Here is a 72089-nt window from a genome sequence, read left to right on the forward strand (position 1 = left end):
TGACAAAGTGAGAGAGTGGCATGGACATATATACACTACCAAACGTAAGGTAGATAGCTAGTGGGAAGCAGCCGCATAGCACAGGGAGATCAGCTCATGGTTTGTGACCACCTAGAGGGGTGGGATAGGGAGGGTGGGAGACACAAGAGGGAAGAGATATGGGAACATATGTATATGTATAACTGATTCACTTTGTTATAAAGCAGAAAGTAACACACCATTGTAAAGCAATTATACTCCAATAAAGATGTTAAAAAAAAAAAAAAAAAAAAAAGGAACCAGGAAGAAATTTTCTAGCCCAGGAAATCAGAAAGTGAATTTCCATTTGAAACAAAGAACCAAGGTCAGGAGTCAGGGATTGAACAAATCTCTACTCAAAACAAAGAGCCAGGAAGAAAGACTTACAGCCCAGTAGGTACCCTGCAAAGAAAGAAGCCTGGGCCTCTAACCCAGCTTCAAGAGTATACTGAGAATCTTAAGAACCAAAATCTGTCAATAGACTGTCATCTGGGGCACTGGTTCAAGAGCTGGACCCTGAACAATCAGACAGGAATGAAGACAGAGTCTTCAAAGTTGCTGGGTGTCAGGGCCTAAGTCCAGGGGTCCAGTGATGCATCTGATCTGATCCAAGTCACAGCACCACTACTGCCAGAGAAAAGCCAGAGCCAGACAGTAGGTAAAGCAATAAAAATAGGTCTTACTCAGAAATATTGCACTGGGGGGAAGAGACCTTAGCATAGAACTGGGCTCAGTTCCAAATGCAGCATGGACAAGTGGGCATTTATAACCAAGGAGCAGGGTGGGGGTCAGGATGTTCCAAAGAGGAAGTATCAAGGTAAAGGAGATTCTGGTTCAACTAACTTGACAAAATTCTTGCTGACAGCAGACAGGGTGAACAGATATCAAGGGTGGGGGGTGAGGAACTGGATTAGATATCAAGGGTGATCAGATATAAAGTGTGGGGGATTCTCAATTGACTTGGCAGGATTCTTGCTAAAACTGAGTGATGTGGGCCTTACAAGGACAGACACAGAAGCCCAACATCAAAGCCTAGTTAAGAAGAGGGCTTCAAGAAGCCTGACTAAAGTCTGGTCAAGGAGAGAGCCTTTGTTACCTCAGACCCTGAGAGAAGTCCAGGAGGCAGGTGGGCTAAAAGTCAATACCCCTTCCGCTGGACTCATGTGGGAGGAAGAATGACATCAAGAGGAACCAAGGACCCCCACTAAAATTCCCTTTTATACACCTGGTCACTGTCTCTGGAAAATGCAGGGAAGAGGATGAAAACAGGAGACAGTGTCCAATTATTCCAGAAGGTTATCAGCCAAAGGCATGACTTATATTATCAGGTCAGACTAAGTTTTAAACTAAATAGAACATTTTCGCCCTGTTACCTGCTGAGTCCTGGCTCATGTAGAAGACCAGAGAGTTACAGTGTGAGTAAATTACTCCACCCCACTACACAGACATGCTTACTGGGAACTTACGGAAATGTGTGTTAACAAGGATTTTTATAATGGTAAAGGCTGTGTCTGTCTTATAGACCCCTCTTCTGTGAAACATGGAGAAGTTCTCAGAGCTAACCATACAACTTTGATATCCCATACCATCTCATTCATTCATTCATTCACCTAATTAACCACTATTTGTTTCACAACTACCCTGTGCCAGGTGCGATGCTAGGCACAGGAGATAGGAAGCTGAGAAAAATGACACCGGTCCAAGGAGTTTTGTCACTGGAACAAACTCCTCCCAGTCAGTAATTAACCAATGTACTAAACAATGGCTTATGAATTTTGACCTTTCTCCAATCTCCAAGTAATGCTATACCTTTTCTTTTTCACAATCTCTCTGAAGAAGAGAGAAACCCATTTCAGAAATGTTAATTCCCATTGGGAACGTCTATAAGTCACAATAGTAATAGCTTTTCTTAACAAACCTAATGGTGTTAATTGAAGTGAAACTTCTGGACATCTTTCCTGGGTACTTTCCGTAACTGTCAGATACACTGGCAGTGATGGCAAAGGAAGAAAAAAAAAAATCTCAGCAAGGAAAAACACCTGTGCCATTAAAAATCCACCAGAAAGAAAGAAGGATATGGACAGCACAGAGGCCCAGAATCATAACTGGAGAAAGACATCAGAGTCAGAGATCATGATAATTTCTGACCCTTCTGGTTGTCCTAGGGTCAGTCAAGACCTAGGGAACAATGGATATACTTAATGTCCTATGACAAATATCCAGTGGGCAGAGCCATAATCATTAACATCAAAGTCATTTTTTTTGGCCCTCTGCTGCATTTGTAAAGGGATCTACTTACTATATAGGAGTCAACCTGGCTCCAGAATAAGCTGCTTTTCCAAGATAAAAGCACATATGATAATATCCTACCCCACTCCTCTCTTTCCACAGTTTACTTAGGTAAATTCAGTGTAAATCCCTGAACTTAGAGTTAGTAGTAGACTACTTGTGCCTATAGTAAAATTTAGCTTCAGGTTGAATTGGGATGAAAATAAGAGAAAGATGTGGCCTAGAAGTGCTAATCATTAGTTCCTTTTGGAGTGGGAGACAACCTTTTTGATGGCCCGAAGAAACACCAATGCTGACATGGAAAGAGAAACCAGACCCGGATCACTTTTAACCACTGACTTGAGAAAGGTAATAGTTCATTGGGTTATAAATTGACTTCATTTGGGCTTCAGAGTTTTCTAATACCATCCAAGGCTATGCATACCAGGTTGCACCACATGAAATTATTACTATTTGTAGTTAAAACAATCAAATATCAGCAATTTCATGTTTAACCTAATAAATGCCCGGAGAAACAATGTCACAGTTGGGGCAATACCGTATTTACATCTGGAAAAATACAACGATAGGAGTCAAGGATGACTGATATACTGCAGCTGATATATTACATAAGGCCTGTGAGCTACAAAAGGCCCATTCAGCTATATCCACACTAGATAAATTCCCTCTGATGAAAACAGAATATGCTGCAGAAATATCTTCCTTCATTGTGGCCTCTTGGGTACCATCTCTCCCATCCCACAAGTATGGACAGACAGAAGAAAGCATTCAGAGAGAGAAGAGGGAGGGAGAGGGAAAAGGAGGAACAAGGGGGAGGTAGGGGAAAGATGTTATGTAAGTTTAGAGTGGTTTCAGCTGCCAATACCTGAATTCTTTCTGGATTGACAATGGCTTAAACTAATGAAGGTACTTTTTCCTGTCTCACATACTAAGAAGTTCAAAATAGGAGACCGAGGGTGGTGCATTTTCTTCTTATTTTTATTGGAGTATAGTTGCTTTACAATGTTGTGTTAGTTTCTACTGTACAGTAAAGTGAATCAGCTATACATATACATATATCCCCTCTTTTTCAGATTTCCTTCCCATTTAGGTCACCACAGAGCACTGAGTAGAGTTCCCTGTGCTATACAGTAGGTTCTCATCCAGGGTGGTACATTTTTAATGTTTCCTTCTAAAACAAGTTGACTCTAACTGCAGAGGTCACAAAATGGCTTCTGCAGGTTTAGCCTTCATGTTTATGCTCAAGGCAGGAGGAAGGGAAGACAGCACCAGAAATATCTATCCTATTTTTCAGAAAAGCAAGTTTCCCTAGAAGCCCTTGATCCCACCCATGCCATGCAGAAATCCATTACATCTCATTGGCCATAACTGTGTTACATGGACACCTACATGAAAAAAGATGCTGGCATAGTGGGTATTTGGTGGCAAGCAATGTTATGGCATCATTGAGTTTTCCTGAAGCAGCACTCCAGTATCCAGTGACCAGTGACCAGCTTCATGGGTTTCAAGAGACAGCTGTGGCAGCCATGGCAGGAAGAAAACTGTGTGTTCCAGAGTCTGGCCATTAACTATGCGGCTACTAAGAGGCTTTGCCCCAGCAGCATCAATGGCTTCCTGAACCTGGATCACTTATCAGAGTGACCTCCTGATCCCTTACCTTCCTGACTCTTGCAGAGACAGAAGCACACCTGGCAGGTTCGTTCAACAGTCTTGTTCTGGGAGTTTCTAGAGGCCCAGCCTAGAGCCTGCTCTCCTGCAGTCCTCCACAGCTTTGTAAACACTTAATGACCTCTGTTAAATCTTTCTATTTAGGTTTTCTGCTTCCTGCACCAGGGCCCTAACTGATGCACCAGCCTACTGTTCCTGCCACAGGTAGTGAGGTGGAGAGATAGCTTTGTGGGGCCTCAGCTTCTGCCTAGGACTGTAAAGAAGAAACTAACAAGAATTAATTTCCTTAGCTACCTGAACTTCCCCAAGAGAACACATATTTACTCTCCAGGCCCAGCCTTAATTGCAAAGATCTGAATCTTTATTAGTGTTCATGGTTCTAACATTATTGCTTTCCTGAACAAATGACACTTCTTTTGTATCCTCAGGTTTTGAACTTCCTCTCTCGTTAGTTTTCTTTCCCTTATATAAAATGACTTCAGGACTAATACTCTGATGCATGGCTACATCACAGGGTATTCAGCCTCTGGAATTTGTAATCATTTTTGGAAGCTGTTTCGCTATAAAAAACAACTTATTTAGAATTAGTCCATGGATTTCTCCTTTCATGGAGTTACATTTAAAGAATAGAGACTGTGGGGAGAGAGAGAGATGTACAAAGAGTCTTTGCTGTATTTGTGTGTTTACTCAAGTCAGTTGTGGCTGGTCCTGACCTGAACCTCAAAGCCATCAGAATACAAGCTCTCCAAGGTGAGGGAACATGTAGACTTACCACTGTGTGCTCAGCACCTAGAAGAGAGTCTGAGACATACTGGGAGCTTAATAAGTGTTGAGTGAATGAATGTATATGGACACCTCAGAAACCACTCCCCACCCAGCCTCCAACACCAGTCACTAGGATAAAGTCATTGGAAATGATACCATCCCCACCTATGTGTGCATGCTGGCCTTCATCTTCTTACTCAGTGTACATGGTTTGCTCTGGATAAGATGATCAGAGTATGAAGAAAGCAAAGACTGTGGCTAACCCTGGGACCCAGAGGGGCTCCTTCTGGCTCTTGGATCCATCACTTTCCAAGATCAGTCTCTAACCTCAGTGAAGAAAGCCCTAAATCTCACTGCTAAAACTGCACTAGATCCCTCTCTTACCCCTAAACAGAGGCAGATCAAGGTATGGATTACTTAGGCAATTTCCCAGATTGCCCACTCTAAATGGTACTTAAATAGCACTAAGATGTGATGAGATAGACAGAATTATACTATTTAAGAAATTAGATTTGAAGAAATATTTTTGAAGTCAGTTGAAGGATATGAGTGTGTGTGTGTTTGTGTGTGTGTGTGTGTGTGAGAGAGAGAGAGAGATAGGAGGATAAGAGTGCCAAAGAATATGCTTATGTAATAGATACTCTCTAAATAGTTATGTTAGTAGTTTAAAACACAAACATTTATTACCTTACACAGTTTCTGAGGGTAAGGAATCCAGGAGCAGCTTAGCTAGTGGTTCTGGTCCAGGGTCTCTCATAAGGTTGCAAACATGATGACACCCAGGACTGCAGCCATCAGAAGGCCTGGTTGGCACTGGTGAATCCACTTCCAAGATGGCTAACTTACACAGCTGTTAGTCAACGCCTAACTACCTTGCAGGATCCTGGCAGAAGGCTTCAGTTCCTCACCAGTTCCTGGGTGTCCTCATGACATGAGTGATCAGGAGCAGGTGAAAGAGCAAGCAGGAAATGGCAGTGCTTATGACCCAGTCTCTGAAGTCACACCCTGACCACCCACTTTTCTCTACTCATTAGAAGTGGTTCACTAAGTCTAGTCCAGACTCAAGGGAAAGGGATTAAGCTCGCCTTAACAAAGGGGAGCATATCAAATAATTTATGGATGCTGTAAAACAACAACTGTCTCCTAAGAAATGTGGAAATGTTTAAGTATAGGGTGTTTGCTAAATTCAGCATGCAATTTTAGGGCTGGCAGGGGGAATACACAAAAGATTGGAAGAAGTTTGCCTTTCTCGTTCCTCCCCAAGAGTGCCTGAAATTTCCTCTAAATTAATGATTGACAACTATTTAAATAATGCTCCCCAGCTTGTGAAAGAAAGCATACAAAGATTAAAAGATAAAGCAATTGGACAGCTCAAGCCCCTTTGGCCTTCCTGGCTCATATAAGGGGAGAAAAAGAAAAGAATAAAATTTTCAGACCTGGAGGAATAAGACTCCCTGACTTCAGACTATACTACAAAGTTACAGTAATCAAGACAATATGGTACTGGCACAAAAACAGAAATATAGATCAATGGAACAAGGTAGAAAGCCCAGAGATAAACCCACTCACCTATGGTCAACTAATCTATGACAAAGGAGGCAAGGATATACAATGGAGAAAAGACAGTCTCTTCAATAAGTGGTTGTTGGGAAAACTGGAAAACTGCATGTAAAAGAATGAAATTAGAACACTCCCTAACACCGTACACAAAAATAAACTCAAAATGGATTAGAGGCCTAAATATAAGACAAGACACTATAAAACTCTTAGAGGAAAACATAGGAAGAACGCCCTTTGACATAAATCACAGCAAGACCTTTTTTGATCCACCTCCTAGAGTAATGGAAGTAAAAACAAAAATAAACAAATGGGACCTAATGAAACTTAAAAGCTTTTACACAGCAAAGGAAACCATAAACAAGACGAAAAGACAACCCTCAAAATGGGAGAAAATATTCGCAAACGAATCAACAGACAAAGGATTAATCTCCAAAATATATAAACAGCTCATGCAGCTCAATATTAAAAAAGAACAAACAACCCAATCCATAAATGGCCAAGGCCTAAATAGACATTTCTCCAAAGAAGACATACAGATGGTCAAGAAACACATGAAAAGCTGCTCAACATCACTAATTATTAGAGAAATGAAAATCAAAACTACAATGGGGTATCACCTCACACCAGTTAGAATGGACATCATCAGAAAATCTAAAAACAACAAATGCTGGAGCGGGTGTGGAGAAAAGGGGACCCTCTTACACTGTTGGTGGGAAAGTAAATTGATACAGCCACTATGGAGAACAGTATGGAGGTTCCTTAAAAATCTAAAAATAGAATTACCATATGATCCAGCAATCCCACTACTGGGCATATACCCACATTGGGCATAAAACCACAATTCAAAAGGACACATGCACCCCAATGTTCATAACAGCACTATTTACAATAGCCAGGTCATGGAAGCAACCTAAATGCCCATCGACAGACGAATGGATAAAGAAGATGTGGTACATATATACAATGGAATATTACCCATAAAAAGGACTGAAGTTGGGTCATTTGTAGAGATGTGGATGGATCTAGAAACTGTCATACAGAGTGAAGTAAGTCAGAAAGAGAAAAACAAATATCGTATATTAATGCATATATGTGGAACCTAGAAAAATGGCACAGGTGAACCTGTTTGCAGGGCAGAAATTGAGACACAGTTGTAGAGAACAAACGTATGAACACAAAGGGGGGAAAGTGGTGGGGGGTGGGGGTGGGGGTGTGATGAATTGGGAGATTGGGATTGACATGTATACACTGATGTGTACAAAATTGATGACTAATAAGAACCTGCTGTATAAAAATATAAATAAAATAAAATTCAAAAATTCAATTTTATATACATCAAATTAATTGGATATAAATACTGTATGATAAATCAGAAAAAAAGACAGATGAATGTTAAACCTGGTTATTATTATGTTTTCTGTGAGCCACTGGTCTTCTTCTACCAGCATTTGTCTCAAGACTATGTTATTGAAATAAATTCTGAACTCATTACTTTAAAACCCTCATCAGTGCAGGGACTAATGGACAATGTAAGCTACTGATTTCTGTAGAAGGATTGCAAGTGTTCTTAGATAAGAAAAAGAATAAAGAAAAAGGTTACTGAAAAGGAAAATTAATACTTTTCCCTCAAATCATTTTAAGGTACATAAAGAATATGAAAGTCAGGCTAATATACATGGTCTTCAATCTCAAATATGCCACAGTTACTTTGTAAGAAAGTAGCTTGACCTCTGGACTATAATGAACTGGAGTATCTCTTTATTTATTAATAAAGAAACATTTTTTAAAAAGACTAAAATTTTTCTGAATAAAGATTTAATCACCTCTCCTCTCCAAAACCTTACCACCACATCAGACACCCAGTCTAGTAACAGTGGATTGCAAGTGAGAGAGCTGTAAGACAGACTCTATTTAAGAAGTTTGGAGGGAAATCCAAAGAAAAGAGGGAGAAAAAAACAAGGACACTAAAGGAAACTAACACCTACAACAAAGAGTAAACACAGCTTATCTCTTAGCCAGATAAACATGTCTTAAATCTCATACTAAAGACCTTTTTACTTCAGTTCCTATTACCTATATTATGCCTAGCTTACAAGAAAAAATTATAAGATGTGATACAAGACAGGGGAAAAAGTCTGAAGAGACAAAGTAAGCAGCAGAACCAGACACAGATATGGCAGAGATTTTGGAATTATCAGACTGGAAATTTAAAATAACTATGATGAATATGCTAAGGATTCTAATGGGAAAAGTGGACAGCATGCAAGAACAGATGGGTACTGTAATCAAAGAGATGGAAATGATAAGAAATAATCAAAGGCAAATGTTAAAAATCAAAAACACTTTAACAGAAATGAAGGATACCCTTGATGGACTCATCAGTAGACTGGACACAGTCAAGGAAAGAATCAGTGAGCTTGAAAATCCGTCAATAGAAATTTCCTCAAGTGAAATTCAGAATGAAAAAAAACAGAGAGAGAGAAGAAGCAAAACAGAATATCAAAGAACTGTAGGACAATTACAAAAGATGTATAATTACACACACAATAGAAATATCAGAAGGAAAAAAAGGAGAACTATTTGAAGTAATAATGACTGAATTTTCCAAAATTAATGACAGACACCAAACCATAGATCCAGGAAATACAGAGAACACCAAACAAAATGAATACCAAAAAATCTACACTGAGGCATATTATATTTAAACTGCAGAATATCAAAGGCACCCAAAACACTTACCAACATATGCATAATCGTAGAATCAGAGAAGAGAGAGGGGAAAAATTTTCAAAAAAATAATGGCTGAGGGCTTCCCTGGTGCTGCAGTGGTTAAGAATCTACCTGCCAATGCAGGGAACAAGGGTTCGAGCCCTGGTCTGGGAAGATCCCACATGCCATGGAGTAACTAAGCCTGTGCACCCCAACTACTGAGCCTGTTGTCTAGAGCCTGTGAGCCACAAGTACTGAGCTCACATGCTGCAACTACTGAAGCCCACATGCCTAGAGCCCATGCTCCACAACAAGAGAAGCCACTGCAATGAGAAGCTCATGCACTGCAATGAAGAGTAGTCCCCTCTCGCCACAACTAGAGAAAGCCCATGCGCAGCAACAAAGACCCAATGCAGCCAAGAAAATAAAACAATAAATAAAAACAACAATAATAGTAATAGTAATAATGACTGAGTGTTTCCCAAATCTGAGGGAAAATGTTAATCTACACAGACAAGAAACTCAACTCTAAGTAGGATAAATACAATGAAATACCCATTCAGATCCATCATTGCCAAAATGTCAAAAGCCAAACACAGGAAAGAAAATCTTGAAAGCAGCAAGAGAAAAAACAACTCATCATGTACACAAGAGAATCCCAATCAGATCAACAAATGACTTCTCATCAGAAGTAACCAAGGCCAGAAGACAGTGGGGTGGTATATTCAAAGTCCTGAAAGAAAATACTGTCAACCAAGAATCCTATATCCAGCAAAACTACCTTGCAAAAATGAATGCGGGCTTCTCTGGTGGCGCAGTGGTTGAAAGTCTGCCTGCTGATGCAGGGGACATGGGTTTGTGCCCCAGTCTGGGAAGATCCCACATGCCGCGGAGCGGCTAGGCCCATGAGCTACGGCCGCTGAGCCTGCACGTCCGGAGCCTGTGCTCTGCAATGGGAGAGGCCACAATAGTGAGAGGCTTGTGTACCACAAAAAAAAAAAAAAAGAAAGAAAAGAAAAATGAATGCAAAATAAACACATTTCTAGGTAAACAGAAACAGAATTTGTTGTTGGCAGTCCTGCCTTAGAAGTACTACAGAAGTTCCTCAGGCTGAAAGGAATTGACATCAGATATAATTTAAATCCATGGGGGAAAATAACCAAAGAACTCCATAATGATAATTATACCATCTTTTATAGTTACCTATGTAATCACATACTTTTCTTTCATATCTATATTTATTAAAAGAGAAAGTACATAAAACAATACCTAAGACTTTAACTTCCAGTAAGCTGAAGTACTTTTCCCTACTCTCTCACTAAGTAAAAATTAAAACCCTGGACATTGTATATGAAATAAACATAAAAAGACTGAAAGATGGAGAGAAGGAGAAAGACCAGCTAGAGACGACAGGACCTGAGGAATGACACAGTGGGGAGCTCACTGCATTTTCTTTTGGCCTCATACACCCCAGACTGCAAACTCAAAAAGCCAGTGACCCGAAAATACCAATGGGTGCAGACACACAAAAGGCCCCCAAGAAAGGTCTGCAATCTCTAGACACAGTACAGGAAAAGGATAACCTAACAAGACAGAAAACTTTGGAATAAAAACTATTCCAACAAAACACCACAGAAAAAAACTGCTTCCCCAAATGCACCCCTACCATCAAAGACAAAGTAGAAAGCCTCGGCTTCTACCCTTACCAGTCTGTAATGAGACATCCCAACACTCCACTAGAATGGTGTCAAAAAAAGACTGAATGTGTAACCAGGAATTTCATCTCTGCTAGGCAGCAAGAACCCCCCACCCCTCCAGTGGTCTCAGTGGAGACCAGGTTGGGAGTTTGGACTTTGGCCTTATGCAGTGGTAATAGGTGCTTCTACCCAACCCCCTTCAGGGGTGTATCAGAGGAGGCTTATTGGAAAGTCAAGATTTTCAGCACCATCCAGCAGTAACAAGGCCACCACTTATAGTATAGTGAGACCTCACAAGGGACAGTAAAGAGGTACCCTACCTCTCCCAGCCAGGATGTTATCAGTTCAGGTCTACTGGGGAGACTGAACTCTCACTCCCACCCAGCAGTAACAAGAACCTGATCATCCTGCTGTCAAAAAAGGCTAAGCGGAGGACCTGGACTTCCACCCCCACCTGGCAATAAAGAGGTGGCAATTCCTTCCCTTCAGAGCAGTGTAAGAGGAGGCCTGCTGAACCGTAAGTTTAAATAAGATCCAGAGTCTTATAATACTAAAAATATTCAAGTTTCAATCAAACATCATTCATCATACCAAGACCCAGAAATACTTCAAATTGAATGAAAAAAATACATTCAGATATCAACCCCAACATGACACATATGCTGGAATTATCTAATAAGGATTTTAAAGAAGCCATCATAAAAATGTTTCAATGAACAATTACAAACATGCTTGAAACAAACTAAAAAGAACTAAGCAAAAAATAGGAAGTCTCAATAAAGAAATAAAAGATATAAAAGATGAAGCAAATAGAAATTTAGAACTAAAAAAATACAGTAATCAAAATTAAGGATAAGTTCAACAGAAGAATGGAAAGAACAGTAGAAAGAATTTGAATTTGAAATAGAACAATAGAAAGTATCCAATCTGAACAACTAAGAAAATCAATGGAAAAACAATGGATAGAGTCTAAGGAACAAGTAAGACTATAATAAAAGATCTAATGTTCATGTCATCAGAGTGCCAGGGAAAGAGGAGAAAGAGGATGGAACTAAAAAATTATTAGAAGACATACGATTGAGAGTTTCCCAAATTTGTCAAAAGACATAAACCTACAGACTCAAGAATCTGAGCAAACCCCAAACAGAATAAACCAAAAAATATCCACACAGAGACACAACATAGTCAAACTTCTGAAAACAAAAGGCAAAGAAAAAAAATTGAAAGCAGTCAGAGAGAAATAATGAAAACAATTTGAATGACAGTGGTTTTCCTGTCAGAAACTGTGGGGGACAGGAGGAAGTTGCACAATATTTTTCAACTGCTGAAAGAAATGAACTGTTAACCCAGAATTCAGTATCTAGTGAAAATAGTTTTTAGTGATGAAAGAGATAAAGACATATTCAGAGAAAGGAAAGCTAAAAATTTGTCACCAGCAGACCTACTCTAAAAGAATGGCTAAAGGAAGTTCTCTAAATTGAAAGGGAATAAAAGAAAAATCCTTGGAATGTTAGCAAGGAAGGAAGAACACAGTAGGCAAAAATATAGGTGAATATCATAGACTTTTCTTCTCCTCTTGAGTTTTCTAAATTATGTTCGACGGTTGAAGAAAAAATTATAACCCTGTCTAATATGGTTACCAGTGTATGCAGAGGAGATATTTAAGACATATATTATGAATAGGAGGGTAAAGGAATCTCAGTCATAGTTACGTAAATCTATACACGTGATAAGATGACATAGAACTACACACACACACATAATACCTATGTCAAATTCCTGATTTTGATGTAGTACTATGATTAAGTAAGAGGTAACCATTGGGGAAAACCGGGTGGAAGGTACACTAGACTTCCTGTACTATCTTTGCAACCTATGCCTGTCTCATTCTACAAGGCCAGCATTACCCTGACCCTAAAACCAAAGACTTCACAAGAAAATGAAACTCAGACCAATATATCTTCTGAATATAGGTGCAAAAATCCTCAACAAAATACTAGAAAATTGATTCCAGCACAATATAAAAAGGATTTTAGACTATAACTTAGTGGGAACTAACCCAAGAATGCAAGGTTGATTTAACATTCAAAAATTAATTATATGGTATATCCACACACCAGAATATTATTTAGCCATAAAAATGAATGAAGTACTGATACCAACTACGACATTGTTCAGATGAACCTTGAAAACTTTATGCAAAGTGAAAGGAGCCACATTAAAGACCACATATTGGATGATTCCACTTATATGAAATGTCTAGAAGAGGCAAATCTACAGAGACAAATTCACAGAATAGTGGTTGCCTAGGGCTGGAGGCTGGAGGGAATGAAGATGAGGAGTGACTGCTACTAGGTAGAGGGTTTCTATTTAGGGGAAGAAAAATGTTTTAAATTTAGATTATGGTGATGATAGTGACTCTATAAGTAAACTAAAATCCACTAAATAGTATATTTAAACAGTTAATTCTATGAACTATAAATTGTATCTCAATAAAGTGGTTTTTAAAAACCACAAAAGTTCCCCTCACCCTATATAAGGAACAAGCTTGCCCACCTCCCACCCCCTAGGGAGCGAGAGAGCAAAGGAACCTGTTACTTGTTCTTGCTCCCCACTGCTGCAGCAGGGGCCCCAATAAAGGCTTGCCTGAAAACACACACACACACACACACACACACACACACAAATGTTCCTTGCAATCTGTGTATAATTTAACACAGAGGCAGCACCCCTCATGCTCAGAAATTTCTGAGGATATTAACACACCACAGCTCAAGACATGGTAACTATCCCAGGAAACTGGTAAATGTGTATATTTTGTTTACAAAGGCAAAGAAGAGGATAATATCTTTGAGAAATTTCTATTAATAATGTTTGACCAGAGATATATTTGGGCCGAGAAAGGATATGTTCAATTATCTGAAAACTGACTTACATGCATATTAGTCCTTATCCTGTGAGAATGGATAAATGTGGTGTTGTGGGCAGGGAGAGAGACAGAGTAGTGTGTGTTTGTGTGTGTGTGTGTGTGTGTGTATAAGTCTGGATATGGAATTTAGAGTTAGTCCACATGGGTCTGAGGCCCAGTTCTTTCCAAGCCCCATCCTGTCACTTATTGTATGAACTTTGCTGAATCTCTTCATTTTATGGGTGTGGGCTGTGGAGTCAGAGAGCCTGAGTTCAATCCCAGGACTCCACTCCCCAGGGTGGGTCCTAGGACAAGTTGCTCAAACTCTGTACCTAAAATGCAACGTATTACCTATCTCCGGACTTCCCTGGCAGTCCAGTGGTTAAGACTCCACGCTTCCACTGCACGGGACGTGGGTTTGATCCCTAGTTGGGGGACTAGGATCCTGCATGCTGCGTGGCACGACATGCATGCATAAATAAATAAATAAATATTGATATTACCTATCTCATAGGGTTGTATGAGGATTAAAAGATTGAACACATATAAATAACTCAGAACAGTATCTGGCTTATAAGTTAGCTCTACCCATAGTGATAAGAGCAGCAGCAGTAGTAAAATAGGGAAAATAATGTTTGTAAAAGTATTACACATCTCAAATTAGAAAATGCAGGTAAAATAAGGGTTTTAAAATTAATTAATATACAATTTTAAGGAAGTATTTTAAGGAAGTATTATTAAGTAATGTGATTTCCTATTATAGTGTTTGTCACGTTCTAGACCTTCAAATATTAGTTTCCTTCCCCCAAGGCCAACACACACAGACACACATATACTCCAGCAGACTGAATTGCAGACTGGTACCTTTTAAATCTGCTTTTATAAAAACCTTGTCTATGTGCTAGGCCCATCTTTTGGTCCTCTAGGACTCATCTCTTCTGCCACCTTCTCTCTTCTGCCAAAGGCACTTGTCATCTTCATGAAGATTTTGCTTGACTTATTGTTGGGTTTGCTGCAGCTATTTCCTCCCTTAACATTTCATACAGGTTGAAAAAAGGGTGTAGGAGAACTTGGCCTAAGCTACAGAGTGACCTGATGGATGGAAAAGAGCCCATGGATTTTTTCTTTTCCAGCATGTTTTTCCTCCTTTTCGCCCTGAGATAAAGAAAGACTATAAGGTGGCCAGAGGAAATAAGGGCAGATGCTTCTACTGGCTACAGAACACTGAAATACACGAACACAAGGCCCGGCACTTTATAAGTGCTCATCAGTTCATCCATCCAAAGTTGTATTAAGAGCCCTGTGCTGGGTACCAGGAATGCAGAGATGGATGCAAGCATGCCTGTCCTTCTCAAGTCTCTTCAAGTTTGAGCTAGCCATGCTATTCCCTTTTCTTACCCTCATCTTTCTCACCCTACCCAAATTCAGTTCACCTATGTGAATACCCTAATCTTCCATCCTGACTTCATCCTCTCCTGAACTACACCAGGTAGAACTGAGTGCTCATTCCTTTGTGACCAAACTCTCCCCCCACGGTCCCTACCACCCTGACCTCCCCTAGCTGTGTACCTATCCCAGCTTCTGCATATAGACACACCTCAGGGATACTGCGAATTTAGTTCCAGACCATCAAAATGAAATGAACATCACAATAAAGGGAGTCACAAAAATGTTTTGGTTTCCCAAGTACATATGTTTATACTAGACTGTAGTCTTGTATGTGTGCATTATGTTAAAAAAAAAAAGTACATAACTTAATTTAAAAATGTTCCTGTTGGTAAAAAGCCACTCATCAACTTGTTCAACGTACGTTGCCACAAACCTTCAATTTGTAAAAAAAGAAACCACAATATCTGCAAAGCACAACAAAGCAAAGAGCAAAGAGATATGCCTACCTTTTTTTTTTTTTTTTTTTTAACATGATGGTCTCTCTCTTGAGAGCCTGAGCTCCTTAGGGATACAGAATCTATCTGGCTTAGGACAGTGACTGGTACATTATAAATACTCGGCACTTATATTTTGAGTGAAAGTATGACAAATTTCCTACTAAAAGCTATATATATTTTAATGGAATACACCATGATAAATAATACTAAAATACTTAAAATATGTGCAAACAACTGTGGCAGCAGACATAAAGGAGCAACTAGTGTTGCCTGGGTTGAGCAGAGAGAGGAAAAGAGAGTAGCTGTCAATGATGCTGACCATGATGATGAAGGCAGCCTCGATCAATCTATTTTCTATCATGCACTCTTCTTGTCACTCCTCTCTGGCCACACAGGACTTCTTGCCATTTCTCATTCTGGGATTTTCCTGACTTCAGCTCTTGAATTGTTTTGTGATGATTTTGATCAAGATGTATCTAAACGTGTATGTGCATGCATGCATACAGCACTGCAATATAAAATATACTTCTTACTATGGGTCTGAGTCAAAATAGTTTTACAAAACCCTAATCTAGAGCAACAGATTTTTATCTTTGGTATATGAGAGATTTCTTTGAAAATTTGATGAAAAAATGCACACATGCCCACACTCACAATATTTTGCACACAATTTTAGGGAGTTCACAAACCCATTGAAACCCCTTCAAGAACCCCTTAAGGATCTGTGGACTTCAGCTTCAGAACCGACCCTTACGGTACATCAGGTGCTGATCCTAAGATACTAGCTTCACTTATTAACCCTCCCTGTCTTCTGTGTGAGACAAAAGAGAGATTCCAGGAGAAGGCAGCCCCTATGCCTGGGACCCTTGACCTTCAGCGGTCTGTTGAAGACAGAAAAATCACAGGTGGCCAAGATGTGCCTCAATCCTGATTTTGAGGTTAAAAATATGACAAAAGTGTAAGATAGAAAATGGAAAGATTGGCCTTGGAGTTGAAATAACAATGGGTCATTTATATTCAAAATATAGGAAACTATAAAAATAGATGTTACTATACTAGCCTTTTCCAATGTATTTTCTAGTTTTAACAGTTGAGGTACATAAATATTTCTTAATTAAACACATAACCACCCATCCAAGAGACAAAAGTGTAAGTTATAAAAGAGAAGAGCTCTTCAGAGGAAGAACTCCAGTGGGAAAAGACATGGGACACAAATAAACTTTCAGACCCCACTCACCCGTCAGACGGGAAACTGGGCATTGCTGGGCTCAATTTATTAGAAATTGCGTTTCACACCTAGAGAAGAGCAATCAAAGTCACTTGCCCAGAATTAGCCATTGCCACTCCAAATAGCTACCACATAGCCATTATGGAATTAACAGTTCTCAAAGGCTTTAGAGCAGGGGTCCCCAACATTTTTGGCACCAGGAACCGGTTTTGTGGAAGACAATTTTTCCACAGACCGGGTCGGGGTGGGGTGCGGACAGTTCAGGTAGTAATGAAAGTGATGGGGGGCAAGCGGCAGAGGAAGCTTCGCTCGTTCACCCGCCGCTCACCTCCTGCTGTGTGGCCCGGTTCCCAACAGGCTGCGGACCGGTATCCATCCGTGGCCCGGGGGCTGGGGACCCTCGCTTTAGAGGGACAAGAAATTTTTGAGAAAAGGAGTTCTCGATGAAGGCACCATTCCTTGAGAAGAGACACCCCTCTGTTCTCCCTGTGCTCAGTTTCCAGGGCTGCGATAATAATGTTGTTTTAAAGGGTCTTTGTTTTCACCTATAAAAGTAAAGGGTACTCCACCTAAATACACACTATTTAAGTGGCCAGTGGGGATGAACTCATGGAAAGAAGGGCCTCTCTTGTTACAACTATTTATTTTTCAATCAGCAAATGGTTAAAGAGAGTCTTTTTGAAATGCCTATTAAGGATCATATAACTGAGATCATGGAAGTGGGGACAGTCTCAGGTGGTCCCTGAGATTCTTTAACTGAAGTCACTGGGTCACCGTCACTGGGTCTGCTCCACGCACAGGCAAAAGTCAAGTACCAAATGGCCAGGTGAGGTGGGAGCCAGGAGGATTTTCAATTAAAATGCTCCCACATAAGAAGAAGTCATCAAAGTGCTCCTGGAGTATTGCTGACTCAGCAGTCACGTGTACCCTGATCAGAAAGCCTGGCTTCTGCCTTCTTTCTGGAGCATGAGTAGAAGAGCAGGTTAAGTGCTTGAACCAGTTCACAACACAGCTTTCTATTTGGTCTACGCATGAGCTGTGAAATGTTCGTAAGGAGGAAAAACATTGGCCAGGACTAAAGGTCTCCTGATGAAATGAGTCAACCTGTTAAGAAATGCTTCTGTCCATAGCTCTGTACATGGTATCCTTGGCTTCCATGTACCCCACACTGTAAACAACAGGGTCCAACAGCAGAGAGATGATGGTGTAGGTCTCAGAGACGGCCTATTTTCTACTGAATTGGCCAGCTCGGTCTTGAGGTAAGTGATAGAGGCACAACCATACCAGGCAATGACCATGGTGAGGTGGGAGGTACAGGTGGCAAAGCCCCGAGATGAAGCGATCCAAAGCATGGTAGAGGTGATAAGGGCTTCTGTGCAGGAAATGTAAACCAAGCCCATGAAGCCTGAACATATGTGTGGGGAATAAAAAACTGTTTACTCGGGGCTTCCCTGGTGGCGCAGTGGTTGAGAGTCCGCCTGCCGATGCAGGGGATACGGGTTCGTGCCCCGGTCCGGGAGGATCCCACATGCCACAGAGCAGTTGGGCCCGTGAGCCACGGCCACTGAGCCTGCGCGTCCAGAGCCTGTGCTCCGCAACGGGAGAGGCCACAACAGTGAGAGGCCCGCATAACGAAAAAAAAAAAAAAAAAAAAAAACAAAAAAAAAAAAAAAAAACTGTTTACTTCATGGATAGGAGTGGCAATAAAGGAGTGTTTCATGGCAAGAAGGAGATCACAAAAGAATGGGCCACCACAGCATCACAGAAGTATAAGTGGAACAGGGATGACATCTAGACAGCTGCTATATCTGGGCTAGTACTAAAGAAAACACACACCAACTGGGCACACACCCCCTTGTTCACAAACTCTACACCTCAAAGATTTTCACATGACCGCATAACAGCTGGTGATGGTCAAGACAACAAAGAACAGGAGGATTGTTCTGAGACATGAGATTTGAGGGTACTAGGTAATGAGGACCAATGTATATGGTCTCTGAAATAGCCTGTGTGCTCAGGAAGAAGGACGTGGCCAATTTGGTGAGAACCAGGACAGTGGCATTCCCTGACAAGGTGAAGATTCGCACAACAGCACTCACGAAGATAGAGGTGCCCGGCAAGGTGAACTCTGTCAGCTTTTGTGAGCTTCTTTCTCTGTATTCTGTAGTTTTAGGGATGTGAATTAAATGGGTGAACATGGGAAAATTATCTTGTACTGACATGGACTCTAGGTCCTGGGCAGAAACATGACACAGGGCAAGATAAGATGACAAGAGTGAAACAAGACAGCTCTAGCTAAGACCTCTTGCAGCCACTCAAGTGAGAAATCTGCCCACGTTTCTTCAGTGCATGTATTCTCTGTCACTACAGACTGAGAAATGCATTCCTATACATAGAGAGGGGAACTTTTCTCTTCAACAAACTTAAGACACAGTCACACCAAGTTCCTGCCATTATATTTTTTCTTCTTTTCACAGCTCCTCCCCCAGATGCTGTTCTCAAAAAGGGATGATGAACAGCAAGGAGGTGCTTATGGCCAGTGGGTTCCAATGAATAAAAAAAAGTTTAATGGATTAAAAAAATCCATTTCATCAATCAAGATGAATTTTATAAATATGAGGATGAAGATGAGTGATTCCAAATAAATGAATGATATTTGAGGGATGTAGAGAAGCATAAAGACTGAGAAATGGATATTGTGACATTCTAGAGGCACATGACAGTTGAATTCTGAAATCAGAAGTGAGATTTCATTGAGGGAGGCTGATCTAGACAGAGGCCTGAACCCAAAAGGAGACAAGACAAATTCATCAGGGAATTTCTTTTATAAATGAACCCTGAAATTAAGACCAAAGAACTGAGATCAAGGGAAGACTCCCATGTACCAACAGGACCTAGAAAGGGAGAGGCCGATCTGTGACTGTGCCAGAATTGGGAAGGGCAGGTAGGAGTCAGCCAGCAGTCTGGAGCTGGCATTTAGAGTCTGAAATCGCTTCTTTGGTGGAAAGGTCAGTCATAATCTCAGGTAAACACTGATTTTTCTCTGTCACTGGGTGAAACGTTATGCAGTGGGAAGCAGAGACACAACAGCCACTATGTCAAAAACAGACTATCTATAATCTGCATGGGAAACACACAGTGGATCCTGAGTCCCCGACAGAAATCTTGCTTCCTTCCTTTTGATCCTTGTCAGAATTACTGCACAGGTTCCTAAGGAAGGGAAGACCTCCGTTTTTCTACCTCCATCATCCTCTGCAACCTGGCTCCTGTCACACACCCTTTAAGGAAATTGCTCTTTCAAAGGTCACCGATGAAGTTTTTATTGCTAAATCCAGCATCCTTTCTACTTAGATCTCTCTGATGCATTTAATACCACTGGACACTGCCTCCTGGAAACTTACATTAACTTGGTTTCCATGACACTATACACACCATCCTTCCCTCTACCAAACATTACTTTTTGTCTTTCTCCCTGACTCTCCCCTTGCTTCCAACCCTAGGAACCCAAATGTTCCCTCACATCAGTACTTGGTTCCTTGACCTTTGCTCTCTTCTCCCTTCCACTGAAAGAGATAATCTTTTTCTGTTTCATCATCACTTATACGTTGATTCCTCTGAAACCTCTATTTCTAATCTCAAGTGGCACTCACATATTTCAAGTTCTCCACTGGCCTGCTCGACATGTAGGTCATACTATGATTTCAAATTTAGCATTTTAGGAACCAAATTTATCATCTACCCTCCACCTCTTCCAAATGAACTCCCTCTCAGTTGTTTTATCTGCACTAATAGCACCATATTTTTCCAAATCATATGCAATCAGAAGTTTAAAATATGGGACCAAATTAGAGTTTACTCTATGTATCTTTTTTTTTTTAATCTCAGATTTGCCCTTTTTCTTTTACCATAAGACTCTGCCATCAGTCTAAGATTATTTACCTTTGATCTTATTCAACCACCCATCAGTGTGATAATCAGTTACTCTTGATGTCTCCATTGCCTCTTTCCATCTACTACAAGTAAATGCTCTTAAATTTCCTTACGGCCAACAGAACATATGGCAAATAGTTCTTTATAAGCACCAAAATCCTCTTTTCTTCTCTGACCCCATGTTCTTTTCTCCTTCAGTCTCTTCCTATCCAGGCTCTCCCAGTGGTTACTATGACTTTGTCATCCATAAATACCCCAGGCCTTAGAAGGAATCTTTCAAGTATTCTTTAACCCCTCAGGTAATCTTCAGTCAGGTCTCGCATCTCTGCCTTCTGCCACACCCTCTTCGCAGCACTGCCAGTGCCCTCTCCTCCCATCCTCTCTAAAGGCACACTTTACTGCATGCCAGCTGATGTCACCAGGACAACGCTACTTGAGGCACACGGGTGACCCTGCTTCCATTCAACACTTGCCATCTTTCCTCCCCTATCCTCAGTCTTTCCAGAGCCACCCAGACAGGAACCAATACCTCTCACCTGAATTTTCACTGGCAGGAAGGTACCCAGGAACCTCTCAGCAACCACAGGGATTGGCTCACCTTGAGAACTCAACTCAGTTCTACAGACCCAGGATTCATTTTCCTATATTCTGACATCAGAACCTTCCTTCCTGCAACAGAAAGAATCCACAGTTTCCACTTTGGCTGCTGCTGAAGCTCAGGCTAGTTTCTTCCAAGACCTAAGAAACATATTTGAGAGAAGGAAACTAAAGAACAGAATCACACCTCACCTCCTCTCCCCTCTTCCCATTCTACTCTGAAACTTACTTTCCAACCCAGCTGGTCTCTTCACAGTGGCTGAACATATATTTTCACGTCCAGCTATAAACTTTGGCACTCGACCCTAACAGTCATATAGACTTATCATCCCCCAGGCCAGCTCCATAGCCTCATCTCCCATTAGAGAAGACACTCTTCTACACTGATCTCCAAACCATCTTTGGTGGACATAATGATACTTTAGTAATTTCTGATGAAAACTAGAAGCAATTGCTGGACCCTATATTCTCTAAATTTTATGGCATTCATTAATTAACATATGGGAAAGGGAAGAGCCTAGTACCTGGGTTCCCAGTAAAGGTTATCTCCCAGTTCTTACTTACAGCAGATTTGCTTATATTACTCAACTGGATTCTACTTTCTGTTTACTACTGTTCTATGTAAAAATTCCCCACCCTGCTTGAATCATGTGATTCTACTAATATATACTGGGCCCCTTTCATGTGCAGAAGTAATAGTTAAGTAAAACAGGTGATATAAAAATGAATAAGACCCAATGCTCAGCCTCAATCAAGAGAGGATAAGAGATAAATACACTAATAGCTATAACATGAGAAAGACATGGTGATATCCATAAAAAGATTCAAAATGACAATAACCATCCAGACATTTTTCCACACACTTTATGCATATTATAGTATCTCATTTATGCTCACAATAACACCGTGAGGTAGATAGTTTTATCTTTGTTTTGAAGAAAAGGAAAGCAAGGTTCAGAGAGGTTGAGTGGCTTTCACAATAGTCAACCACTAGTAAATTCTACTCCAAAGTCTTTGGCCTTAACTGCACGGAGAGTTGGAAAAAGGCAAATTAATGTCTGACTGAGACATCAGGAAAATCTTCATTAGAGATTGATTTTGAAGAATGGTTAGGATTTTAAGAAACAGATGGATAAGGAACATTCAAGATAGAATGAAGGCAAAGAGTAGAAGTAAGGAAATCAGGAAATCCAGGCATGTATGGGAAAAAACAACTAGAGGCATTTGACCAGAAAACAGGGTTTGATTGAGAGGTTAATCCCAGGATGGAGCTAGATTGTGAATGGCACTGGCTTCCAACCTGAAGGATCTGCCTTTAATTATGAGGCAATAAAGTGTATAATCCTAACTCCAACTTACCCTTACTATGAAATAAGCCATATAAGGTTTTACCACCTGGGATTCAGCTGAGAAAAAGTTAGAGAGTGGGAACTGCCTATAGCTGAGCGTTAGAAGGATAATTTGAACAATGGCAGAGAAAGAGAATTCTTGGTGGCAGTTGTTGTGTCACTGAGAAGGCTGATCAGAGGTCTGCCATGGGCTGAGAGAAGAGTGAATGAACAAGAGACTGGACAAGAGTATGAAAACAGATTCTATAGAATTTAGGGGCAAGAAAGAAGGAAAATACCATGGCTAGAAAGGAGAGTGGCAGTTTGATATCTTAGAGGCAGAGCAGGTTTGAGTAGTGGATAATAGTGTCAACATTTTAAGTAGCAGCAGAAGAAATGAAGATAGAGGTCATTCGGGTTGTGCCAAGGTAGGTCACCACTGGATCCCCAGTACTTAGTATAGTGCCTGGGAATTAATAATAAATATGAGTGGAATGTACTAAGGGGGTCATCACCAAAGATTAATGTAAATGAACACTCAGTGGCCAGAGACTCAAAGAAGAAGAGAGGAAAACCAAGTGAGATGCTAACATCTCTGTAAATAATAAACAAGTTACAAGGAAAATAAGTTGTAATGAGACATGGAAAAGTCTGGCAAAAAGAAACACCATGATAAGCAGAATGGTGGCCATGGAAGTAACAACTCACCTACTGAATCAACTAGCCCTGAAAATGGATGGCACTGTAGCATCGGGCTCATACCCAGCCATCACTAACCTTAAAAGCTTTTGCACAACAAAGGAAACCATAAACAAAACAAAAAGACAACACACAAAATGGGAGAAAACATTTGCAAACAAAGCGACTGACAAGGGATCAATCTCCAAAATATACAAAGAGTGCATGCTGCTCAATATCAAAAAAACAACCCAATCAAAAAATGGGCAGAAGATCTAAATAGACATTTCTCCAAAGAAGACATACAGTTGGCCAAGAGGCACATGAAAAGATGCTCAACACCACTAATTATTAGAGAAATGTGAATCAAAACTACAATGAGGTACCACCACACACCAGACAGAATAGCCATCATTAAAAAGTCTACAAATGCTGGTAGGGTGTAGAGAAAGGGAAGCCTCCTACAATGTTGGTGGGAATGTAAATTGGCATAGCCACTATGGAGAACAGTGTGGAGGTTCCTTAAAAAACTAAAAATAGAGCTATCATATGATCCAGCAATCCCACTCCTGGGCATATACCTGGAGAAAAATGAAATCTGAAAAAATATAAGAATCCAACAGCACATTAAAAGGATCATACACCATGATCAAGTGGGGTTTAAACCCAGGAATGCAAGGATTCTTCAATATATGCAAATCAATCAATGTGATACACCATATTAACGAATTGAAGGAGAAAAACCATATGATCATTTCAATAGAGGCAGAGAAAGCTTTCAACAAAATTCAACACTTATTTATGATAAAAACCCTCCAAAAAGCAGGCATAAAGGGAACTTACCTCAACATAATAAAGGCCATATATGACAAAGCCACAGCCAACACTGTCCTCAATGGTGAAAAACTGAAACCATTTCCACTAAGAACAGGAACAAGACAAGGTTGCCCACTCTCACCACTCTTATTCAACATAGCTTTGGAAGTTTAAACCACAGCAATCGGAGAAGAAAAAGAAATAAAAGGAATCCAGATCGGAAAAGAAGAAGTAAAGCCGTCACAGTTTGCAGATGACATTATACTAAAAATAGAGAATCCTAAAGATGCTACCAGGAAACTACTAGAGCTAATCAATGAATTTGGTAAAGTAGCAGAACACAAAATTAATGCACAGAAATCTCTGCATTCCTATACACTAATGATGAAAAATCTGAAAGTGAAATTAAGAAAACACTCCCATTTACCATTGCAACAAAAAGAATAAAATATCTAGGAATAAACCTACCTAAGGAGACAAAAGACCTCTATGCAGAAAATTATAAGACACTGATGAAAGAAATTAAAGATGATACAAATAGATGGAGAGATGTACCATGTTCTTGGATTGGAAGAATCAACATTGTGAAAATGACTCTACTACCCAAAGCAATCTACAGATTCAGTGCAATCCCTATCAAACTACCACTGGCATTTTTCACAGAACTAGAACAAAAAATTTCACAATTTGTATGGAAACACAAAAGACCCCGAATAGCCAAAGCAATCTTGAGAACGAAAAATGGAGCTGGAGGAATCAGGCTCCCTGACTTCAGACGATACTACAAAGCTACAGTAATCAAGACAGTATGGTACTGGCACAAAAACAGACAGATAGATCAATGGAACAGGATAGAAAGCCCAGAGTTAAACGCACGGACATATGGTCACCTTATCTTTGATAAAGGAGGCAGGAATGTACAGTGGAGAAAGGACAGTCTCTTCAATAAGTGGTGCTAGGAAAACTGGATAGGGACATGTAAAAGTATGAGATTAGATCACTCCCTAACACCATACACAAAAATAAGCTCAAAATGGATTAAAGACCTAAATGTAAGGCCAGACACTATCAAACTCTTAGAGGAAAACATAGGCAGAACACTCTATGACATAAATCACAGCGAGATCCTTTTGGACCCACCTCCTAGAGAAATGGAAATAAAGACAAAAATAAACACATGGGACCTAATGACAATTAAAAGCTTTTGCACAGCAAAGGAAACCATAAACAAGACCAAAATACAGCCCTCAGAATGGGAGAAAATATTTGCAAATGAAGCAACTGACAAAGGATTAATCTCCAAAATTTATAAGCAGCTCATGCAGCTCAATAACAAAAAAACAAACAACCCAATCCAAAAATGGGCAGAAGACCTAAATAGACATTTCTCCAAAGAAGATATACAGACTGCCAACAAACACATGAAAGGATGCTCAACATCTTTACTCATTAGAGAAATGCAAATCAAAACTACAATGAGATATCATCTCACACCAGTCAGAATGGCCATCATCAAAAAATCTAGAAACAATAAATGCTGGAGAGGGTGTGGAGAAAAGGGAACCCTCTTGCACTGCTGGTGGGAATGTGAATTGGTACAGCCGCTATGGAGAACGGTATGGAGGTTCCTTAAAAAACTACAAATAGAACTACCATATGACCCAGCAATCCCACTACTGGGCATATACCCTGAGAAAACCATAATTCAAAAAGAGACATGTACCAAAATGTTCATAGCAGCCCTATTTACAATAACCCGGAGATGGAAACAACCTAAGTGTCCATCATCGGATGAATGGATAAAGAAGATGTGGCACATATATACAATGGAATATTACTCAGCCATAAAAAGAAATGAAATTGAGCTATTTGTAATGAGGTGGGTAGACCTAGAGTCTGTCATACAGAGTGAAGTAAGTCAGAAAGAGAAAGACAAATACTGTATGCTAACACATATATATGGAATTTAAGAAAAAAAATGTCATGAAGAACATAGGGGTAAGACAGGAATAAAGACACAGACCTACTAGAGAATGGACTTGAGGATATGGGGAGGGGGAAGGGTAAGCTGTGACAAAGTGAAAGAGCGGCATGGACATATATACACTACCAAACGTAAGGTAGATAGCTAGTGGGAAGCAGCCGCATAGCACAGGGAGATCAGTTCGGTGCTTTGTGACCGCCTGGAGGGGTGGGATAGGGAGGGTGGGAGGGAGACGCAAAAGGGAGGGGATATGGAAACATATGTATATGTATAACTGATTAAATTTTTTATAAAGCAAAAAAAGAAAAACATATTTAATTTAATCAAATATACACTGAGATTAAAAAAAAAAGAAAACTATAAGACACTGATGAAAGAAATTAAAGATGATACAAATAGATGGAGAGATATACCATGTTCTTGGATTGGAAGAATCAACATTGTGAAAATGACTCTACTACCCAAAGCAATCTACAGATTCAATGCAATCCCTATCAAACTACCAATGACATTTTTCACAGAACTAGAATGAAACATTTCACAATTGTATGGAAACACAAAAGACCCCGAATAGCCAAAGCAGTCTTGAGAAAGAAAAACGGAGCTGGAGGAATCAGGCTCCCTGACTTCAGACTATACTACAAAGCTACAGTAATCAAGACAATATGGTACTGGCACAAAAACAGAAATATAGATCAATGGAACAGGATAGAAAACCCAGAGATAATCCCACGCACATATGGTCACCTTATCTTTGATAAAGGAGGCAAGAATATCCAATGGAGAAAAGACAGCCTCTTCAATAAGTGGTGCTGGGAAAACTGGACAGCTACATGTAAAAGAATGAAATTAGAACACTCCCTAGAACCATACACAAAAATAAACTCTAAATGGATTAAAGACCTAAATGTAAGGCCAGACACTATAAAACTCTTAGAGGAAAACATAGGCAGAACACTCTGTGACATAAATCACAGCAAGATCCTTTTTGACCCACCCCCTAGAGAAATGGAAATAAAAACAAAAATAAACAAATGGGACCTAATGACAATTAAAAGCTTTTGCACAGCAAAGGAAACCATAAATAAGACGAAAAGACAACCCTCAGAATGGGAGAAAATATTTGCAAATGAAGCAACTGACAAAGGATTAACCTCCAAAATTTACAAGTAGCTCAGGCAGCTCAATATCAAAAAAAACAAACAATCCAATCCAAAAATGGGCAGAAGATCTAAATAGACATTTCTCCAAAGAAGATATACAGGTTGCCAACAAACACGTGAAAGAATGCTCAACATCATTAATCATTAGAGAAATGCAAATCAAAACTACAATGAGATATCATCTCACACCAGTCAGAATGGCCATCATCAAAAAATCTACAAACAATAAATGCTAGACAGGGTGTGGAGAAAAGGGAACCCTCCTGCACTATTGGTGGGAATGTAAATTGATACAGCCACTGTGGAGAATAGTGTGCAGGTTCCTTAAAAATCTAAAAATAGGACTACCTTATGACCCAGCAATCCCACTACTGGGGATATACCCTGAAAAAAACATAATTCAAAAAGACTCATGTACCACAATGTTCATTGAAGCTCTATCTACAATAGCCAGGACATGGAAGCAACCTAAGTGTCCATCGACAGATGAATGGATAAAGAAGATGTGGCACATATATAATACAATGGAATATTACTCAGCCATAAAAAGAAATGAAATTGAGTTATTTGTAGTGAGGTGGATGGACCTAGAGTCTGTCATACAGAGTGAAGTAAGAGAAAAACAAATACCGTATGCAGCTGCATAGCACAGGGAGATCAGCTTGGTGCTTTGTGACCACCTAGAGGGGTGGGATAGGGAGGGTGGGTGGGAGGGAGAGAGATGCAAGAGGAAAGAGATATGGGGATATATGTATAGCTGATTCACTTTGTTATAAAGCAGAAACTAAGACACCATTGTAAAGCAATTATACTCCAATAAAGATGTTAAAAAATAATAATAATAATACATGTACTCCAATGTTCATTGCAGCACTCTTCACAATAGCCAGGACATGGAAGCAACCTAAATGTCCATTGACAGAGGAATGGATAAAGAAGATGTGATACATATATACAATGGAATATTACTCAGCCATAAGAAAAGAATGAAATAATGCCATTTGCAGCAACATGGATGGACCTAGAGATTGTCATACTGAGTGAAGTAATTCAGAGAAAGACAAATGTCATATGGTATCATTTATATGTGGAATCTAAAAAAAGGTATAAATGAACCTACTTACGAAACAGAAATATAGTCACAGATGTAGAAAACAAATTTATGGTTACCAAGGGTGAAAGCAGGGGTGGGGAGGGGAGATAAACTGGGAGATTGGGATTGACGTATACACACTCCTATAAATAAAATAAATAACTGATAAGAACCTACTGTATAGCCCAGGGAACTCTACTCAATACTCTGTAATGACCTATATGGGCACAGAACCTAAAAAAGAGTGAATATATGTATATGTATAACTGATTCACTTTGCTGTACAGCAGAAACTAACACAACATTGTAAGTCAACTATACTCCAATAAAAATTAATTTAAAAAAAAAGAAACACTATGACAGTCAAAAGAAGAAAAAGAGCTGAGTGATAGCAGCTGAAAATACTAAGCTTCAGGGAGACAGAAAATACATACTCTAATTCTCTTGCTCCCCTTAGTAATGGCATGGACCTATTACTAACTATTGAATTAAACAAAGGTGAAGAGGCTTCACAGTCTTCAGCCAAAACCGGAATCCCAGAATATCCACAAACAGAAATCACGGGGCCATCACCCTGAGGGGCCCCTGGAGAGTGGAGCCAGGCCCTCCTGGTGTGGTCTCATCTCTTCCGTAACACTGCAGCTCCACACCACTCTCTTCCCAACACCAGAATCTGGGTCACAGAGGGGTGGGGCTCTGGCCGTTCCCTGTATCTAATAAGTAACTCCCACTGATTTTCCAGCCCTTCCTTCCCCACCAATAGCTCTGACTGTTGGCACCAGAGGGCAGGCCCGGAAAATCATTCATACATTATCGGTGCTCTCCATCCCCCCATCCTCACCCAGAGGTGCATATAAAGCCCAAATAGCCTGAGGCCTAAGAATGTGAATCTCAGAAGTTGAGTGAACAACCACTGTGCTCTCTGTACCCTCATCCTGGTCACTGCTGCTGCTGTAACAGCCCCAGGCCAAGAACATGAACAAGCTACTGCTTTGGGTCTCTGTCCTCGCCAGCCTTCCAGAAGGCTTTGCTCAGAAAGGTAGGGTGGTCAGGGTGTGATCAAGGAGCATGAGATGAGAAAAAGATTGTGATTTTTCTCCCTGCACTTAATGGTGAAGGTCACTATATTTCTTTCTCTTCCCACAGACCTCAGTAGGAAGGTGTTTGTGTTCCCTAGAGAATCTTCTACTGACCACGTGAACCTGGTCACAAAACTGGAGAAGCCTCTGCAGAACTTTACCTTGTGTTTTCGAGCCTATAGTGATCTCTCCTGTGGCTACAGCCTCTTCTCCTATAACACCCAGGGCAAGGATAATGAGCTGCTAATTTTTAAAGACAGAATTGGAGAGTACAGTTTATACATTGGAAGAACCAAAGCTACTGCCAGAGTTATTGAGGAGTTCCCCACCCCAGTGCACATCTGTACCAGTTGGGAGTCTTCCACAGGCATTGTCGAATTCTGGGTCAATGGGAAGCCGCTGGTGAAAAAGGGCCTGAGACAGGGTTATTCTGAGGGAGCTAACCCCAAGATTGTCCTGGGCCAGGAGCAGGATTCCTATGGAGGAGGCTTTGATAAAACCCAGTCCTTTATGGGAGAGATTGGGGATTTGTACATGTGGGACTCTCTTCTGTCTCCCGAAGAGATCTAGTTTGTGTATCAGGGTTCCTACTCCCTCAATCCCACCATCCTGGACTGGCAGGCTCTGAACTATGAAATGAAAGGCTATGTTGTCATCAAGCCCCTGGTGTGGGGCTGAGGTCTGGAATCCACAAGAGCACTTGAAAATGAAATAACCAACACCCAAGAGCTCTGCGCAAGGCAACTGGATACTAAATCCTAGATCTATAGCTCTTTCTTCTTTGAATTCCCTGTCTACAATGTGCCTAATTAAAAAAAATGTATTATACCACCTGCATTTGTTTAATGCTTGCCATAGTCCCAAATATTTTCTCTTATGTCTACTTATATGTGAAAATTGGTGTTTCATTATCCAGAAAAATCAGGTTGCAAATTATGTGGAGGGAAACCTTTAAGTAACTAAAAAGGTATATCATAAAGCCAGAACACTCAACAAGTGGGGCAGCAGCAACACTTACAAGCTACTAATAATCGTATTAACAACTCAAAATGTGTGTGGAGTTGCAACAGAAATCCTTCTATTTGGTTTTCCAGCTACAAAATCAAAAAGAGGTCTGAGCTTCTGCCAAGGAGACAACTATAATGAGATAAGCAACAGCTGAGAACTTAATAGCAAGTAATGAGATGGGGAAAAAAAACTAGAAGTAGCAAGAATGAAAACTGAAAGTGTATGAGAGTCTGGAATCATTTTGGGTAAGGGCAAACATGGCTTTTTCCCTCAAAAATCCCAGTGGTACCATACAATGCCTGATTTTCATAATACTGTCCTGAAGTCATCCAGGATATTGCTCACATGAGTTCCCAGTTTAAAATCCTTCCACGGATCCCCACCTCATACAGCATACAACTTAAACCCTTTGACATGCCCCCCCCATAATCTGGGCTCCGCTTACCTCTTTAAGATACAACTCTTAGCATAGTAATTGTCTTCCCAATTATAACACTAAAAAACAATTGTGAGATGTTATTATTAGTTATTTTCATTATTATGAAAACTATGGAGCAGAGTGTCTGGCATATCCTCAACAGATATTAAGTCCCTTCTCAGAGAAGCAAGGACCCCAAAGAAAATTTTCCTGCATATGAGAAATAAGGCAGGCTTTGCCCACAGATAACAGAATATGAAGCCAAAAGACAGCATCCAGTGGGGCTTCAGAATAACCAAGTAATTACTTTATTTACCTATTTATTTATTTATTTATTTATTTATTTATTTATAGCTGCATTGGGTCTTCGTTGCTGTGTACAGGCTTTCTCTAAGTGCAGCAAGCAGGGGCTACCCTACACTGTGGTACACTGGGTTGTCATTGTGGTGGCTTCTCTTGTTGTGGAGCACGGGCTCTAGGCACGTGGGCTTCACTAGTTGTGGCACACGGTTTCTGTAGTTGTGGTTCACAGGCTCTAGAGCACAGGCTCAGTAGTTGCAGCGCACGGGCTTAGTTGCTCGGCAGCATGTGGGATCTTCCCGGACCAAGGCTCAAACCTGTTTCCCCTGCCTTGGCAGGCAGATTCTTAACCACTGCACCACCAGGGAAGTCTCCAAGTGATTACTTCTAACTCATGCATCCATTCACCCAGGATGGACAAAGAGGCAGCCACCAGACCCAGTAAAGTAGGTTGGAGCATTTAGCAACAGGCCTCAGGGCTGGGCTTACCAGAAAAGTCTATAAAGGACTTTGCCCTAATGAGAGGGCTTGAAGCTTTCTCTATGTTTTATATGGGAACTGTGGGGACGTCTGAGGTTAAAGCAACAAGGTCTCCTTGAGTCTGGGATATGCCTTAGCTCAGAGTTGAGTTGGGTGAGGATAAAAAAAAGAGATTTTCTCTTGTCCTCACTAGAAAGCAGCAATGTATAGTCACCTTTGGAGAGTAACATGGAGATTTTCTAGGCCTTCATGGTACTTCCTCTATTTACAAAGAACAGGTATCCAAGAACATTCGAAGAACATAAGGAAAACTGAAACATGACCTGAGTCACCTTTAATCCTTACCTTGATGTGACTAAATAGCTGATTAACTTATAAACTAAACTCCATTTGTGCTCCAGAATTGTCCACTTAGGTTTTGTCTGGCCATGGCCATTCTTCTGTGAGTTCAATATGGGAGATGCAAAGCGGTTCCACCATATGTTGGGGCAGTGGTCAAGGTACACACATCATGTCACATACAACCACAGGATCCAAAGCAAAACTAATCTAGTGTTATTGATAAGTTACACTGAGGCCCATAGTCTACAAGGGGCTGATCCAACTGTGTCTGGAGCAAGGAGGCAAAGACAAATGTAAAGCATTTCATCCAGAGCTCTAGCTGCTACAGTAACTTCTCATTGTAACCTCATGGGGTTCTTGTGAGGATTAGATGTGATGAGACATTCACAGCACCTACTCAGTACATGTTCTGGCACCAAGTAAGTGCTAAGTGTCAACTAAGACATAAAGGAAAATGAGAATTACCACCTAAAACTTCAAATCATCTGCCTTAAACTTCTTGGTATATTCCTACAAACAAAAAGAAACATTCATGCTCTATTTTCAGTCTCCGCTCCCAACCCTAATCCTTCCCTAACCAAACCCATGTATGTCTCCTGCTAGTAGCAGAAATGGGATAAGTTCTTCCCATAGACACTAAGGGACACCACATCTGACTTTTATACAAGTGCATTTTCACCAATAGTAACTAAACAAGGGCAACACACTAACATGGATTCCAAAGAACAAAAGATAGTGCCATGTGACATTCAACACATCTTTGTCTGAGTTGAGCTATTTTTCTCCAGGAGAAAAAGAAAGAACCAGGCCATATGAGACCAAAGCTTGCCCAATATTCCCTGCATGATCCATTTGTAATGAGATCTCCCAGCTCATTTCTGGATTCTGACTCCACACAGACCCATGGGATGCATATTAAGTCTCTTGGCAAATGAACCCTGGAGACAAGGGCTAGACAACAGGAATTCTCCTCTGAGAGTCCCTTCCAAATCAGATTTAAAGGGGCAGCTCCTCGAAGGTCAGAGGTGCTCAGGGCGAGGGTGTCACCCTGTGCTTCAACCAGAGTGCAGTGAACTGTAAGTGACCTAATAATGTAATAAGGCTTACCTAGAACCTAATAAGGCTGAGTTTTGTAAGGTACCAAGATTCTATTATTTCTTCTAGCAAAAAAAAATGACAATCAGTTTTCTTGGCATTACAATGACGTCTTGTAAATAAGTCATAATTGCCCGCTATGCTCTAAAACCAGAAAAGAGCACAGGCAGATTCTACAGACTCAAGAAGGTGGGGGAATTCCTTTGAGTATGAGAAGGCTTCTGTCCCAAAGAAAAGTCATCGTTTTCTTGTTTATTCAAATAGTTCACATAATCATCATTTTCTTAAGAAGTCAACTCCTCCATTCCTGGATCCTTAAACCTATTTTGTTTAATGAAAGGAAAAGAAAGGAAAGGAAAGGAAAGGATGGCAAGTTTGGCAAAAAGACAATGTCATTATTTTTTTAGCTGCACAACTCTTTTTAACACAAAATTATAATTATAGAGACTTGACTACCTTGCATATTTTACTTTTTAAAACAGATTCTGTTTCTAGGCACAGATTTTGCTTATAAAGATGTAGATAATTTTAAGTACCCATGAGTTTTGTCATAATTTCTTCCCTTTGCAAATGGTACTTCCTTTATACCCTCAAATTATTTTTCCCCTCTATCTTCTTTTTCTTTTTCCTCTAGTCGGAGTATTGGCTTCATGACTAAACTTTTGATGCATGAGCACATTTCAGTCTTCTTACTCCCCCACAGGGTTTTTGTCCTTCTGGAGTATTTAAATCATTTTGAAAGCTCCTTTCTATTCTATACTATGCTTTTGAGATTGTCTACTGGTGTGTCCCTCACACAGAAACACCCCGAGGGTTCAGGCACAGAGAGGAACCAGATTTGGGTGGTAGAAGGGCTGCTGCTCCAGTGCCCAGTTGCAGTCACTTCTGGCTGGGGTGACTCAAAAGAGCAACCAGGGGGAAAAAGGAGGCAGCCATCTGGTGCTAAAATCATCCTTAAGTTCAGTGACACCGGGCTTCACTGGTGCCACAGTGGTTGAGAGTCCGCCTGCCGATGCAGGGGACACGGGTTCGTGCCCTGGTCCGGGAAGATCCCACATGCCACGGAGCGGCTGGGCCCGTGAGCCATGGCCGCTGAGCCTGCACGTCTGGAGCCTATGCTCAGCAATGGGAGAGGCCACAACAGTGAGAGGCCCGCATGCCGCAAAAAAAAAAAAAAAAAAAAAAAAGAGGTTAAAAAGTGAGATAGGAGGCAATTGCTCTTAATCTGTATTCTTAGTCCTTAATGCTAAAACATCCCTGGAGACGTGACAAGATGGAGTGAACCGCACCCTAGAACTCCTGATGTGGACAGCAATGGTTGGGAGGAATACTTGGAAAAATATTCCAAGTGTGATGAGCGTATGACACTTATTCTAGGAAGTACAGCTAACCACCAAAGTGCACTTTATGGAGGGTGAATCCCAATCACTACAGGGCTCTTTGTTTATTTTGGCTAAAGGGCATGTGGAAGCTTTGGCTGTGCCTGAGTTCCTCTGGAAGGCGAAATGATAGCTCCTCCTAGTGGCAGAACATCACCCTTCCCTCACCTACTACACACCTTGCCTCTAAATAAATACTAACATGGAAAGAACGCTGCTTTGAACATTTGCATTATGTGCTCCCACATGTCTTGAGCTGGCCTTCTTTTTGCATTTTTTCTCTCAAGTTCTAAGAATATCCTGCCTTAAGATAGTCTTTCATTGTCTGTTCAATCCAATTCAAATGTTCACCACAGGCAATAAACTTATTTCTCACCCCTCTTTTTCTCCTGGGCTTATGTACCTGGGCCACATTCCCTGGTCATCGGCCATCCTGTTTATAACTTTACAATTTATTCGAAGAAAGTAATTTTATATTTACCCGAGGCATACTTATAACAAATCCAGCTGATTCGGGGTGAAAGCAGTACTTTTCAGGCCCTAAAGACACCAGGGATTTTCTTCCTCCTCCTGACTCAATTCAGCTTTTCTTCTTCTTCCCTACTCCAAATATGTCTATGGCTTTCCTGGCTTAATACCTTCTTAACCATTTTTTTGTAACTCACTGCAATAGGCTCATCAGAAAAGGGGAAAGGCACGTACGATCTGCTGTTCTCATCGATGACATGTTAAAAGTTCTTTTTTGTTTCCTCCCTGTAACCAGGCTTTCCATCCCAAGACTCTACTGAAACTGGCCAGTACCTCACCAGTGACCTCCTTCTTACTCAATCTAATACCTGTTCTCAGTTGTCATCCTCCTTGGCTTCTCCAAACTATCTATGAGCTATACATTTATGCTCAAAATTAAAATAATTTAAAATAAGGGCCATAATCCTCATAATCTCACCATATATTATAGGTGAGATTCCTATAATCTCACCCCACCCGAAGATAATGGTTAACCCGTGATAATATCAGATGTATATTCTTTCAGACTTTTTGCATATATAAATATATGCATTCACACACACAGACACACACTTTTAACCATATGGCAACCCACTGTGTTATTGTTATTTATATAGCTTTTCTGTTGCCCTTATTTAATGCATTCCACACATCTGTCTATGGAAGTACACTAGAGTAGCACTGTTCAACACAACTTTCACCAAGGAAGGAAATGTTTGATATCTGTGCTGCCCAACAGAGTAGCCACTATTTATATGTTGCGTTTGGGCACTTGAAATGTGGCTACTGGGACTGATGAACTGAATTTTTCCTTTAATTTTAAGTAGCCACAGCTCTACAGCTCTACCTCATCCTTCCTAAAAGCTGCTTAGAGTTGCACTGACACTCTTTCATCCCTACCTATCCAATTGGTATCTTGGCAGCCTCTTAATATAAATTACTTTAATTAGTGGCACACTCATTTCTACTTTCTTCTTATTTCCTTCTTATTTCCCACAATGGAGTACTTTCCAGAATATCCACAACATTTTCTAGATTGTGTTTCCCAGATTCCTAGGAATCTAGATTCACTAAGAATCTAGAATGTTGCCTAGATTGCTACTGTAAGTTTCCTAGATTTGCCAAAATCCTCCAGCCTGCTAGTATTATCTTGTTCTTTGCAGAAAATGGTTCAAACCACCATTTGATATGTGGTGGCAATCCCAGAGTCCCTCACCAAATTTCCAGGAAATACTGTGTGTGCTTGCCAGGGGGAAGATAGGACAAGAGAGGCCCTTGTACTTCTTCCAATCATTACTAGCAAGAAGTTTTTCTTCCTCCCTCTGGATTTTACCTCTTGCATATGGTACCCTTTTTCTGCACTGCCATCACCCAATTCTCTCCACTTTCCCAAATACCACTAACTCAAGATTGTACATATGACAGCTTTAAATGAAAGTTTGGGGCTCTTGAGGGGTTTTACATCACAATATAGTTTAGCAAACAATTTAAAATCAATTATTACACCTCTTTTATTTTTAAAATTCCCTCTGCCAAAAAGAAATCGGTTATTTCTTTCATTAAAGTTTCAGCCTTCTGACATGCTGCTGGTCCTCCTCTCTTTTCCAACAATTTCCCCCTTTTCTCCTTATTTTATTCACACCTAAATCCTCAAATCCCTGTTAATACTTTTACAACAAAGCAACTTTGCTAACGGTTTGTCTCACCTAGACCAACCTGGCTGAGCCCCCAACACCTCATCTTCACTGCCGCTAATGTGTCCCTAAAGATCAACTCTCCTGAGATTAATTCTGTTCCCTGTACACTGTTCCCAGAAGTTTTTCCTAAGTGGCACCAGTGATTTTAATTCAGTAAGTCTAACTCTTTCATCTCCATTTCGTTGTGCCAGCTTCTTGTACTTTCCCTAGAAGACAAACAAAGGCAAAGCTGAGATGGTGGAGGCTCAGGGGCCCTGCAGCTTACATATCATTAAAAGAAACAACTTTCCACCCATGCTCTACAAAAACAACAACATAATAAGGATAAGAACTTTAAAGGACATGTGAAGTAGTCTCACATATTGGTCATTCCTTAGAGGCTTAAGAAAAGATTAAGGAGACAGAAAAAACTGAATAAAGGGAGGAGGCTAAAGTAGCCATAGAGCTATGCCAGCACCCTCCTGATTATACAGTGAGGAAATAGACTCGTGTGTGTGTGTGCATGTGTGTGTGTCCCCACACTTCTCTCTCTATCCCTGTTTTAGAGGCCACGATGGGAATTTCTCCATGTTGACTCCCTGCATTGCTTTCAGGCACTGAAACTGAAGAATGCGGAGAGAAAACCTCACAGAAGTGACAGAGTTCATTTTCCTAGGATTCTCCAGATTCCATGAACACCAGATCATCCTCTTTGCAGTTTTTCTCATCCTGTATACATTAACCCTGGCTGGCAATGCCATCATCGTGACCATTATCCGCATTGATCATCACCTCCACATGCCCATATACTTCTTCCTGAGCATCCTGGCCAGTTCAGAAACTGTGTACACACTGGTCACCATTCCACAGATGCTCTCTGGCCTCATAGCCCAGAACCAGCCAATCTCCTTGGATTGAACCACTCAAATGTTCTTCTTTGTTACCTTAGCCATCAACAACTGCTTTCTGCTCACAGTGATGGGATATGACCATTTTGTGGCCATCTGCAACCCCCTGAGATATACACTCATCATGAACAAAAGGGTGTGTGTCCAGCTGATGTGTGGAGCCTTCAGCACTAGCCTGGCCATGGCAGCTGTCTAGGTGACATCCATATTTACCTTACCATTTTGTAACAGAGTGGTTGGTCATTTCTTCTGTGACATCCTCCCTGTCATAAAACTCTCCTGTATTGATACCACTGTCAATGAGATCATCAATTTTGTTGTCAGTTTATCGGTGATCCTGGTTCCCATGGGCCTGGTCTTCATCTCCTATGTTCTTATCATCTCCACCATCCCCAATATCGCCTCAGCCGAAGGCCAGAAGAAGGCCTTTGCCACATGTGCCTCCCACCTCACTAAGGTCATGGTCCACTACAGCTGTGACTCCACTGCCTACCTCAAGCCTAAGTCAGAAAATTCTGTAGAACAAGACCTCCTTCTCTCAGTGACCTACACCATCATCACTCCCCTGCTGAACCCTGTTGTTTACAGTCTGAGGAACAAGGAGGTCAAGGATGCCCTACACAGAGCTGTGGGCAGAAACATTTCTTAATCCACTGACCCTTTTTATAAAGAGCAGTATGTGTTCACATTGCATCCAACCTCACAAGTCTGTCCTGTGCAGTCTATCCTGTAATAAGATGTGCACAACTTGCTTCAACACCCTTATTACAAAAATCATCAGCTTTGTCTCTACATATTTTTGTCCAGGCATTTTCAACTGGGTATTTAAGAGGTGAGGAAGGTGGGCATGATTTTTTAAAAAGCATACCAAATTTCCAGGGTAGGGCAGGGGACTTCTTAAAAGTATATTAAATGTGGTCATTTTATGTTTGAAAAAAATTTTTTTAATCTTTATTACTTTCAAAATACAACCTACAGAAAACAAAACTGGATAAAATCTTCCCAGCAGGATAATAGTGAACAGTAAGGAAGAAAATTATACCAGAACCTTTGGGAAAGGTGAGATGCATGTTATTATTTTTAATTAAGGAAGTTGGAAATCACTGGTTTAGCCCTTGAAATTTCAGCCTTTGTTATTTGATTTATCCTAGAGGCTTTGCTTCCATCCAATATGGTCTTCAGAATGCTGACCAAGGCTGTAAATTGTGAACAGCTCTTGTCTCTCTAACTGTGCTAATCCAGTTCTCTCTGGCTGTTGGTTCTCTCCATGGAGTCAGCTTCTCTCTAGTCATTATGAAGAATAATGAGTTGTTCAAAAAAGAGCTCTACCCTGTTTGGAGCGAGAATCATAAAGGTATTCTTCATTGGCACACACCACGACACTTCCTGGATAACACCAAAAAGAAAAAATAGAACAAAACCAACAGCACCAGCAGTCAGAAGTAGTTCAGAGATTTGTTTAACCACTCAATTCACCAAAAAAAGGCTTAAAAGAAAATAATCTCTACTTCTACTAGTGTCTCTTTAAGGAAACCATGCTTTTCCCCAGGGCTTCCCAGGAGTTTTTCTGGTTTCATGCCACTGGTACATACCTGCTATACTGTTGCCTTGGGTGGTGCTAGGGAGAGTCAAAGACTCTTTTGTCCATGCATCTTTCTACTAAAGTATTTTGTGTTTAAACTGCTTCTCTGCTCATCCCTTAATGTTCTTTGTCTTCTTACTGAAGGGAGTGATTTCCTTTCCCTCTACTGAGAAGGTAACATCCAAGGAGCTCATCTAGAGTAAGATCTAGCTTTACAGACTTCTGAGATCCTAGGTAGGAAGACCATACTTCTTTCAAGGTCTAGTCATCTCTTTCTAGTTTCTGTCCAGTGTCTTTGAAATTTCTGCAGCATAAGAAGCAAGGCTTCCTACAGAAGCTTTTGAGAGGTCAAGAGCTCAGTCTGAGAGTCCTGGACTAGTCATAGGTCTTCCCTGACAGTGCTCTCAGGATCAGTCCACCCTGCAGCCATCCCCCACCCCCCACTCATAGACGACATCCCCTGAGGAATAGAGGCATGCCTTCCTACAGAATGAGAATGAGTCTCCTTGACAATATAAATGGACCCCCTCTCACTACCACCAAGACTACCTATAGGGCTGACTCTTAATTGTTACCCATCCTCCTCACTTCCCTCTGGACTAGCAACTGCTCTTATGCTCTTAGATCTGTCCTTTTGTATGCAGAAGGCAGGCTGTGGGACAGGGAGGATCAGTCTGAGCAGGAAAGTGGGGTAACAATGAGAAGCTGGGTGGTGGTCAAACCTGTTCTAACCATGTGCAGCTGCAGAGGCTGCCTCCCCCTGCTCATTACTCCCTTTTGACTTCTCCACGAAGCCATTCTTTCAGCAGTCCAGGGATAAAAGACAAAAGGTTTCTCCAGTGTTCTTCCTCCATCTAAATGCCCACAACAACAGACACATCACATGCCCCGTGTGCAATCAGAAGTTAAACATCAGAGTTGGGCCCAAGAAGAGCTGCCAGAAAAGATGAGTCTGAAACCTTGAAGGAAAAACATCTCCTTCTCCAGATCTGTTGCCTACAATGACTCAACTACATGTGCAATTTATAAAAATATATGTGCTGCTTTTTTTAGATAATAAGCTGCTGCATTATATGATAGGAAGGGTAGACGACCTGGAATCACAAGTCCTGAGTTCAGGTCCTGGCTCTATCCCCATCAGCACCTTTTATGAAGATAATGTTTTTCATTCTGCCTCACTAGCCATCAAAAACAGTTTTAACACCCTTACCTATTTATCCTGTGCTGTTATCCAGTTTATAAATGCTGCCTTACATTTTCTAGAGCAGTATCATTTACCTCATTCCCACCTAGGCAATTCGTTGCTCTTTCTTATTTGCCCCAAAAGTTCTTTGTGCAAAATTATATTAGGATAGCACTTTTACCATTGTGCCTTCGTTGCTTAATTGTGAGTCTGTTTCTATCACTGTATCACAAGCATATTGGGATCAGGAACTGTTTCTCTCACTGTTAAACCCTGTGCCTTGTACAGTGCTGGGTAGAATGGGTGCTTAATAATCAAGTACCGATTGTGTACCAAGCACTATGCTTGGACTTGCTGGCATGTTTTGATCAGCTAGACACACCTGCCTTGCCTTTCTGTGTCCTCTGCAGTTGGCCCTCACCTAAAAACAAAGAGTAATAAACAGATTCATAGTGACAGGGTCACTTGGTTCTATACTTCCTCCTGGATTTTCTATAAGCCAACTGCTCAGTTGCTTCAAGACCCTTCTCACTGTCAGTATTAATTTAGTCATTGCACTATTAATCCCTTAGCAACACAGAACTAAAACAGTTGAGTTATTTCATTAAAGAATATGGAGTTACCATACAAAAAAAATCATTCCTACCCATACTACGGTATAACCTCCAAAGCTTATTTAAAAAGAGATAAGTTTTTAAACAAAGAGTGATATGCTATATAAAATTAAGAATCAGGACACTTATCATAAGGTCCTAAGTAAAATAAGTCAGACAAAGACAAATACTGTATGAGCTCACTCATATATGGAATCTTAAAAAAAAAAAAAAAAACTCATAGAAAAAGAGAACAGGTTGGTGGTTGCCAGAGGCAGGGTTTGGGGAAATTGAATGAAGGTGGTCAAAAGGTACAAACTTCCAGTTATGAGATAAATTAAGTTCTGAGGATGTAGCAAACAACATGATGACTCTAGGTAACGATACTGTATTACATATTTGAAAGTTGCTGAGAGAGTAGATCTTAAAAGTTGTCATCACAAGGGAAAAAAAGTTTTGTAGCTACATGTGGTAATAGATGTTAACTTGTGGTAATCATTTTACAACATCTACATATATCAAATCATCATGTCGCATACCTTAAACTTATGCAATATTATATGTCAATTATAGCTCAACAAAAACTGAGGAAAAAAAGAATCAAGATATCTCCAAATTACACTTTTGGGAAAATGACAGACAAATCCATTATGAGGCCAAAAATTCTTCCAAAATGTTAGATTTTGAATCATTTTACAGCAAAGTCTCAGGGCCCCTTTTAACGGGGCACTCACCTCATCATTTTCCAGCCCGTATTTCTCCTGCCACGAAGGTAGTAAGAGGGGAGAAAGAAAACACAGAAACACCACCCAACAGCCATAAAAAGCTTGGTTGTGGGATTAGCTCTGGGAAATGGGAGAGGAAAGAAAGAGTCAGGAGATGACACTGAGGTATAGATTAGCGGCATATGTCATGTGGCTCTAGCTCTCCAGAAACTCATCTCTGAAGGGAACAGGAATTCCAAACCAGGAAAGTGAGTGGTATACAGCAGAAGGCAACTGCCATTTACTGAGGGTTTACTACATGACAGGCACTATGTTAAGTTGTAGTCATATACATTATTTCACTTAATAATACTTCAACTTTATAGTACTTTGCATTTCACGACAGTCTTCAAATATAATATCCTACTTGGTCCTTTCAATAACCTTATGAGGTATACATTTTTATGCCCACGTTTTAGGTTAATGGTGGAAACGTCAACTGACTTTTGCTTCAAATCACACAGTTGGTAACTGACAGAACTAGAACTGACAGAACTAGAACTGATACCACGATCCACTAGTTGACTTCAAACTATGTCTTCTTCACTCTGTTACCACCATTTCTCATCTGTAATCTTTCTGAAAGACACTATATTCTTTGAGTTCCTGTGGTTTCGTTCTGGACATCACTTCCACCAAAAAGTCTTCTCTAAATAACTTACGAGTTGTTCCTTCCATGAGCTACCACACTCCTCTAAGCCAGTGGCTGCCTTAGCAGTGCATTCAAGTTGCCCATTTCCTAGTCTGCCTCCCTCACCTCACAGCAAACCCCTTGACAGAAGAACTGCTTCTGTATCCCCAGTGCCTAGCACAGTTCTTGGCTTAAGACAGTTCAATAAATATTTATCAAACCTGAAAGCTAACTGAATAATGGGCCCCTTTGAACCTGCTTCTTGATGGCTAAGTATTGACGAGTGTCCACTGCTCTCCTGTGCTGTGAAGCATCCAGGCTCTCTGGATGGCAGTTTTTGCCTCTGTTTGGAAGAGCTCACAGATTCTTCTGCTTTGGAAATTTTGGGTATACCTTCTGTTATTCCTTTTTCTCCTTTCTTGTTTTCCAGATATGAGCTGTCACATTTCCGAGCTGTCCGTGTGCTGGACTGCAGCAGCCACCCTTTCTTGCACACAGCCTCCAAATCGTGGCTGAGGAATAAAAGCAAAGGAGCCACACAGAGAGGCAAAATAAGACTCCCTGAGAGAGAGCATTTCATGAAGTCAAAGAAACAAGAATCTCGAATCAGACTGTATGTGTTCTAATCTTACCTCTGCCCCTCACTAGATATTCTCACCTCTCTAGGCATCTATTCCCAGATCTTTCTTAATGGAGTAGGGACAGTCCCTAAAATTATTCCCACTTTTAGAGCTGGAGTTTAGCAAAGTAAAGTAAAATTTGATCAATTCAGGAAAGGTATATTGCGTGCTAGACACTGGGGCTAGAGTAATAGTAAGCTATCACAATCCCTGCCTTCCTAGTGCTAAGAGGGATGTCCAAAAATTAAGCAAGTAGTGATAAATCTTATGACGTGAGAAATACTGGATGCTATTGGAATACATATTGGTGGGTTCTAACCAAGTCTCAGGGGTCAGGGAAGAGCAACCAGAGGAAATAGAGTCTAAGCTTAAGATCTGAAGGCTCGGTAGGAGTCAGCTCGATGAAAGGTTGGGAAAGGTCTGGAAAAGCAAGATCAAAAGTGTATTCTAGGCAGAGGAAGCAGCACTTACAAAACTATATAAGAAAAGATTTGAAAAAATTATGAGTTTAATAGAACTGGGGTATAAAATTCATGGGATGTTGACAGAAAAGCAAATTGAAAAGTTGGTAGCAATCACATGTATAACCCATATTAAAGAGTACGTATCCTAAAGACACTGAATAGTATTTATATGTCCTTAAGTAAAGCAATGACGTGGTCTATTCAGAAAGTTCACTCTGCCAGCAGAAGGGGAAATAAATTACAGAGGGGAACACTGGCAAAAAGACTGACTGAGGAGTTATTATGGGACCACAAATGTCAAGTGATGGTAGACGGGATTGGTGAGGAGGCCGATGGAGAGAAATGGACAGGCTTGAGAGTCTTGTGGGAGGTAAGACTGACATTTCTTGGTTATGGGTTAAATATGGGGGTGGGGTGGGTAATGGAGTCAAAGAGGACCTTGAGATTTCTGGCAAATGGGTGGACTGTGGTGTCCTTAACCAGTACAGGGAACACTGGAAGAGAAGCAGGTTGGGAGGTGAAGAAGGAGACAATGAGTTTGATTTGGGGCTTTTAAGGTTGAAGGGTCTGTGAGTATTCAAGTGGAGACATCCAAGAAGCTGGATCCATAGGTCTGGAACTCAGGAAACTGTTCTGAGATACAGATATAGTTGTAGGAATCATAAATATATAGATGGTCATTTTAAAATGGAAATTAATGGATTCACTCAGGGAGAATGTGTAGAAGGAGAGAAGTCCACCTCAAGCAGAATGCTGAGGAGCGGCAGACAAGATGCGATCCTGGTGCAGGGATGTAGGGGTGGTGTTGACAATAAACTATCAGGAAAGCAGGAAAGCAAGGAGAGGAATTCTCCGCTCCATGTGCCAAAGTCCTCAGTGATTGGTAAGTTCTAATGTCCCTTGTGGATGGGAGAGGAAGCCTTTCTGGTTCCTTCTACTCCCCAGTACAACTGCATGTAACCCTGCATGGCATGTGGTGCCCTCCTCCCCATGGGGCTGTGCGTATAAGTGACAATAAACTGCTGCCAGTCTCATCTGCCCAGTGTTGGGTGGTCTGTGTCTGGGCATCTTATATCATTTAGAGTGGAGGGAATCCTTCACCAACAGGGTGAACAGCTAGTGATCAGAACACAGGGTAGATGTCATGACAAGAACATATGAGTTTCTTATGATCAAACGAACTCCACTGAGTGAGCTGGGCTTGAGTTAACTTGCAGGTTCCTCAGCTGAGGGCAGTCTGACAAGGGGGTCTAGCAGCAAAAGAATACCCATGTCTCCTGGAAGTAGGATCTCAGAGGGATGGGACTCTGAATTCTAATGTCAGGGAACTGTCTGGAAGTTTCTGTAGGGCCTTCCAAAGAACTCATGCATGTGCCGGAGCTGCACCAAAAATCTGTCAATGACAGTGAGAGAACCATGGTAACCAGTAATAGGGTAGCTACAAACAAGGCTGTCAATTGAGTTAAGAGCAACTTGTCTCCGTCCCCCTGCTTACTCACCACCACACCGTGAAGAGCTAAGTCTCAAAGCAGTGGAGAAATTTCAGAACCAGACTAGCACTTCCCCCAACCATAATTTCCAAGGTTGTTAAAGTAGAAAAGGAAGATAGTGAAATAGTAGATTCTGCCTTTCTAACCCCCTACCCACAATGCAAACAGCTGGAGTAGGAGGAAAATCACACAAACCATTGTCCCCACTGATCTTTGTATCCCCAAAGCCACAAGTCGGCCCACTACAGGGCCAGCAGAGCAGGGGATCTCAACTTTTACTAATTGAAAGAGAAGGAAACATTGTGGACTCTGCCCCAAATAGCATTAAAAGGCAGGAAAAAAATTCTACAGAGCCTGATTGGAAACAGAAGTTGAGGCAGAAAAAATCAAAATGTTTATACCTACCCAACTGTGTTAAAAGTGATCAATAAACTGATTACACATATAGAATTTTGTAAAATTGTTTAGCTCTCAATGGAATCCATCTAGTAATGTGAGATTTTGTTCACTCTTCAGAAGTAAGAGCTTTGTACATATATTTTCAAAACTATTATTCAGATGTGCACGGGACTGTACCTTCCATTTTACAGAAGCTCAATAAACTTTGTTGAATGGGAACAAATGTGTGGATGAGGTTGGGCCCTGGGTGCAAAAAGTGAGGCAAACTATGAATGAGGCTAAGTTCTCAACTGGCCTAAAACAGAGCTTCGCCTGTATATGCAAGACTCCTTTCTCTCAGGCAAAAAAAAAAAAAAAAAAAAAAAAGACTTTCCCAACCAGGTCTTTAAGAATGAAGGGAGCAGGGAAGAGATATTAAATTTATCTGATTATTTAGTTGTGTTCCTTCTCAAGCACCTGTATGATAAGAAGAACAAAAAAATCACAGACCTGAGTTTCATATCTGATAGACCCTTTCCATCCCTTTAATTGTACCTCTCTCCCATCCCCAACCTACTATTATTCCCCTTATTTAAGGCACCATGAGACCTCTGATAAACCTTTGAGAGCTAAGTGCTAAGAGCCAACAGGTAAAGAACAAAGCCTCCACTGAGCCTGATGTAAGCAATGCAGCTGCCACACCAGGAACAAAGGCAGGTTCCCCCAGTCCTCTCCAGAGACTCACATCTTCCCAGACCCGGTTCACAGGCTGCCTCCACAGAGCTCTTGAGAGACTTGGTGAGGTTGTAGTTTGAGAGCTTCCTATATGGTTAATTAACATTCATAGTAAGAAACAAACTTGGACTTGTAAATGTACTCTGTAGGTATCATAGGACAGTCTTTACACAGCTGAAGTAGTAAGATTCCAACTTCCAACAGGAAGTCCAAGGGAATTGTTAACTTCCAGTTCATAGCAAATTACATGAACATTTTTCATTTGGAGACCTGCATTATCACTGCTTTTGAGACAGCTTTACCTTCCTTGAGCCTGGATCTATAATGATACTTTCCCGAGCCTTCTTCCCCTAGGGGAAGAGAAAGGATATGGCAAAGAAGGAAAGAACATAAAGATGAACAAAGTATAACAGTATGAAATTTTGGCTGTATATACATATATTTGAACATTTAGTCATTTTTTTTCCTTTTCTGTAATAGAAGGGTTGGCCTATAAGGAATGAAAACATTTCTTCTATTATTAATGACTTGGACCTGTTTTAATATAAGCTATTGGAGTTCTTCCCAGTTGGATAAAAGGGGGTGAAAGTGGGAAAGGCAGGAAAGCAACAAGGAAAAGTGGAGAATTTTAAAGACTGGGATCCAGGGAGAAAAGTGACTCAAGAGACGAACCACTGCCTAGGAAGTGATAGCCAAGCTGGTCTGGAGAAAAAGCACAGGGAGGGAAGGGCATTGTTTGGGCACCTCGGTGCGTCGAGATACCCTGTGGATCAACTGTCCAGCCTCCACACATGGCCCACACAGAAGGCTCATGTCAAGTGATGTTCCAGTCTTCACCCATAGAAACTTTGATCCACCTGCACCTGTTCTCCACCTACTGACCAGGGATCTAATCTGTGCTTTTTAACTGTGGCAGAGTATTCTACTATATTCGTTTAATCCATCCTCTAGTAATAGACATTTAGTTTGGCTTTAATCCTTTTCTGTCACTAACAATGCTGCAGTGAATAAACCTCTTCACACTATCTGATACATGTGCAAGTATAAAGCCACATGGACAAATTCTAAACACAGAGCTTGATGGAAAAAGTAAGATACAAATATACAACATCGTAATTCCATAAACCTACCTGAAAATGCATGCATATAAAACCAATAAATTTCTAGGAAAACACGCAAAAAGGATACACATTAGAGACATTAGAATGATTATGGGAAGGTATAAGAGAGCTAAATCATCTCAATTATAACAGGAAGTTAAGAGATTAAATTTGATAAATCAATAAGTAGCATAGAAAGAGAAAAGTAAATACCAGAAGGTATAGCTAAATGAATTACTTCTAGGAAGTTGGATTTAGGGGCAAGGAGGGATAAAGAAGGAAAAGTGCTATTTTTCATTATAAGCTTTTTAGTATTGCTTGATTTTTAAACTATGGGCTTGTATTACCTTAATAAGAATAAAATTTGGAAATAAAGGTAATAAAAGTCAAAAAAAATTGGCCTGAAGGGCAAAGATATGGAAAATAATGTATTAAGATTTTGAATTTCAAATCCAAGGGAACTTTTTAAGGGTTTAAATGTATATAAAATTAAATTTCCCTCTAGGAAAATTACATTACCACAGTAATAAATGAGACTGCTCTTTTCCTCATATCCTCACTAACATTAGGAATAAACTTTTTAAAAAGTCTTCATGGTAAGTTTCTGAAGAAAGTCAAGGAGTGCTTGTTTCTTCAAAATGGATATTTCTGACATTACTCTCAAATATACACACACACACAACCAGCCCAGCTACAAATTTTTGAGGCCCAGCAAAATGAAAATGCAGGGTCCCTTGTTCAACAATTACTAAGAGTTTCAAGGCAGCACCAGCAGAGCTTTAAACCAAGTTCAAGGCCCTTCTAAGTACAGGCCTGGGCAACTGCACAGATCACATGCCCATGACGCCAGCCCTGCAACATACATCTATTTTCTGCTATTGAATTTCTGAAGGTGTAGAACCTGGGAATTTCCACTTTTAATGAAGAATCTCAAGTGTTCTTAATCAGGGTTCCCAGGAACTATACTTTGAGAACTGCTCTAGACCCACCCATAAGGACCAGAGAAGCACTGAGAGGCACCTCTTAATGACAGAAAACAAGTTTAGCTGGCTTGGAAAAAAAGCATAATTAACCATAGAGCACTTCTCAGTCTTAATTCACCAGTGACATGAGATGAAGGAGTCGGATTACAAAGGACCCTTGAACAACACAAGGGTTAGGGTGTCAACCCTCCACTGCATCTAACTTATAATCAGCCCTCCGTATCCACAGTTCCTCCATATCCAAAGATCCAACCAACTGCAGATCGTGTAGTACTGTGGTATTTACTATTGAAAAAAACCCACATAAAAATTGACCCATGCAGTTCAAACCCAGTGGTTTTCAGGGGTCAACTATATATGCCAGAAGACAAGAACATGCATGATTCCACAGGCAGAAGGCCCTGGACTGAGGTTTAGTACATGAGCTTTGGTTATCAAGGGGAGTTACTAGCTGGCAAGGACAAGACAGGGTCCTAGTTCTTGTGCCTGGAATGGACAAATCAGGTCACTGGAACAGAAAGCCAGAACAGGGAAAGTGAATGAGTTAATCCAACCATTATTTCCCAAGGTTTTCTGATATAGAGCCCATCTCCAAGGAACGCACAATCCAGTGGGTGTCTCAAACAAGTGAGTTGATAATGTTCTAATAGAGTCAGGTCTATGCACCATGGGAGCAGAGTGGAAGCATAACAAAGTAAAGTAGGACGGGGAAGGGGGAAGAGTGGGAATCGGAGAGGGGAGGAAGGGGAGGGAGGAACAGAAACACAAAAATACTGAAGAGCCAAAGTGAAAGAGCATGTGGTGCTAGGGTAGTTAATGAGACACTCAGTATCCTGGATGGTGTTTAAGGTATTAGATGATCAAGGACCAAAGCCCTGTCACCAAACAGGGGGCTCCATGAACAGGTTACAAAATTAAGGGTATCATACAGGCAACCAGCCCCATGGAACCTGAATGTGGAGAAAAACAGGCAGAGAAATCCTGCTTAGCTTCTCGCCTAAAGTCCAGAATCAAGGTCCCAGATTCTCTGGGAACCCATACTGGGCCAAGACTCTCAATAGGGATCCAGAGAACCCACCTTCAGGAATCAAGTAAGACATCAACAGTGGAATGAATGTGAACAAGAAGGAAAGGCTGAGAGTTCTTCCCTTCCCAATTTCCCTATGTCCCTCACATGGCTGAGCATTAACCCAAAAATTGACATCCCGGTGGCTGTGTCACCTAAGCAGGCCAAGATGGGCCATACCCTTCCCTTGAACCCAGCCTGCACCAGAAGCTGGAGTTCTGATGCCTGAAACAGCACAGATGCACCTTGCCAGATAAGAACATAAAGACTTCCAAATTCATCCTCTGAAAGCTCTGGCTGTCATATAGGTAAGTTGTTGTATCTTTTTTTTTTTCCCCAGTGCATATTTTTTTTTCTTGGTTTATGTCCGATTATCATATATTACTTAAGACTTTACTTAATCCATTACGGGCACCCTAGAATTTATTTGTTTTCAAAGACCTCAGAAGTGGCCACAGGTTATTTTTACCACACAGTCATTTACACATAAATCGTATTTACAGAGGATTGTCCTATATCACCTATTTGAATTTGTTTCCGTACAAAACAAGATTCCCTCCAGGTCCAGAGCTTATGTATAAATATCTGGTTCTTCTGCAGTCTCAAATTGCAGTACTTCCCCTCATTCTCTGGTTTCCTATTTTTTTTCTCTAAGTGCATTGCCTTCATGGACACATCATTTGCTATCTTGATTCTTAGACGTATAGGAATATTTCCATGGTCTTTCATTCTTTTTGAGTTTTCTTCCTAGTGGTATTTTTAGTTTGTACCATCACACTGTTTTTGCTTATATTTTTGAGACTCTTTCTTAATATAGTATGTGGAAAGTTCCCTGATGGCATCATCCTTGCAGGGAACTACTTCCAGACCTCAGAGAAGGCAGAGTCCAACATATGGAGTGTGGATAACTACAGTGGCTCAGGGTTGGCAAAAAGGACATGACTTGGTGGACTGATGCTATAAAAAACCTGAAAATTATATATACACAAAGTCACTTCCCAGCCCTCCCTAAATCCAAACTGTGGCTTATCACTAAAGAGAAGATGGTGAGAGTGGATTTTTACCCTTCCACAATACTGGGCTTTGATGAGATTTGCTATTTTCCTTTTGAAGTCTGGCCTCAACATTTGGAAGGCTAAACTGTGATGTAACTTCATGTGAATAAAAAATATATGCACATAATGCCCTGACCCATGAAACGAAAAGGTACATAGAAGGTAGCAAAGTATGAAGCACTGAGAAGTGTGATTCTGACTGTTCAGAGGAGGGGGACCTTGGTAATCCCACCTAATCCTTGCACCTACCCTCTTGTACAGAAACACTTAGGAAGACAGAGATAAGTAATGAGCCTACTGGGCTTATACATCTAGGTAGAGACTTGGCTGCTGAGAAAGAAGGAACTAGAACAATATGAAGTTGGTCTCATTTGTAAAGCTGGGATATAAAGGGCATTAAGATGAGGCAGAAGGACAGCTACAGAAGCAGAGGGATGTCACCAGAATGTTTCCACTTCATGGGATCACACAGATCCTACCACTCAACCCTCATTTTACTGTATATATAAGGAAACTGAGACCCACAGCAGCCAAGGTCAGAAAGCTCGCTCTTAGTAGCAAGCTTTATATTGCACCCCAGTGTGCTGACTACTCTACCCCACCACGCTCCTCAGGCTGACCAGGGCTCCTTGTGAACAGTGGATTAGAGCATTGACTGCCTGCAGCCAGGGAGGCCCCAGCATGGGATGGAAAGTCTAGGGTAAAGACTGTGTATCAGAATCCAGAGTAGACACACAATTCAAAGGAACAATCATGAGCATAAGTAGTGAAGGATAGGAATAAATTAAAAGTAACTACAAATTTTCCAAACTAATGAAGGTTCTATCTCAGCCACTTAAATATTGTGTGAATTTCTGAGTCAAGAAGTTAAGCAGGTAATGGTTGACCCAACTCCATGGAGCTTTTTCATATGGAAACTGGAGATAATCAACATTGCTATATCTCACAAAGTTAAGATATAAAATAACTCACTTAACAAACATTTCTCTACCATATATAAAATAACCAACAAGGACCTACTGTATAGCACAAGGAACTCTACTCATTCTGTAATAACCTATATGGGAAAAGAATGGATATATGTATAGTATAACTGAACCACTTTGCTGTACACTTGAAACCAACACAACATTGTAAATCATCTATACCCCAATATAAAATAAAAATTAAATTAAAAAAATTCTCAATCACTTACTGTAAATTAAACAATGTGTTAGCTGCTGGGGATATGCAATCAAGACACTAATCTTGTCCACAACAGTATTAGATATGTGAAAATGTTTTTTAAAATGTAAGCCACAATATAACTTATTACAATTATTACTATTGCAATTATTACTAGGAAAATAAAAAACAACTGATACTATCAAAAATCTTAGCGATAAAAGTTTATCTTGGGGGGTAGGGGAGAATAGCTGGTGGAAAGAGTAGTTAGAGAATATGGTTTCCAAAATATTAAGCTACAAGTGACAAGGAGGCCTGCAACAAGAAATATGAAACATATTAGATATACAGCAAGTATTTTTTAAGTGAATGAATAAAATTAACTTGTCAAACTGTTAAGGGCAATATCCATGATGAATCAGGATATGCTGTGTTGCAGCCTGAGGAAGAAAGAGAATTAGAAATGTAGATTTGGGGGAATCTCCTGGCAGTCCAGTGATTAGGACTCGACACTTGCACTGCTGAGGGCCCAGGGTTCAGTCCCTGGTCTGGGAACTAAGGCCCCACAAGCTGCGCAGCACAGCCAAAAGAAAAAAGAAATGTAGATTTTGGAGTCACACGAAAAGTAACATTTATTAAATGCATTTTATCTATCAAGATCATTTTAAGTGATTACCAAAAATAAACTCATTTAATCCTAACTGGAATATTCTTGTTCTCGAGTTGCAGGTGAGGAATATGAAACAGGGCGAGGACAAGAACCTGCTCACCATCACACAACAGAGTCATGGTTTGAACCCTGGCAGTCAGTCTCCACAGTTTAAGAGCCTAATTACCATGCAATGCTGTGTATTTCTGTTCTTGCAACAAAGAAATGATAAATTACTAAGATCAGATGACTTCTTTATAGTGAGAAAGTGAAGAAAAATTGTCAGGAGCCCATGCAGATCCAAGGTTATAAGGAGAGAATAGAGCCAGAATGTGGAAAAGTAGTAAGGTGATATAGTGGAGGGGTAGAGGCCAGAAAGGCTTATCAATCAGAGCCTACCGAGGAAAACAGAGTCCATTCTACATATGTAGAACAAGGAAATTAATACAGGAAGCTGCTTACACAGGTAATGAAAGAGCTCAGGAATCCCAACATTATATAGTAAGACAACCCAGGGATGAGCAACATCAAAAATCTCGTACCACCCTTAAATTGGAAGGACTAAGAGAGAAAGTCGTGTCTTAGATTGGATTCTCTGTTCCCTACCCTACCCCCACTGCAAATCAGGGCCTAAGACTAGAGCTTATGAGCATGTAAATATAGGCATATCCTAAAAATCAATAAGAAAACATCAAAGAAATCAAAAGAAAAATAGCAGGAGGCCCGAGCAGACACTTCACAAAAGGGGATATCCAAATTGCAAATAAACATGTGAAAGTGTTTCATTCTTAAGACTCACAGACACAGAGAACAGACTTGTAGTTGCCAAGGGGGAGGGAGGGTCGGGGAGGGAAGGATTGGGAGTTTGGGATTAGCCAATGCAAATCATTACATATAGAACGGATAAACAACAAGGTCCTACTGTATAGCACAGGGAACTATATTGAATATCCTGTGATAAACCAGAATGGAAAAGAATATTAAAAAGAGTGTGTGTGTGTGTGTGTGTGTGTGTATGTATGTATAACTGAATCACTTTGCTGTATACCAGAAATTAACACATTATAAATCAACCATACTTCAATTAAAAAAATGTTTCACTCTTATTAATGATCAGGGAAATCAGATTTAAAACCACAATGTCTTAGTCTGTTCATTCTGCTATAACAAAATACCACAGACTGAGTTGCTTATAAAAAATACAAATGTATTTCTCACAGAGGCAGTAGATCTCAGATCAGGGTGACAGCATGGTCCGGTGAAGGCCCTCTTCCAGGTCACAGACTTCTCACTGTGTCCTCCATGGTGAAAGGGGTTAGGGAGCTTTCTGGAGTCTCTTTTCTAAGAGCACTAATCCCATTCATGAGGGCTCTGCCCTCATGACCTAAGCACCTCCAAAATGCCCCACCTCCCTACCATCACCTTGTAGATTAGGATTTCAACACATGAATTTTGGGGGGACACAGACATTCAATCTACAGGACATGATGAAATTATCACTAGACACTTGCCAGAATAGTTAAAATTTTTAAAACAGACAATGCCCAAAATTGGTGAGGTGGGGCATGTGAAATTCTCATGCACTGCTAATAAAAATGTAAAATAGTATATAACCACTTAGGAAAATTATGTGGTAGTTTCTATTAACACTAAATATGTATTTATCCTATGACCCAGCAATTTTATTTCTAGGTATATACCCAAAATACATACATATTTTCACCAAAAGATGTGTACAATAATGTTCATGAATGCAATATTCATAATAGCCAAATAGTGGAAACTTTCCACATTTCCATTAACCCTGCAAGGAATAAATTGTGTGACAGTCACACATTAGAATGCAGCAAGATTGAATAGATTCCTACTATATGGAACAAAGTGAGTGAATCTCACAAACGTAATGTTGAGGAAAACAATGCAAAATGCTTAATTCCATTTTACACAAAGTTCAAAAAGAGGTATAACCAACCTCTGGTGTTAGAAGTCATGACAGCAGTAAGTTTCAAAAAGAAGAAAGAGAGGAGTCACTGGGAGGAGACACGAGGAATGTTTCTGGGGTCCTGGGAATGTTCCACTTCTTGACCTAAGTGGTGACTACATGGGTATGCTCACTTTATGATAACACACAATATGTTCATAACTTATGCATGTATATGTATTTGTGTATTTATGTGATTTGTATGCATATAATGCTTCCATTTTAAAGCCTCCTTTAGAAAAAGATAATGTATGTAAAGCACTAAATATAGTGACTGACACATATTAGGCTCTTGATATTAGCTATAATGAATAAAATGATGGAAGCTCAACAATGTGCATTTGTAGTATTTTGGATCATCTGTTAATTCTCTTATTAATACCCTGCAGCCAAAGCTGGAGTAGAAAACGTGTAGTGGGAGGGACCCAGAGGAAAGACTCTTAGAGCAACCATACCATTTGGAAGAGTGGGAAAGTACCAATCCCATTGTCTCTCCCTGAAGCTCTAGTGGCCCTTCTGTCACTTCCTCATTGTATGTAAAGAGTGAATCATGCCTTAGATAGTTCTTTAATATTTAGTTACTTGGGACACACATATGCTTACAGACAGACTTCTCCCTTTTCTACAATTCACATCAATTACCATTTACCACCCTATGCATAATTAAAACCCATTTAATTATAAACGTTCAAAGAAGTCCTGCTCCCATGAACATGCCTCTTTTACTTCTTTACAAATAGAAGGATTCTACACTCTCCCTATATATGTAGATATAGCTCCTGCTTTGCATTAAGTTTTGCCTCTCATCTTTACCTCCTTATTTCAGAATTCCTTAGCTTACAACTCTTGCCTGATTTAATCGTTATGGTTGTCAGCAGTGAGTCTGCAGAACTCTGGGGAGAATTTCCCTATTACAGAGTGCTTCCCTCTCAATTGGGCAGTCATCCCTAGTCAGCCTCATCTATGTCTATTTCCTTACAGCCTCTCTTGGACAAGAAGCACAGGTTTTCCTCCCTAGTTACACTTCCTCTTTTCCTTATGTGGGAAGATTTTACAGTCCAGCTGGCACACCTGCTTCACTTCACCAAACACATTCCTTATTCAAGGGCATGCTTGAACCACGTTTCTAATTGGTCTGTCCCTTTCAGCCCTAAATGAAAGGCTCCTTCCAAGAAGCAGGCTCCATTCTCCCTGGGCAGTACTTCTCCGGTTGAATATTTACACCCCACAAACCATCAGAATAGAAAAGTTCTCCCTCGATAATTGCCGTATCTCTAGCTCTATGTCTTAGTAGGCAATCCATCCATATTTGTTTTTGAATTTAACACCCTGCAGTTGGGACGGCAGATGTCTTAGGCAGAGTATCGCTGCACTGTTTCACTTCACTGGAGACACAATAGACAGTAAGCCGAGCTAGTAGGTTGCACAGGGCAGGGACAGGCAGAAAGATGGGTGCTAACCAGTGCCCTGGTTCATAAGGCCACAGATAAAATAGCAAAATCAACGTTAAAGAGTGTGAGAGCAAACCACTGTGTCTACAATTTGCAGGTCAAAACTTGCTATGTCTAAAGCAAGAATGAAGAGTACAGGTGCAGAGTTGAAGAGTTTCTAGGATTTAGGACAGAGAAAATATTTATCACACGAATGAATGAGTGAATGAATTAAATAGGGCGTCATGGGCACTAAGGAAATTAAAAGCCAAGGGCCCAAATTAGAGTAGGCAAGTGTAGACCACCATTGTGTGATGTGGACTACTACACCCCATTGTACAATGTTATTATCACAGTACAATACTAGCACAAATGTAGTACTGGGCTGTGAGATAGTCGCAGAGCTCTGTCTTCTTTATATCCTGAAATCTGTATTCCTCTCCAACATTCCCCTGAAATTGCAATCACAAAATCTGGCTAAACACAAATCCAATGGCCATAAAGAGTAGTACAGCAATTTGCTCTCCTACAGCAATAAATGTTTCTTTCCCACACATTTCCCAACACACTGTTTTCAAACTTTTTGATCTTTGTCAATCTGATTGATGGAAATTAGCATCTCAGTGAAGTTTATTGTGCATTTTTCTAATTATAAAGGAGGCTGCACATCTTTTCATGAGTTTATGAGATGCTTGTATGTTCTTTCCTCTGAACTGTTTAATCCAGTTTTACCTCTTTTTCTAGTGAGTTATTGGTTTATTCCCCAACAATCTATAAAAATCACTTATATAGTATAGGACTCAGTCCTCTGGAATATGACTTGTAAACATTTTTCCTAGATAATCTGTCTTTTGACTTTGCATTTGTCATGAAGGTTTTTTAATATAGTTGAATTTATAAAGATTTTCATGATTGCTATATTTTGTGGCATGCTTAGATAAGCCTTGTCCTAACCAGAATTATTTTTAAAGACTTCCTTGATTTTTCCACTCATTATTGCTTTTTGCACTTAAATCTTTAATCCACTTGGAATCCATTTTGGTCTAGGAATGTTAGGTATGCCTTGTGCAACATTTTTTTCTACATAGGTCAATGCCGTATACTGATTTGAAATAATTCCTTTATCAGAGCTGAAATTCCCACATGCATTTGGGTCCATATTTGGGTTTTCTATTCTGATGCATTGGTCTACTTATGTGCTACTATAAAACTATTTCAATTTGTATAACTTTATGTTTAATGATAAAAATTTTCCTGGCCATTCTTGCTTTTTAATTTTTCTATATGAACTTTAAAATCAACTTGCCTTATTGCAAGAAACAAACAAAAACAAACCAAAAAAGTCCTACTGGTGATTTAGTAAAATAACACTAAATTCCTGACTTAACTTGTATAACCGTGTCCAATAACATGGCATCCTTCTCCACTTATGAAGTCTCCTTTATGTCCCGCAGGGTATTATAATGTTTTCTTCAACTAGATCTTACACATTTCTTCAGATTATTCTTAGAAACTTTATTCGTTGTTGCTGTTATAATAACTGGATTCTTCACCATCATATCCTCCAACTGTTTATAATTTACAGATATGAAGGCTATTGTTCTCTTTACGTGGATTTTATATCCACTCATATTTCTAAATTCTCTTATCTGAATACAATTTCACTTGATTCTTTCGGGTTTTTCAAAAGAACAATCCAAACTCCCTCCCTCCTTCTCCCTAATTATATAGGTTAGTACCTCTACAATGATGTTCAAAATTTTTCATGATGGTGGACATCCTCTAGGCATGTTTTTGCTGTTGATCTCATAACATGACAAATTATATTGTTTCCTCTTTCTGAACCGTTTGTAAATCCTGGAATAAACCCCATATGGTCTTTATATATTATGATTTTAAAGTGCTACTAGCTTCTGTTTCCTAGGGTATTTGCATCAATTTTTATAAATGAGATTGATCTATGGGTTTTTTATATTGAATCTTTATTATTTATCAATTCTATGCTTACTTCATAAAAGAATGAATGCTTTTCTTTTATATGCTCTAGAACTTCACTGGCCAGTACAGTAGCCAATAGCAATACATGGCTGCTTAAGTTTAAGTTAATTAGAATTAAATAAAATTAAGATTCGACCCTCCACAGAACTAGCTGCATTCAAGTGTTCAATAGTCACATGTGCTTCCCTACACTGGTCAGTAGAGTTAGAACATCCCTACCACCACAAAAAGTTTTAGTGGGCAGTAATGCTATAGAACAATTTAAAAGGCAATCAAATTATCTGTTATTTAATGATATTCAAAGAATAGCTCTTAGAAAAAAGTTGTTATTTCTTTGATGGAAATTGATGTTCTGAAATTTCTACTTTTTCTGGAATTACTTGTGATCATTTACATATTCCTAGAAAATTATCCAGTTCTTCAGTGTTTTCCAATTCATTCAAATAGACTTAGAAAACTAGGCTGTTATGGTTCTCCCTATTTTCTTTTAATCTGTAGGTATTTCCTCAATTATCTTTGGTTATATGAGGAATCTGTTCTACCTGCCTGTTTTCTTGATTAGATTAGGTGACGGTCAACTACAGTCCCCAGTTATTCAATCAAACACTTATCTAGGTGTTGCTGTGAAGGTATCTTGTAGATGTGATTAAAGTTTATAATCAGTGTACTTTAAGGAAGATTTTCCTAGTAACCTGAGTAGGCATGATTCAATCAGTTAAAAGGCCTTAAGAGCAGAACTGAGGCTTCCCACAAGAAACTTTGCTAGGGATTGCAATTTCAGCTTGTGCCAGAGTTCCAGCCTGTCCTTCCTGATGGCCTGCCCCAAGGATTTCAGACTTTCCTAGGCAGGACCCACAATCATGTAAGCCGTTATGTTTCTCTAGAGGAGCCCTGACTGATATGGATTAGCTATTGGGTTTTCTCTTTTACTCATTTTTCATTAACTGATTCTGTTTCTCTAGTGGAACCCTTTCTATACATTAGCTATTGGTTATTCTGTTTTATTAATGTTTCAAAGGAATAGCTTTCATTTACCTTTTAGTTTTATCTAGCATTTTTTCTGTTTCCTAAATCATTAGTTTTTGTATTTATCCTTCTTAAGTCCTTCATTCTGCTTTCCGTAGGATCATCTTACTGGATTTTTTAAAAGCTTCTTGAGGTATATGATTAATATACTTTCATTCTTTCTTGTTTATAGGATAAATTTTGAGATGATTAATATTTCCCTGAGTAGTACCTTAGAAGTATTTCACAAGTTATTACAATGGAGTTCTAACATTAGTATTGAATTTCTAAATATTCTGCAATTTTGGGTTTAGATTTTTTTAGTTGTCTAGTAGAGTAGTTGAATGTTGTTTTAAGAGAGAGGCTGTTTTTTCCCACAAAATGGGAAAAATGATAATTCTTATTTCCTTAATTTATTTTTTCATTATTTAATATGTCCTTTTATTAACTTATGATTAGAAAATGTTTTTTTTTAGATTTTTTTGAATGTGGACCATTTTTTGGTTATCTATTTTTTTTTTCTTTTTATTAGTTTCTGCTTTATAACAAAGTGAATCAGTCATACATATACATCTGTTCCCACATCCCTTCCCTCATGCATCTCCCTCCCTCCCACCCTCCCCATCCCACCCCTCCAGGCGGTCACAAAGCACCGAGCTGATCTCCCTGTGCTCTGCGGCTGCTTCCCACTATCTATCTACCCTATGTTTGGTAGTGTACATATGTCCATGCCTCTCTTTCGCTTTGTCACAGCTTACCCTTCCCCCTCCCCATATCCTCAAGTCCATTCTCAAGTAGGTCTGTGTCTTTATTCCCGTTTTACCCCTAGGTTCTTCATGACATTTTTTTTTTTTTAATTCCGTATATATGTGTTAGCATACGGTATTTGTCTTTCTCTTTCTGACTTACTTCACTCTGTATGACAGACTCTAGGTCTATCCACCTCATTACAAATAGCTCAGTTTCATTTGTTTTTATGGCTGAGTAATATTCCATTGTATATATGTGCCACATCTTCTTTATCCATTCATCCGATGATGGACACTTAGGTTGTTTCCAGCTCCGGGCTATTGTGAATAGAGCTGCGATGAACATTTTGGTACATGTCTCTTTTTGAATTATGGTTTTCTCAGGGTATATGCCCAGTAGTGGGATTGCTGGGTCATATGGTAGTTCTATTTGTAGTTTTTTAAGGAACCTCCATACCGTTCTCCATAGTGGCTGTACCAATTCACATTCCCACCAGCAGTGCAAGAGTGTTCCCTTTTCTCCACACCCTCTCCAGCATTTATTGTTTCTAGATTTCTTGATGATGGCCATTCTGACTGGTGTGAGATGATATCTCATTGTAGTTTTGATTTGCATTCCTCTAATGATTAATGATGTTGAGCATTCTTTCATGTGTTTGTTGGCAGTCTGTATATCTTCTTTGGAGAAATGCCTATTTAAGTCTTCTGCCCATTTTTGGATTGGGTTGTTTGTTTTTTTGCTATTGAGCTGCATGAGCTGTTTATAAATTTTGGAGATTAATCCTTTGTCAGTTGCTTCATTTGCAAATATTTTCTCCCATTCTGAGGGTTGTCTTTTGGTCTTGTTTATGGTTTCCTTTGCTGTGCAAAAGCTTTGAAGTTTCATTAGGTCCCATTTGTTTATCTTTGTTTTTATTTCCATTTCTCTAGGAGGTGGGTCCAAAAGGATCTTGCTGTGATTTATGTCATAGAGTGTTCTACCTATGTTTTCCTCTAAGAGTTTGATAGTTTCTGGCCTTACATTTAAGTCTTTAATCCATTTTGAGCTTATTTTTGTGTATGGTGTTAGGGAATGATCTAATCTCAAACTTTTACATGTCCCTGTGTGGACCATTTTTTAAAGTCTTTATTGAATTTGTTACAATATTGCTTCTGGGTTTTTTATGTTTCGGTTTTCTGGCTGCGAGGCATGTGGGATCTTTGCTCCCCAACCAGGTATCGAACCTGCACCCCCTGCATTGGAAGGTGAAGTCTTAACCACTGGACCACCAGGGAAGTCCTAGAAAATGTTTTTCTATTCCTTGTGATTTTATTTATGCATTAATGTGTGGCCAAATTTTGTGACTATGCCATGGGAACTTGAATGAAAAAATGCACTTTGTTTTCAGGCTATAGAGTTAGGTATATCAATTTGATCTTACTTTTGAGATTGAAAGCTTCTATATTCTTAGATACCTTTTGTCCACTTGACAGTGAACTGAGAAAAGTGATTTAAAGTCTCCTACTATCTATTTCTTCTCATATCTTCTACAATTTTTCATTTATAAATGTTCATACTATATTAGTTAATGAAGTATATTTGTAAATACTCCTCTTCATTACAAATTGCACCCCTGAGTGTACAAAGGACACTTCTTTTGTTTTTGTTTAATGCTTTCTGTCTGCTCTGAATTCACCCATGTTTGATATTCTTTTTGTTTGAATTTGCCTAATGTAACTGTTCTCACTTTCCTTTTTTTTCTAACATCTTTATTGGAGTATAATTGCTTTACAATGGTGTGTTAGTTTCTGCTTTATAACAAAGTGAATCAGCTATACCTATACATATATCCCCATATCTCCTCCCTCTTGCATCTCCCTCACACCCTCCTATCCCACCCCTCTAGGTGGTCACAAAGCACCGAGCTGATCTCCCTGTGCCATGCAGCTGCTTCCCACTAGCTATCTATTTTACATTTGGTAGTATATATAAGTCCATGCCACTCTCTCACTTCGTCCCAGCTTACCTTTCCCCCTCCCCATGTCCTCAAGTCCATTCTCTATGTCTGCGTCTTTATTCCTGTCCTGCCCCTAGGTTCTTCAGAATCTTTTTTTTTTTCTTTAGATTCTATATATATGTGTTAGCATACGGTATTTGTTTTTCTCTTTCTGACTTACTTCACTCTGTATGACAGACTCTGTGTCCATCCACCTCACTACAAATAACTCAGTTTCGTTTCTTTTTATGGCTGAGTATGTCCTCACTTTCATTTTCAACCTTTCTGAATCACTTTTAGAATTGATTATTGTCTTGCGATTTAATCTAATCCTTTTAAATAAGTTTGGCCTATTTAAATTTATTGACATAATTTGTGTTTTTATTCTGCAATTATATTATTTACATTTGAACATATGTGCTACCAAAGCAAGCACTATTATACATTAAAACTGTGTTTTGTTTTGTTTTGTTTCACTTAATATATAGTCTATGTTTTCATTCCTTTTTTTGGATGTATTTTTTGTGATAATTTAAACATTTTGTTATTTTTTGTTCTAGTGGTTCTCTTTATAACTATTCTTCATTTAATACCCTTAAAACTATCTTTTTAGGGAGTATATAATTGTTACCATGAAGTGTATTTCCTCTTCATCCCTTTTACTTCCTTCTCCTCCGCTATCCAATTTTAGTTTATTGCATTATATTTGTATTCAAGTATACTTATTCCTATAATACTTGATATTTCTATTTTATATTACATCTTTTTTATTTCCAGCTACAAAAGATGAGGGAATCAGTATATCCATACTACCTCCTACTTTCTACTTTTTTCTCCCTATTGTAATAATCACGTATTACATATGTAATTACATCACTTAAAATCTATTATGTGTCAAAGCACATAACATTTACAATCTCTTCTGGCCCCTTAATTGTCACAGTTGTTAAATTCTAAGTGTTCAACTAAATTATCCTTGCCATTCTCTTTGCTGTACATTTTCTTGTCATTTCTTAGTTGGTTATGTTTACCCACCTGTAGATTTTTAAAGAAGGGCTCATGAATTCTTTTAATTTTTTCACATTAAAGATATAAAATCAAAAGACAAAAAGTTTTTTGAATTTGTATTTAAACAATAATTTGTATGGAGGCAATTTTTTAGGTCAGATTTTCTTAAAGAACTTTGCAGGCACTGTTCTACTGTGTCATTGTACATGGCTCTAGAGAAATCTGATGTTGGCCTGATTTTTCTTTCTGTCAGAAGTGATTGGACATTTTTGCATATCTTCCAAAATATCTTTATTATTTCAATTTTCTTCTGGGATTCCAATTATGTGTATTTTGGATCTCCTTTACCTAATTCCATATATATCATTTTTCCCTTTCCCTAATTAATGTTTGACTGTATTTCCATTTCATTTTGATTTTTTTTCCTGATTTCTATACTTGGTATCCCTTTCCAAGTCCTCATCAGTGTCCTCAGCCCTGTCTATTCTCCCTGTTCTCCTTCAAAATTCACTTTCAATGATGTGATACATGTTTTCTTCTACTTCAGTTCTTGCTCCTCATTGCTCAGGCTTTATCTTTTCCCTGAACTCTTTTATCTGCTGTGGTGTTTTCTATTGTTTGTGGAAGAAATTTCATTTTATATTTTAACTTGGGAATAATTTTCATTTCTTCTATAAAGATGTTTTGCTGAGATCTGCTCTTCATATTCCAATTGTTTTCAGTTCTTTCAATGATCCCATTGTCTTGTTGTATTGTACTAGAGATCCTGCAATTATTCCTTTTCTACCTACTTATCTTTGACTGAGGCTTTTTTTTTTTCTGAACATAGACTGTGTTTCATGCTACCTGAAGTCTTCTTTATGATCTTCGGCTTTGGTTATACTGTTTATCAATTGCTTCTCTCAACCAATTAAGATAGATGGCTGTAAAATTCCTCAGTGAAAAATCTACCCTTTTCCTGACTCATATACCACTGAATGTTTCCACATACGGCTTGTTACATGATTTCTCACTTAATTCCACTTTCTCAGGTTCTGGAAACAAACTGGGTCCAGAAAAGTTTCTCCTACCAGTCTGTTTGCTATATTTACCATTAATGAAAATGAAAACATTTACTTTTTACCTCCATATGTACTCTCAACTTTAGGAAGTGCTCCTTGCTGGAAAACTCTCCCTGTTTGCTTCTGTATAAAACCCTGCTTGATTTTCTCTGCTTTTAGAAGTCATTCCACTTACTTTCTGATTTGACATTTTTAGCTGTTTCCTAATTTTTCCAAATATATAAAATTATATTTATATTTTGATTCTAATTCCCCTCTTTGCTATTACATCATTCACAAGAAGAGAAAGAAAAGGTCAACTTTATGCTACCAACTTCAAGCTGAACATCTCTTTAATGATTACAAATATACTGGCTCAGCATCAGTCAACAAAGAACTAAGACAAAAAAAAGAAATATTCCAAGACACCAAAGTATCACAAGAAGGCATTTTTTTTTTGTTAATGTCTTTGCTTGGGAGTCATTAGATCATGTGGATTATCTAAATTCAGGCTGCAAATCACTGTAATGTGCAGGCCTGGGGTGTCAATTTTTAAGAGATTCATTTTTCACCTAAAGCCTAGGTATATATCTATTTCCTTGACACTTCCTTATTTTGGTAATGAGTAGTATTTTTTCTAATTCTCCTTTCCCTTAACATGCAGTTCACCAGGGGTCCTAGATTTATACAGAAGGCTCCATCCTACCTCATCATCTCCCAAAGTGTATTTTCCTTTACCTATACAGGTGTTAAAACCCAAACCAACCTCCTGGAGTTCTCACTACTTTAAGGGCAGGAACTAGGCAAGGTTCTCAGGTCCCAGACAGTATAGTCAGGCAAGAAAAGGAAATCAAAGGCATCCAGATTAATTAACCAAAATACTTCCTAGAGCAGTGGTTCCCAACCCCTTGTTAGGAACCAGGCTGCACAGCAGGAGGTGAGCCTCAGGAGAAGGAGCAAAGCTTCACCTGCTGCTCCCCATCACTTCCCATTGCTCACATTACCACCTGAACCATCCCCACCCACCCACCCCATCCATGGAAAAACTGTCTTCCACAAAACCAGCCCCAGGGCCACTGCTGTTCTAGAGAATAGATCTACAGTAATGAATTTTCCCCTCCCCTAATAATGCATAACTATTAAGTGCTTCGGCATTCACCTGAGATCTGCCCTCCAATCAAATGAAGGATCTGCATAGGGAAGGCTCCTATCTCAAATCTTTGAGCACAGAGAAAAGCTGAGGATGGCCTGGTATAACTCCAGACCTCCACAATGGCAAGACTTTTTTTTTTTAAACACAACAGCCAGCCAAACCCAGGAGTAAAACAGATTAATATTTTCCACCACCAATGTAAAGATTTCCTCACGTGGTCATCAGCGTGGGTCCTCAGTGGTTTTCCTCTTCCTGTCCATGTATACTACAAGGTATCCTACCCCTCAGCCATATTAAGACCTCCCATTTGGAGGAAGTACCTTGGGGAAAGGCATGTCATGGAGAATTCAGGCCAGAAAACTCTGCCAAGCCTACAGGTGAAGAAAAGTATTTCAAACCTATACTACTATATCCAAATTATCAACCAGATGTAAGGGCAAAGCAAAGACTTTCTGGAACATGCAAAGATGGAGAACATTTACTGCTCATGTACCGTTTCTTAAAAGAAAAAATTATTCTAGATTATTTTTTAGCAAAACAAAAACTTCAGGAAATCACAATATACTGCCAGTTTCCAGTAATAGTAGGCAAAATTACTCAGAAAACAACTAAAACACTAGATAAAACCTTTTTTAAAAAACCTTTTTACATAAATAAAAAAGAATCAGCAAGAAAATAAATACAAAACCAAATTGAAGGTAAAATAGAAACCCAAGGAGATAAGTGAACATGGAAATCTGCTTTGGCCCTAAGGGTATTTGCCAATCCTAGCCAATCTGAACTTTCTTTTTAGTGGTCTCAAAGGGCAAGAAAAACAGAATCAACGCTGAAGACCTACACAAGATGGGAATTCTAATAGAAGCCTCTCCCTACAATTAACTGAGACCCTAATGAATTATATCCTTAGGATAGTGTGAACCAGAAGCAAACAAACACTTGTGCAGTCTTACTATATGGGTTTACATCACTGCACACTCAGGGAATCTCAAGTCTTGAACTTGGACTATGATGATCCTAGATCAGTGGTCCCCCAAGACATCTAAAAAGCAAATGCAAATCCTCTCTGGAGGAAGAGATACTCATTCTATATATCAAATCATTCATATTAATAATTTTTTTTTCTTTTTGAGGTATGCGGGCCTCTCACTGTTGTGGTCTCTCCCGTTGCGGAGCACAGGCTCCGGACGCGCAGGCCCAGCGGCCGTGGCTCACGGGCCCAGCCGCTCCGCGGCATATGGGATCCTCCCAGACCGGGGCACGAACCCGTATCCCCTGCATCGGCAGGTGGACTCCCAACCACTGCGCCACCAGGGAGGCCCCCATATTAATAATATTTTTAATTTACAGTGAGAATAACATAGTCAAATAAATCAGACGCATGAGGAAACAAACTCTGTGAACAAGAATCAGAAAAACAAACATCAGAAAATTACCCTCAAAGCTTCATATATTGACATTATCAGACACATCAGAAAATTACTATGTTTGCTAGGTTAAAAGAAATTGAAAAGCAAGCTTGAAAATATCTGCTCTGAGAACAGGAAAAACTAGCACTACATATTTGAAAAAGAACCAAATAGAAATTCTAGAGCTGAAAAATAACTGAAAAGAAGACTGCAATGGATATGTTTAAGAAATAGACAACTTTATAAGATAAATTATAAGAAATAACCAGAATGCAGCACAGAGCAATTAAAAAGGTAACAATGACCTAAAACAAATAGGCTAACAGTCATTTCTTCAGCAAAGATGGGTCAATTTGGGATTAGCAGAGAATTGCAATTCAGGGTCTGCAACAACAGCAAGCCACATGCAAGTCCCCACACAGCAAGGGAAGGAGAATGCTTTTATAGAGGGAAAAGGACGTTGGGAGGGCTAAAGAAAATGAAGAGTCCATGGCTTTACATTAGCAGAGTTGTTGCCAGGAAAGAAGAGAAATCTTCCTTCCTGTGGGCCTCTGCTATCACCACGGGGCATGAGAGCTGCCCCTTCTGTTCTCCCACCTCTACTTACTTAAGGTTTCTGCTTATTATCTTTTTACAGTAGAAATCATAAAATAGACAGAAAATAGAGCAATGCAGTGTAACCTACATTTAATCAGATACTCAGAAGAAAAAGAAAGGCAACAGAGTACAGACAATATTCAAAAGGATAATGGCTGAGACTTTTCTAGAACCAAAGAAAGACATCAATCCAGACATTTAAGAAGACCAAAGTTCTCTAATAGAATAAATAAGAAATTCACATCTAGATATATCATTATGTAAATGCAGAAAATAAAGGACACAGAAAAATCTTAAAAGAGCCAGACACCCTCCCCAACAAAAAAAGTACCCTCTAAATAGTTTTAAAGAAAAGCTTCAAAAGAGCAACTGCCAACCTAAAATTCTATACCCAATGAAAACTCTCAAGAATGAAAGATATTATAAGTAATAAGAAAATGTGAGATGCCACAATGCATCTAACAAATTGACAAAAACTAAAATCTAAGATAATGCCATGTTTCAACAAAGATGTGCAACAATTTGAGCTCTCAGAAACCTTTTACTACTGAGAGTATAAATTAACATCATCACTTTGTAAAACTATTTCCCATTTTCTAGCAAACCTAAAGATATGTATTTATTATAACTTAACAATACCACTCAGGTGTATGCCACCAAAAAATGCGTTATCTGTGGTGGTATAATAAGGATATATTGTCTTTGTCCCTGGTTTCTAGCACAGAGGTTCAAAAATCCTTGAAGTGAGTGATAAGAATGTCTTTGTTATGCTAATGAGATGACTCATGGTGGGCCCCCAACTTCAAGACCAGTGCTGGTCACCAGAAAAACCAAGCACACCATTAGAAAGTTAGGACTTTAAGCCTCCTAACCTGTAGGTAGAAGAGGGGGGCTGGAGATTTAGTTCAGTGGTGTAATCAATCATACCTATATAACAAAACCCCAATAAAAACACTGGATACTGAGGTGCAGTGGAACTTTCTGGTTAGTCGACACATCAATGTGCTGGGAGGGTGATGAACCCAGATTCCATAATGAGAAGGCTTGGAAGCTCTGCTGTCCCCCCACAAACACACCATACTTTGCCCTATGCATCTCTTTCGCTTTGTCTAATCTGTATTCCTTACAATAACACTATAATCATAAGTACTGTGTTTTCAATGAGTACTATGAGTCATTCTAGCAAATTCTCAAATCTGAGAAGGTCATGGGGACTCCCAAATGTACAGCCAGTCAGTCAGAAATGTAGACAGCCCCCAAGATCTGCAGTTGGTATCTAAAGTGAGGCCATTCTTTTGAAGGACTGAATTCCTGTGGGACCTGAAGTGAACTCCAGGTGGTCAGAATCACAATTTTACTGAGGTCCACCACAGTTAGGATAGAAGCCAAACATTTTGAAACTCCTAGCTGTCCAGGCAAAAGTGTGAGTGTCCCTGAGATTTGCAGGTGGCATCTGAAGTGGAGACTATCTTACAAAGGACTATGCCTTTAATTTGGGGAGTCTGCACCAGCTCTGGATAGTTAGTTTCAAAATTGAATTGAATTGTAGAATATCCAGCTGGTTTCAGAGAACTGGTGTCAGAACATGCCTGTATACTGTATACTACATTACACTAGTGTGCTCATAACAGCACTGTTTAGAGTGTCCCAAAACCAGAAATGACTCAAATATCCATCAACACTATAATTGATAATAAACTGTGAAATATATGTATGAATTACATCTACATACCACAAAAATAGATGAATATTAAAGACATGATATTTAAAAAAATAAGCCAGGCACAGAATAACATATACTATATAGTTCCAAACATAAAACTTCAAAAACAGGCAAAGCTAAATTAACTATTGTTTGTGATGCAAACAACAGACAGTAAACACTAAAACTATAAAGTAAAGCAAAGAAATGATTACCATACAAATCAGGAGAGTGTTTTTTTGTTTTTTGTTTTTTGTTTTCCTATTAGGAAGGGACTATGTTGTGATTGTCAAATGACACATATGCAGATTCTGGGGTGCTAGAAATATTCTATTTGTTAACCTGGGTAATGATTTTCACTTTACTTCACTTTATTTCATGGTTTATGTATTTTTTTCTGAATGTATGCTATATTTCATCATTTTTAAAAGTTTTAAAAAAGTATAAGTAGTGATTAGGAAAAAACCCTATGAACCCATAGGCAGCTATATATAATTGCTGAGAATGTGGTAGTGAACTATTCAGTAAAAAGGATTTTGTTAAAAAGCAGAAACTTAATGTAAAATAATGCAGAACTTAAATTAGCTTAAAAATGTAAGTTGAAAGTAAAAGGATGCTTTAAAAAAAACTTGCTTAGATGCAGAAGATTATACAAACAGATAATATCATGACATGTATAAAAATGTAGATTTAGATTATTTGCTAAAATAATATCTTGCAGAATAGAAACAATTTTTTTCTTCCAGACTAGAGCATTATTCTTAATGTTTAATCTTAAAATCATCTGCTACAGAACCATTTGTGATATAAATTTAAAATGCAGATTCCTAGGCAGCATACCCTTGCATGTATAGAATCATAATCTTTGAAGGGTCCAGGCATCTGCATTTAAGAAGTACTCTGGGTGATTTTAACTACTCACACTAGCATAACAGAACTACTGTACTAAGAGGAAATGGCAGGGGAGAAAAAAGGAAAGTAAAACTAAACAAAAAAATTTGGTAACGTCAGCAAAAAGGGGGACTACACAACAGTTACAAGAAAGCATTGTCAATAGCAAACATAAAATAGGGTGGTAAGACTAAATATAAATTTATCAATAATTACAGCAAATGTGAATGGGTTAAATTCCCCTAGGAAAAGATTAAGTCTCTAAAATTGGGTTTAAAAAAATTGTTAGTCCAGATATATGCTACTTATAAAAGACACCCTTTAAAACACACAGAAAGACAATAGTGGGCTAAGGGAGCAAAGTCAAGATGGCTGAGTTCACGTCTTCTCACAAGTAGGTCATCTACTAGGTGCTAGTGGGGGACCTCAGACACGTAAAGGGATAAGAGGAATCCCCATGCGACCAGGTAGGATGTGGGAGGGAAGGGGGGAATAAAAGTGGAGGTGGTACAGGACTGGGGCCCCTGAGGGCGTGCTGGGGGAAGGGAGAGGTTCCCACACTCGGAGGGGCCCACTCAGGGCACGGGTATTGGTGGGGTAGGAGAGGGAACTTCTGGGAATCAGGGGATCAGAGGGGAATGTGGCCAGGATCTCCCCCACTGCCTTGGGTCCCAGAGAGCCTGCTGGGGTGCTGGGCCTGAGCTGCCACTCCAGAGGCCCCTCTGGCCACATGGGACCCAGGCCTGAGCACTGCCCCCATGCCAAGGCCTCTTCTGGCCACACAGATCCTGGGCCTAGGTCCCCCCCTCAAGGCCTCTTCTGGCCACATGGGTACTTGGTCAAAGACCTTTCCCCATAAGGCCTTTTCTGGCTGCATGGGTCCTGGGTCTAAGCCCCCCACCCCCAACCACTAAGGCCTCTTCAAGCCACAGAAGTACTAGGCCTAAGTCCCTCCCCCAAACCCCCCAAGGCCTATTCCAGCATTTTTTTAATTATTCTTACCTTTTAATTTTTTATTTTATTTATTTGTTTTTTTGTTGTGGTGGTTCTGTTTTGCTTTCTTGTGGTGGTTTCATTTTTAATTTTTTCTAATATATTTTTTATTTTTCTAATTTTACTTTATTTTTTATTCTTTGTTATTGTTCTGCTCTTTTTTGGTTGTTGTCTTTTTTTTTTTCTTTGTGGCATTACATGGCTTGCCAGGTCTTGGTTTCCAGGCTGGGGGTTAGGCCTGAGCTCCTGTGTTGGCAGCGCCAAGCCCAAACCACTGGAAGAACAGAGAAACTCAGACATCAGGGAAAATTAACCAGTGTGAGCTCTCCTGGAGGTCCTCATCTTGGCACCAAGACCCAGCTCCACCCAACTGCCTGCAAGCTCCAGTGCTGGATGCCTCAGGCCAAACAACCAGTAAGACAGGAACACAGCCCCACCCATCAAAAAAAAAATGAGGTGACAAAAAAATGTTACAGACAAAGAAGCAAGGTAAAAACTTACGAGACCAAATAATGAAGAGGAAATAGGCAACCTACCTGAAAAAGAGTTCAGAGTAATGATAGTAAAGATGATCCAGAATCTCAGAAATAGAATGGAGGCATGGATCGAGAAAATACAAGAAATGTTTAACAAGGACCTAGAAAAACTAAAGAACAAACAATCAGTGATGAACAACACAATACCTGAAATGAAAAAATACACTAAAAGGAATCAATAGCAGAATAACTGAGGCAGAAGAACGTATAAGTGAGCTGGAAGATAGAATGGTGGAAATAAATGCCGAGGAGCAGAATAAAGAAAAAAGAATGGGACTTCCCTGGTGGTGCAGTGGTTAAGAATCCACCTGCTGGGGCTTCCCTCATGGTGCAGTGGTTAACAATCTGCCTGCCAAAGCACGGGACACAGGTTTGAGCCCTGGTTAGGGAAGATCCCACATGCTGTGGAGCAAGTAAGCCCATGCACCACAACTACTGAGTCTTCACTCTAGAGCCCACGCTCTGAAACAAAGAGAAGCCACCACAATGAGAAGCCTGCTCACCACAACAAAGAGTAGCCCCTTCTCTCTGGAACTAGAGAAAGCCCCATGCAGCAACAAAGACTCAATGCAGCCAAAAATAAATAAATAAATTTATTAAAAAAAAAAAAAAGAAGAAGAATCCACCTGCCAATGCAGGGGACACAGGTTTGATCCCTGGTCCAGGAAGATCCCATGTGCCACAGAACAATTAAGCCTGTGCACCACAACTACTGAGTCTGCACTCTATAGCCCATGAGCCAAAACTACTGAAGTCCACACACCTAAAGCCCATGCTCTGAAACCAGAGAAGCCACCACAATGAGAAGCCGCACACCGCAATAAAGAGTAGCCTCTGCTAGCTGTAACTAGAGAAAACCCATGCAGAACAACAAAGACCCAACATAGCCAAAAAAAATAAAATAAAATTGAGGACAGTCTCAGAGACTTCTGGGACAACATTAAACACACCAACATTCAAATTACAGGGGTCCCAGAAGAAGAGGAGAAAAAGAAATGGTCTGAGAAAATATTTGAAGAGATTATAGTCAAAAACATCCCTAGCAAGGGAAAGGAAATAGCCACCCACATCCAGGAAGTGCAGAGAGTCCCATACAGGATAAACCCAAGTAGAAATATGCGAGACACATGTTAATCATATTAACAAACATTAAATACAAAGAGAAAATATTAAAAGCAGCAAGGGAAAAGCAACAAAAAACATACAAGGGAATACCCATAAGGTTATGTGTTGATTTTTCAGTAGAAACTCTGCAGGTCAGAAGGGAGTGGCAAGATAAATTTAAAGTGATGAAAGGGAAAAACCTACAAACAAGATTACTCTACCCAGCAAGGATCACATTCAGATTCGACAGAGAAATCAAAAGCTTTACAGACAAGCAGAAGCTAAGAGAATTCAGCACCACCAAACCAGCTTTACTACAAATGCTAAAGGAACTTCCCTAGGCGGAGAACACAAGAGAAGAAAAAGACCCACAAAAACAAACCCAAAACAATTAAGAAAATGGTAATAGGAACATACATATTCATAACTACCTTGAATATAACTGGATTAAATTCTCCATCCAAAAGACACAGACTGGCTGAATGGATACAAAACAAGACCCATATATATGCTATCTACAAGATACCGACTTCAGACCTAGGGACACATACAGA

General features: G+C 39.7%; 2 protein-coding genes across 2 annotated transcripts; both read left to right on the forward strand.

Annotated features, from left to right (window-relative positions):
- Nucleotides 1–29292: 29292 nt before the first annotated feature.
- APCS (amyloid P component, serum) lies at nucleotides 29293–29966 on the forward strand (the record flags this gene model as incomplete). The annotated part of the gene is made up of 2 exons (XM_082615176.1): nucleotides 29293–29356; nucleotides 29464–29966. The coding sequence occupies 2 exons, from the start codon at nucleotides 29293–29295 to the stop codon at nucleotides 29964–29966; spliced, it is 567 nt and encodes a 188-aa protein (XP_082471302.1).
- Nucleotides 29967–37231: 7265 nt separating this feature from the next.
- Nucleotides 37232–38158, forward strand: LOC309800073 (putative olfactory receptor 10J6; the record flags this gene model as incomplete). The annotated part of the gene is given in 3 exon segments (XM_082613898.1): nucleotides 37232–37516; nucleotides 37520–37702; nucleotides 37706–38158. Coding segments are annotated over 3 exon segments (921 nt in total).
- Nucleotides 38159–72089: the final 33931 nt, after the last annotated feature.

Source organism: Mesoplodon mirus (genome assembly GCF_964341445.2).
Source record: "Mesoplodon mirus genome assembly, chromosome: 3".
Classification (NCBI taxonomy): Eukaryota; Metazoa; Chordata; class Mammalia; order Artiodactyla; family Ziphiidae; genus Mesoplodon; species Mesoplodon mirus.